Source organism: Trachymyrmex cornetzi, unplaced genomic scaffold (genome assembly GCF_001594075.2).
Source record: "Trachymyrmex cornetzi isolate Tcor2-1 unplaced genomic scaffold, Tcor1.1 scaffold205, whole genome shotgun sequence".
Lineage (NCBI taxonomy): Eukaryota > Metazoa > Arthropoda > Insecta > Hymenoptera > Formicidae > Trachymyrmex > Trachymyrmex cornetzi.
The window spans coordinates 144,713-199,218 of NW_017296691.1; the positions used below are offsets into that span (position 1 = coordinate 144,713).

At 31.0% G+C, this 54,506-nt stretch overlaps 3 protein-coding genes across 5 annotated transcripts; all 3 read left to right on the top strand.

Annotated features, from left to right (window-relative positions):
* The first annotated feature begins 12,846 nt into the window (after positions 1–12,846).
* On the top strand, positions 12,847–25,521 carry ple (tyrosine hydroxylase ple). The gene is made up of 7 exons (XM_018505422.1): positions 12,847–12,931; positions 19,372–19,483; positions 19,810–19,932; positions 20,187–20,246; positions 21,611–22,430; positions 23,358–23,721; positions 24,068–25,521. The coding sequence occupies exons 1-7, from the start codon at positions 12,863–12,865 to the stop codon at positions 24,233–24,235; spliced, it is 1,716 nt and encodes a 571-aa protein (XP_018360924.1). The 5' UTR covers positions 12,847–12,862; the 3' UTR covers positions 24,236–25,521.
* A 384-nt stretch (positions 25,522–25,905) lies between these two features.
* On the top strand, positions 25,906–29,522 carry LOC108759796 (uncharacterized). Of its 3 annotated transcripts, none has more exons than XM_018505424.1 (9): positions 25,906–26,109; positions 26,168–26,284; positions 27,051–27,279; positions 27,434–27,562; positions 27,915–28,124; positions 28,327–28,417; positions 28,594–28,684; positions 28,754–28,870; positions 29,274–29,522. In XM_018505424.1, the coding sequence occupies exons 1-9, from the start codon at positions 26,022–26,024 to the stop codon at positions 29,411–29,413; spliced, it is 1,212 nt and encodes a 403-aa protein (XP_018360926.1). In that variant the 5' UTR covers positions 25,906–26,021; the 3' UTR covers positions 29,414–29,522. The 3 variants fall into 3 exon arrangements, with proteins under 3 accessions (XP_018360926.1, XP_018360927.1, XP_018360928.1); XM_018505425.1 differs by having other exon boundaries at positions 27,434–27,561; positions 27,908–28,112; XM_018505426.1 differs by lacking the exon at positions 28,754–28,870 and having other exon boundaries at positions 25,909–26,109; positions 27,434–27,561; positions 27,908–28,124.
* On the top strand, positions 29,449–45,433 carry LOC108759797 (ras-related and estrogen-regulated growth inhibitor). The gene is made up of 7 exons (XM_018505427.1): positions 29,449–29,485; positions 30,322–30,914; positions 33,039–33,152; positions 37,908–37,964; positions 44,419–44,492; positions 44,602–44,868; positions 44,947–45,433. Exons 3-7 carry the CDS (start codon positions 33,056–33,058, stop codon positions 45,100–45,102), a joined length of 651 nt encoding a protein of 216 aa, XP_018360929.1. The 5' UTR covers positions 29,449–29,485; positions 30,322–30,914; positions 33,039–33,055; the 3' UTR covers positions 45,103–45,433.
* Positions 45,434–54,506: the final 9,073 nt, after the last annotated feature.

Genomic DNA, 54,506 nt, shown 5'->3' on the forward strand with positions numbered 1-54,506 from the left:
ATCTGCCAATACTGGGCTAGTAGTTTGTCAGTACTGCACCAGTACTGGGTCGATTATAAAATCGTGTATGGATATACATAGTAAACATTAATTATATTATCTTTTAAAATATATAAGATCGTTATAAGTAATGAGTTTTAATATAATAATACATCTCTCTAACTATTTTTAAGAGCGTCACTTGTTTGTGAAAAAGGATACGAACATTACCAAGACTTTTTCGTATCTCTTAACACAGAAATTATGATTATCAAACACTTCAACCATTACATTGTATAAAGTAAATAATTCATATTCAATTAGAAGAATTAATATGTGTCTGAGATAAAGATAAAAATTCTTTAAACCATTTTGAAGATCTCTACTTTGATAACAATAGCTAGAAAAAATGTTAATCTTTAACTGTTAACATATAACACTTTAGAATAGCGACAATTTTTTATTATTAATGTCCCTTTGCACTTAGACTCTGGTATGTAGCAAATACACGCACGGCATGACAAATAGCTTTTAAATTGTTACAAGAGATAAGAGTCCCGGTTCCTCTTATTTATCTATACAACAAATAAGGCGTAAACATCGAATTTTTTTCTACGTAACATTTGCAAAACCAATGTTTATATCACCTCTTATCAAAATAACAGAATTATTCGAGTTTTATTATAATATTAGGAAATTAAGTTATAACACAATTAATCCTATGTTACTCGCATGGTTATCTTAACGTAATTACTCGTGGGATGTTTCTGACAGCTAAACAGTACAACTCAATTTTTATTGTTGTCTTTAATGACTTTAATGAATTAATAAAAGTTGGTAATATTTATACGTTCTTTAGATAAAGATAAATACAAAAAAATTTTGTAATTGAGAAATAATTTATGCTAAATGTAAATAATGTGTATAAATAACATTTATTCTTTTATATAGTAAATTTATGTAAGGCCGGAGCTTCTTATACATTCCACGCGAATAAAGAGTTAATGTTATATTTAAAATCGCGTCCGCGATTTGTTACGGTTCTCTAAACGTTTATCTATTTGACTGCGAACGTATTTATTCTATTACGCTAAAGTTTTTTATACATTCGCCATGAGTCACATTAATAGTGCAAACAAAAATTGCTTCACCCTGCCGGGTGTTATAGTCCGGAACGAATCAATTAGAAAAATTGACCGGTAAAGCGAAACCGCGGCTCTATCATTGTCGGATTTAGATCATTGAGACGGGATCACAAAACGATCCGTCCGTAGTCCGTTGTCCGGAATAATTGTCCTTGGTTCTCCAGTTCCGGCCGAGATCGAATTGCTTTCTGTTTTGCGGTGCCGCTGATCACTACGAATGAGTAATCGTTGACTTTATCAGAGCATACGTCGTTCGACTAATCGACTGACCACGCATGTTAGGACAAAAAGAGAGAGGGAGAGGTACTAAACTAGACTTTAGTCGAGAAAATAGTTCGGTTTCTTTTATAGAATAGTTGTGGGATTATTGCGTTTTCTTTGTGGACCAGCTGCATATGTTACCGCGTGCTTTTAGCATCGTTTTATTATCGTTTTTTTACAATTTGCAGCTTATCGGATTCACGCTAGTGTCAAAGTCCAGTCTACACTGAGAAAAATTTCCAGGCTTTACCGTTCAAAATGTAACAAACGGATATTTCCGATAGATTTTGATCGTATTTATAGGACTGTCCGATGAAATTTTAGGGTTATCCGATAATATTAGAAAATTTCATCGGACAGTCCTACAAATACAATCAAAATCTGTCGGAAATATCCGTTTGTTATATTTTGAACGGATAAAGTCTGGAAATTTTTCTCAGTGTATCTTTTGTTTCATATCTTCCGATAGGCTTTGTATAATTTAAATTAAAGCAGAATGACGTATACGTAAACCTGTTTCACTATTTTGACATTGAAATAAATGTTTGCTTTATACTTTCTATCTATTATAATTATTGCACTCCCAGTAAATATATTATAAAATATCAGAAATAAACAAAAAATTTATTATTGCCAAGTTTTTTAATATCTTTAATAAATGTATACATGTATAGTTATTTTTATTATAATTTATTATTACTTATTTTATTATTATTTGTTTTTATTGATTATATATGAACCGATAATAAAAAACAAAATTTGACTATTATCTTTGCTACTAATATGAATAGCATTTATTTTAGCATTTAGTTGGATTCTGTTACATATACGTAAATTTAATAATAATTAAAAATTAATCTTATTTGCAGACAGTTATTTCTTATTCGTATTCACTAAATTTTGAACAATTCATAGATTTACCATTAATCATAAAAGTATGCATTTTATCTGTTGATTAAATATGCACGTTATAATGTAATATAACATGCTGCATATATATTACATTAAAGTTGTCATTATAAAAAAATTTAATCAGTCAGTGTTATTAAAACAAGTTAGTTATTACTGTTATGATAACCTTCAATTAATTTAGAATGCTCAATGCCTTGAAGTTATCAACTAAATGTTCATTTATCCGCGGAATTTCCGATAGAGATACTTTGATATAGTTATTTCCTTTATTATGTCATCGTTTGCGTAAAATCCATCGCAAATTTATAAACCAAACATGGAATATTCCTGATAACGACGATCAAAACAAGCTATTGAATCGACTAAATAAAAATTGCTTATATTTTTATAATCTACTTACAATTATTTTGCGATGTATACGAAAGATAAATTGCGTGAGGCGAAAATTTATACAATAGATAAATAAATAAAATTTATACCGTGAACTAAATACCCCTAATGAATATCTATTAATTTTTGATTATATGCAGCTTCTTATTTATACGTGCCACGTTACCAACTTAATTTTCAGAATAAGCCACAAATATCAATAATACGATTGGAATAGTGAGTACGTTCAATGGGTGATAATTACCAATGGCTATTTTCTATCGTAGTGATAATTCTGGCTTATCTTATAAAACCGAGATACTGCATGATAATTATGTAGTGTTATAATTATTACATGTCTGCGTTAATATCGTAAATCGGTTTTTCCTGGATCAATTTTCTGCATAACTATAAATGAATTTAAAATTACATATAATTCAGTATGTAAATTTCTAGCGTGCAAATGACTACAAGACTTACAAAAGTATGCGTATTATTAATTTCAATCATATAAAATATTATGATAATGTTATAATATTATCTAACATCAATATTTCTATTATTACACCTGCAGTAAGCAAAATTGTAAAATATATATCATGCCAATGTAACTTTAAACGTCAAATTAAATTATATTTTAAAATAGATTAGAGTGTCGATTTAGGCGGGTTATGTTTAAGTGGATTCTCTATACTGAGTTATTAATAGACAATATCACGACGATTAAAATAACGTGATTAGATGGCTTTATTACTGCAATAATTATCATAATTGAGCTCTCATATCGCTTATGAAACGTCGACGTTCCCAAGGCTTGTTTATAATCGATCTCTTTGTATTAAGAAACCTATTACCCAACTATTATATAATATCCAACTATTATATATACCCAACTATTATATATACCCAATTGTTATATATACCCAACTATTATATAATAGTATCTGAGTATTAGCATACATCGATTATCCACATTGATAAAAGCTGTAAAGTGCTATTATAAAAATAATGTGTACCTATAATTACCACGATTTAAAAAATATTTCTTTATCAATCATTATCTTTTTGAGAGACTGAATATAATTCTTATTGTTATCTTATTTATTTTAAAATCATTTTTCTGGATGTTATATAATTTTATTGATTTTTTTTTTTGATAAATCTAAATTATAATTCATAATTCATAAATACTGACATGAAAATATTTCTGTAAACAGTACTAAAAAATTAATTAGTTAAAACGAAAATAATAAAATATGTAAATTATAATAATAACATTCTTCTATGAGTTTATAAATACAGCTAAATTATATTTATTAAAATATAAATTAATTATACTATTTTTTCATATTAATTATATTTTAATGATATTTATATTTTACTGTAAATAAATATGTTTACAAATTTATAGTTTCGCGAGTCTACATAAGAAATCAACTTTATAAAATAATAAAGCAGCATGATATATAATTTTATTATCCACTATCAATTGATTTTTCATAATTGTATAATATAAGTAAATAAAAAATCATTTTTATTATTTATTTACTCCAAAATGAAAAATCGTTAATTTTGCGGCTAATTAGTAAAGCAATTTTGTATTGTGTGCTTCACTAATATAATAATAAAATATTCAATATCTTTCTCATTTATTTGCAATTACTTAAAGTCAAATTAGCAAAAATTTACAAAGTAAATATAATTAATTAAAATCTTATTAAATTTTAATTACACTACAGCTACGATGATGTAAACTCTCTTTAGAATGGACAAGGAGTCCTTCAAATGAGACATATATACATTATGTCCTTAAATATAACACTTTAATGAATTGTACAAAAAAAGCGGTAATCCAAAGTTAATGACTCACATTCCTCATTAATTGAATCATATCAGATTTAATTGTGAGTGGAAATATTTTGCTATCCAGAAATATTCCAGATGTTTCTTACTTAGTTTCCTGATATTAAAAAATCTACTACATATTGAGTAGTACAGGGTATTAATTTTAATGTGTTTTTAAAGAAACTGAATATTTTCCGTTACGTATATCACGTCAGATAGGAAAATTCTTGTGATCTATATCATTTATTCTTAAATATAACTTGAGAGAAGAAAAATCAAATAAAAAGAGAAAGAGTGAAATGCTTAGATTTCTTTCAAATAACTCAAAAAAATTCACGATGTAAGAAATTTAATTTCTAGCAACAAAATAATGAAAAAAAAAACACTCTTCTTATAATTAGAGGGGAATAACAAATTATAATTAGAATTAATCAACTTCACACACACAATATATAAAACTAATCTTTATCTTTTTAAAAGTTCAATTCAGATAAAAATACATCTTTTTTTCTCCTCCAAGATATAACTAAAAGTTATATAACGTTAAAGAATTATACTTTTTTTAAGTAATTAAATACGAAACTCTTTTTTTTATAAACTATATGCGCTAAAGCATTCGATTTCTTCTATCTTAAAGACTGATAGGAATTTAGCGAATAATTTAGACGGCATCTAATGATAAATAATGAGATTTTCACCATTCCTAACGTTATCACGCAGTTTTATCGGTGATAAGGATAGATCAGTTGACATTCTGCTTTACGCAGCGTAGAATTTATAAAAGTCATACGATAGTAAATTTATAAACCGTATATCTTTACTAACGTATGACATAGTAATGTTGTGAATAATACAAACCTTTCTTAAGCGATTTTTAAGTTTACGATAAATTATAAGCGTGCGATCGCACATATCCATTGCGTACTCGATGTAAAAATCTTGTGCGGAACAGAGTTTATAAAACCAACATTTATTCTGTGAATAACAGTAATTAATTAAACAACTGTAAAGCACATCTTCGTTCAACATTTAGTACATTTTCGTTTCAGAAACATAATATAAGATAATATAAAATGCATAATATAAGATTAGTAATCAATATGCTTTCGCTACATGGTTTCATAAAAAGTCAAGTACATATAAAATATTTTAATAATATAAATATATAAATATTTAAATGTGATATTTCTAGTAAATATGTAAATTGATGCTTTACTAATTAGACAATTTAAGTCAACAAATCCAGTTTTCAATATACCGGTCTCGTGAAAAACTAACTTACGTATGCATTCTATTAATCTGTATTAAAATTATTATGATATAATTTTTGCATAACGTATATTATTAAAAAGTCAAATAAAATGTTTGACGTATTACCAAATAATACATTATATAAATGAATTATATAGCCATATGAAAGTAATAAAATAATATTCGCCTATGCATATTTATGAATTATGAATTCTCTTTATTTAAAAGATTCAAAGCTCTCTTTATTTAAAAGATTCAAAGCTAACAATTGATAATTTATGCAACAATAAACAATTCTAAATTATTTAAATCATTTGTTCATATATTAAATAAGTTGATTATTTTTAATCTTTTCGGAACCACCCTCATCGTATTAATCCACTCGTTTAATCAACTCGAAACTTATGAAATTCTTAATTAAGGTTTGGGTCGCAACCACGTAAGTCCTGACATAAAAGTCCTGACATACAGCAAGTGCCATTCCGTCTCCGGAATAACGCGGAGCGGCCTTGATACATGAAAGTAAGATCGCGTCTCATATTTGGTATAACGGCGGTAAACAGCTCATATATGTGTATATATGTATATATATACATATATACACATACATATATATATATATAGGTAAATATATGTATGCGTGTATATATCCGATCGTGAACCTATAATTTAAACCGCATTGATGTATTTCCGTATTTGATACGTTCCACGGAAATAAGAAAACCGTATTTCATATCATAAAAATATATCTTATTATTATAATAAAATTTAATAAAAAGGTATTATTAAAATACACACTAGTATGTATTAAATTTTAGGACCGTAAACAGCCTAATGACATCTATCGCAAGGATCTCACGACATGAAACATATATGTGAATATATACATGAAATTATAATTTCAGAAACAATTGATTCTTTTGTCTTTAGAATTTATTTTGCGTACTCTCTAAATCTGAATCAGTGCATAATCACTGATATCAGTGCCAAGTATAATGCCACTGGTAATCAGTGAATTAAATGTGAGATCTCTAACCTAGCTAATCTTTATTATGTCATCTAACTAACCTTGTTTTAGTGCTTAAATTCAATGAATATGGTATTGGAAAATTGAAATTAACGTGCAAATATCAGTATTTTAGTTATATAATGCTCAAACATTCTTCCTTTTTTAGTTGAACTTCACTGATTATCAGTGCCAATTATACCACTAGATAATTAGTGACTATTCACTTATTCAGATTTAGAGAGTAAAAATAATTTATCTCATTGGCTAAAGGCTAGTAATAATTCTTCTACATCAAGACACACAGTCGAAAGTTACTTAGTTTAATAATTTTTAAGATGAGATCAACTATTAATCACATTTCTGTGATCGAGAAAGTTTAGCGAAGTCTTTCAGATAAAGTTTGAAATGCGTAATCGGAATATTTAAACCGAGGTTTAAACTTTCAAGTTTAAACTCTTGTTCTATTTTTCATAATTGTATTTCGTTCTTAAATATCGTTAATTATTATTTTATTTATAATTATTAATTACTTAATTCGATACTATCCAAGATTTGTAAAAGTCACATAGAGAAAAGTATAAGGCAGTAAGACGTAAGTGCGGAATCGGCCAATCACAGTAGAGAACATAATGCAATAACGTAAGCAATAGCAAATAAAATATATTGCTTACGTTCTCTCTACTTACGTATTTCTATATAGGTATGTACTATTGACTTAAATCTGACAATGAGCATTAACTTGAAGTGTGGTGACGTTCATACGCCTTCCCTTTATTTCTATTTCCATTAAGAAAAAGGAAAAAAATAGACGTAAAATAATCGCCGATGCCCAAAATTAAAAGCTATATAACACACAGAAAGACGCAAGGCAGTAAGCGAATCAGCCAATCACAGTGAGATATAAAACAATAACATAAGCAATAACAAATTAAAAATGTAGATCTGTTTACTGCTTAAGGGGATGCTAAACCGTTTACCCAACTCGATCAAGGTCGATAGTACAAACTTTTTTAATTCCAAATTCGATAATAGTGGTAACATCTTTGATTCAGTTTTTACATTATGTTATATAATATATATTTCGGCTCTGTTGACAGTCCCAAAGCACCTGTATACACATATTTTCTATTCGGTGGAAATATTTCTTTTCTACACTGAAAAAAATTTCTGGTTGAAAATGGACACGAATCAGAAATTTCTAGTTAAATTTATTAGAATTCTAGTTGAGATAACCGGAATTTTGGTTAATACTATATTTCTAGTAAAATCTACTAGAATTCTTTTATTTTTACCAGAATAATTATATTAATCAGAATTCTAGTTATCTCAACTAGAATTCTAATAGACATAACCAAAAAATTCTGATTCGTCCATTTTCCACCAGAGTTACTGTTTAATCCAACCAGACCATTTTTCTCAGTGTACACTTTCAATATTAGTTCTACAAACTCGGTATCGTTCGTTTCAATAATGTGACCTCAGCTGCACGCTTATTTTCAAGATATGGACTCTAAGACTTTTATATCAAGCAAATATATATCTGAGGTGACAGCTGTACGAGCCAAAAGTAAGTGAATTTTTAACGAATTTTAAACTTTTTTTCGATTTTCTCATCCAGTGCAGCTGAGGTCCTGTTTGTGCGTACTTTAATTTAAGTAATAATACTTTTACAATCCGAACATCTAATACAGAGATTTTTCACCGAATGGAAATGTGGTAAAACAGGAGGCTTTAGCCCGAATCCTCATACGGGCAACAGCGCTTTGACACCGAACGCTGATTGGTGAAAAACGGGTGATGGGGGTAAATTTTACCCCCACAACCGGCTTTTCACCAATTAGCGCTCTGTATCAAAGCGCTGTTGCCCGTATGAGGATCCGGGCTTAGCATCGCCAGACATACAATAAAACTGAAGCAAAATAATTAAGTCATAAACAGTAAGAAAATCAATGTTGAATTTCCTACTGCTTATGTTATAGCCTTACGGTCTCTTCTGCGAATGATCTATTCGATTTCTGCTTAAGTTTTTTAAGTGTCATTTTTATAAATCTTAAACAGCAGTGGCTCAATTATTTAACTGCTATTCCGTTTCCGTTATTATTTTAATAGTGTAATTATTCTAGGAACAAATGCAGATATATATTGGCTATTCAATAAACATATCGACATATTAATCGCTTTACTCTCAAGGGTCACTAAGCAATCGGTATGGGCTATCAATTAATGAGAAAGATACATGCGTAAACATTGTTGATTATACATGAAGAGGATAATTCCGCAGTATTTTTATATAATAAAGCGATAAATAATATGCAAATATTTAGTTGCATAATCATAATGAATAAATGGGAATAAACCGACTTAAGTAAAATGTTAATAAGTTTATAAGTCCGGAAAAACAATTGGTGCGCAATTTAAAAAGACTACAATGTGGTATATATGCAAATACATATATAGTGTATATTAGTAATTCAAGATTGAATTATTTAAAGCAATGAAGATTCAGCTTTGATCGTAATAGGCATTTTAAATTTCTAGTATGGATTGTGTTTCTCACATATATACGGTCTAAAATGAAGATTCTTAAAACGTTAAATTAGCGTTTGAGAAACAGCGAAATTCACATATATTTGCATTCTTTCTGTAAAATTTTATAAATTTTCATGGTTGACACTACTTTTTATTGTAGCCAACTATATATTTTTTTAAAGATAAGTAAAACACATAAGTGTTTCGCTTTTACTTAATAAATTTTTTTCTAAACGTTATAGAATCGAAACTGTAGATCTTAATATTTGTGCTGTTTCTGTAAACAGAATTCTACTATAAAAAAATTTAAATCATAGAACAAAATAAACATGTTTACCTATTTATTTACAACTAATCATACATCATTAACTGCATGACTTATTTGTTTAGATAACATAAAGTCTACATTACAGCGTACTTCCCCTAATATCGTAAAAAATGTTTATAGTGCAAAGCGAAAACATTAATGTGTCCACGAGTTGCATTATCGCGTTATTAGGAACATGATTCACCGATGCTGCGAACGGTTCTTTTGCTCGGAAGATTACTCTTGGAAACTCCCAGTCTGGGAATACACACTTTGGAACCGGATTGGCTGCTAAGGAGATCGGTAGAATTCAACTCAACCACTCGGGAGTCCCCAGCTATTCGTGCCTTCAAACGACGCGATTCGTGACGTCGACCACATGCGCTCCTACCACACCTGAATGACGTCTGAGAAAATTTCATAAACGTGCCAATAAATTGATGGGTCGTCCATCGGTTAAAAATATCACGCAACATTTCTATAATGTTTGGAAAGATCCAATATTAAAACTTGTCAACAAACGAAAAATATCGAATATCAACACGTAAGGCTACTAATAGCAAACAATTCTGTATAATATAGTTATTTCTTCCGCATTAATTTCATTAAATTCACATATAAATTTTCATAGGATTGTTTTTACATTGTTCTTGTATCATGTATTATTCCTGAATCTTCACAACGATCGGATGTTACTATTTTAATTTATTAATATCTACGCATTATGTGTGCCAGATATCTAGAGACGTATTTTTTCGAACATTGATTTAAATAACACATGTTCCTTCTCATCAATCTTCATTTTCAATCGATAAGTTTTTCTAGGAATGCTATCGTATTTGAATGCTATCGTATTTGATTGATCTCGCGCGGCTATTAATCAAGAATAATCAAATTTCCGAAGTCTCTGGATCTCTGTCCAACTTCTGTTACACAACGCTGTGCGTATATAAATTCCATATTTTTCTATTTTCGTTTACGTTTATGATGTATACATCGTGTCATTATGCATATTATAAGAAGCAGGTTTTTAATATTGGCGATATTGGCGATCGTGTCGCCGCTATTAAATATTCATTATAATAATGTTGACACGCCTACCGAATGCACCATTGTCGACAAACGCACGTCAGAGGCCGGACCGTTCGCAGTTATATCTCTAAAAAGCCATAAAAAAGCTAACACGTGCCTTTTCTCTCGTAAGATCTTTCTCCGAACGATCACTCGATTGCACGCGCGATCATTCGCCTCGTGCGTGCGTGCGTGCATTACGTGCATACGTACGCACGTGAACGCGTTGACGCACACAAGTGACGATCGAATGGCAGGATTGTGCCGAGGATTGAGCGTACATGCGTGATCGCACGAACGTCACATTTGCGAGGAGTTAGTTCCGACGACGCGACGCGGACGCAAAACCGATCGCCGCGGTTTGACCTTTAATATAGTTTACGCAAACCTAGAGGAAAAGCGACGTCAAGTGGTAAATTACCTATGTATCTTTTTTTTTAACTATAAGGTAAAAACTGCCTGTTTAATTTATCTAACCGAGCTTTGTTTGCGATGCAATATCGAACCAAAACTCTATGCAAATTTGAGAACCGGAAAAGTTTCAGAAATCTCTACTTTTAATTTGTGCATTTATTTACTTCACGTGTTTCTGTAATATAGCTCTTTGCTGGTTACTTGTTCAAAACTTATTTTGTTTTATTATCTACTTTTCTTCATTGTTATATATTATATTTCTTTTTTTATATTCTTTGGATATTAAATTGACGTTTTTACTTCCTTTAATCTTCTCTATATTACTCTCCAGATTGTAAATCTGTCAAGATTGAATAGCTTTAACAGATGCATAACTATTTACAAAATTAAACTAAATCCCTGCCGATTTATGCTGTACGCTTTTCAAATTTAATATTCTATAGTATATAATTATCCTCGTTTGCAAAGACAACATTTAAAAACTGTTGTATATAAGGTGATTATAGATATTTCTGAAATTAAATGCACACGTATAATAATTTTTTTATAATACATCTACATAATAATAATTATATAATAATTCATATCACTATATTTTTAAATGTCTCCTCTTCGGAAACGTCAATTCGCCGAGATAAATATCCTATTTAAAGCACAAGTTATAAATACGTCGAATCCAGAAAACGATATTGGTAACTTGATCATTCGTTCCATTTGCGTGTTCTGCACAAAGTTTGTTTCCATATCGATTTTGGAAGGCACATTTTTCATAATACCGTTTTTTTAGCAGCGAAGAATGAAGAATTATTGCTTAAACTTTCTCGAAATTATTTTAGCAATCATTCTTATTAATTTAAAATGTAATGAATCTTAGTATCGAGATAATGTATTTGTATATTTATATTCAATATATTCTTGTAGAACTTCTCAGACAATGCGTTATTCTCTGTAAAGCATTATACCGAAAATGTTAGCAAATTCAACAGTACACCAACAAATTGCATACATACAAAAAGGATCGATTAATCTGCATGGAGAAAGACCAATTACTTGCAACTATGTCAGAACCCCTATTTGGTAACTTCTTATCATCGCCTGCGTAATGGGACATTCCGTTATCGTGAATGAAAGGTGTGCGATAGTGCCCTACGGGGATATCCAATACGAGATGCGAAAGTATCAGCAACTAGGCAAGGAATCCCCTCATGATCGTCGCCGTCTTCGTCAATGGCAGTGCCAGCGGCGCTGTGACGGCAGCGACGGCTGTAACGGCGACGGCGGTGGTGGTAACGGCGGCTGCTGCTGGTGGACCACCCGAAACGACGATAGGGTGGGGGCACCCCTGACCCCGACATTAGCAGGCGGTGAAGGGAGGCAACGTTTATATGCGGCGGCAATCCGCCCCGTAGACGCATTCGCTCGTACGCTCCGTCCAAAGCGGACTTAAGTAGTAGAGGCTCGTTGTCGTCGCCGACGTCCTCGTCGTTTATCGTAGTCGAACCGTAGCAGATCGGACGGATCGAGGCTGAAGAGGACGTAGCCGAAGCACATCGGGATATTAAAGTCGAAAAACGCGCGCTCAACGGGGAATCCATTCGTGTAATTTCTCACAAGCGGCAGTGAAGAGCTCACGCACATCATCTACTGCATTGTCCAGTGAGCACTATCAGGCCCGAGGACTGACGATTGAAAGACGTCCAAGTCGATTGACCGTCGAGCAAAGAAAAACTACCTGAATTAGTCGCTAGAAAGAGGAGTGATAAAGAAGATATGATGGCAGTCGCAGCCGCTCAGAAGAACCGCGAAATGTTCGCCATCAAGAAGTCTTACAGTATTGAGGTAAGTCTTATTTTTAAATAATGATAAAGATAATTCAAAAGTTGTTAAAGTATTGCAAAAATCGAAAGAATTTTGAAAGTGTCAGTCATTGAAAAAATAAACTTTTAAATAAATATCATTTTTAGATGAGTACAGAATAACGTTCCGCAAAATATTAAATAGTATGTAAAAAACAGTTTTGATATAAAATACTATTTTGTTTCTATATATTTATGTTTCTCAATCAAAAAATCGTGTTTGATAAATCTGTCACTCTACTTGTAAAGTAAAAAAAAATTTTACATTTCCTACTGTCAAAGTGCTTCTACTGTTCTATTCATGTACATGTCAAAAGCAACAGGTTCGATCATAAAGACCTTAGTAAGCGCGCGAATTCAGTCGTTCATTTAAATATCACCGAATGTTACATGTACGAATGTCATCCTAGTTTCTTAACGTGAATTCATATATTTCGACAAACGTAATTGCAGAACTTGTCGTAGATGCAACAGTATATTATTTATCGAATTATATGAAATTACGTGCACTTTGCATTCATTACAAAGACACGAGTGTCTCACGGCTACTACGCCATGCGCTCTGGCTTAATTATACAATGTCTATACATAGTGAGTGTTCCATGTTTGCTTTTGTAGTTAAATTCTCGAGATTTTTCTAGGCTAACGGCACATTTCGAAATGGGTAAACAAATTGCGCCAGAAAATTGATTAAAGGTGCATGTGTGTCGGTTCCGCTCTTTCTCAATCTTAATAACCGGAGACGAACGCAAGTGAAATTCTCACGTAGGCCCGGCGAAATGGAGAAGAGTCTTTGCGCAGAGAAAGTAAATGCGCTGTGTTATTATCCTGTTTGCGCAATGTTATTGACCTTGTCACAATATCATATTAATGAATATCTAATTGTCGAGGTCACACTTTGTATGGGTTTGATTCTAGAATTTTTCACGTGTTCTATTTTAGTAACCTAAAACCGGTCTGGAACAAACTCTTGATATTTTTAAGTTATTCGCCAAATCTAGCCATTTATTAGAATAATAAAAAAAAATCTTAAACAAATTTATATAAAACATATAAATAGTGCATAAACATTTCAATTGCATTGCAGAATAATTAATAAAATCTTGATGTTATTCGGCCGTTGCGAATCTGTTCATAACAGAGAGTTTTCTTTCTCTCGAAGTCAGAAAATAATAAGATGACACAAAGAAATAATCCGTTCATTGCTCCATATACATAAATTTGCATAAGATCAAGAATCAATTCGAGTCAAGCTACTGATGCAACAAGACCTATGGCACTTACAGCGAGCGCGAAAAATTTAATCTGCTGAAGAAGCGTGAGTCCAACAAGATTACGAGGAAGTAGCCGGTCACGTGTCAGCTGTTTTCGATTATAGAAAGACGCAACGGTTAGGAGAAACCGGTAATTATCATAACGAAAGACAAATAGTATCTTCTCTTCCTGCCAAACATTATGCAAAATCATTTTCGCACCATCCCTTTTGTGATTTGTCTCGCGAATGTTTGCACTTCTATTTCTATTTGATGAATAAAATTGTATTTGCACGTATTCCACGGTGATGAGTATAATAACAAGATAGGAATAAATAACTATAAACGGTTTTATCGTTTGTTGAAACTTACAATTATCGACTGTAGTCATTCTCGAGTATGTAATATTAGCTGGAATTGAACGTGTAACAATTTTTTAATATATACTGTAGACATATCCGTCTACTTTGCAAATTATAGCTCGCGAGAACTCGTCGTTCATCACGTAACTGTATTTTTTCCCTAAGATCGCACACTAATAGATTTTAATCGATACTTTTTCGAGGTTGCTGCGTTTTTCCGTCGCGTGTATAACGCATCATGGATTACGATGGCAAGGTCGATTCTGTTTCTAACTATTCACGTCCAATAAGTCATATGACAATTCATAATCAACACTTTTACGAGGTTATTCGCTCTTTTTTTTTTCCGAACTATAACGCATCTATAACGACAATGCGAAATTTTGCAACAGCGCAAAAATAACCGGCAAGGTCTATGTCTCATTTCTCACGCAATATCGTACTTATCTCTTTAATAACTGTGTTAAACATATATCGTAATCGACTTTGAGCTTTTCGACTCCTACGTGATTTTCTCAAACAATCGAGATTTATTGATGCAAAAGTATTACTAGTGCAAACAGTTTACAAATCGCTAATGTTTGTTTGTGAGTTCGAATGCTAATCGAAGAGATTCGTAGATTCGCAGAGTTTTCTCTGAATTTACCTTCTCCATTCATGCATAATTTAACACGATGTTATATACATTGGATATCGTTACCGATAAGTGAAAAATTGATATTCTCTAATGACATAACGTTTTTTAAGATTAATACCTAGACGAGTTTGAATCTAGGTTCAGTGCTTTCTTTTCAAGACGATACCCGGATACCCTCTAAGCGTTGTATGATTTGTTATTTGTTTCCGTCTGTACAAATACGAGAACACGTCACTTCGATGTGATGACAATCTTACGCTTTCTCCGCAAATTCTATGAATCGAAATCGTTAATGTGTACATAGGTAGTGGTGAAATTCTTACTAATTAGTGAAATTCAAAACCGTATTAAAATTGCATTAAAAATTGCAAATAAAAAATTAAATTGATAGTTCTATATACGTATAGATACATATTTTCTAAATATTATATATTTTTTAAAATTAAAAAAATCTAAATAATTTAAATTCTTTTCAATTACGTTATTTCATAGAAAGCATCTGCCAGAGAATCTGGCGATTTCAATTCCGGCGAGTAGTGTCTTTCTGCTTTAAATGATAAATCTCGGAAGTAAACGCACGTAACTATATAGGCACATTTAATATTCTTGATTACATAGATAGATATAATTTGCAGTTGTTCGCTTCGAATTACGCGCGTATTAACTTCGATTTTTATTCATTTGACGATCATGACGAGTCTGACTCATTCAAACGGAACTCGTGCGTGCATACACTCCGGATCTAGATACTGAACCAGATCGAATCTAGAATCGGTTATACGCGATCGATAGTTATCGTACGAGGAACGGCGACGCGGGGTGAAAAGTAAACCGACCTTGAGTAAATTTCCTACCGCGATCGCGTCGCCAATGTGGATATTATTTCACGTTTCTGTTATTCCGGGTATTCGAATAATTTAAATAATCTAAACCAAATAAAGATTCACGGTCTCGCCATCTAAATTAAAATCTTAATTAATCAATTTGTACATGTTCAACATTTTTTATTATTTTTTCGATCATGTTAAAACCGGTATATCGTACATAGATTTGCCAAAGTATCTAAAAATTTAGGTAGCTACAGACCTGAAAATAATTTTATTGGACCATCAAAATACTTACGTAGGAATCTCAAACATGTTGAACAATGTTGCAAAAAGTTATGACATTCTAATAACCAGTTTGAGCGTTCTACATAATTATTTTGATGGTCCAACAAAATTATCTTTAGATATTATTATAGCTAAATTGGTAGCAAATATATTATCGATTTTTTTTTACGAAATCTAGACAGTTTTGTTCTGGATTCTAATATGGCCACTAATGATTATACGCACACGACTACAGGTTGTTTTTCTCAAGCCAATCACCTTGCCCTAGAAGCATCCGTTCACGCGACCGCTTGCTTAAAGTCCGCTTATAGAATAACATTAGAGCGTTCAGCGAATTCATGACAAAATTACCACGAGCTTATTTGCAAGTTCGCAATAAGATCTGATAGCACCCTCTTGGTATCAAGGCTGCTGCTACTACCGATCGATCATATTAAGCAGGATTATGTCGTCGCCGTTGCAAAATCAATCTCCGGCCTCGTGCATGATAATTATGAATGTATTATAAATATCAAGTGATTGTATAGAGCGGTTAAGAAAGAGAGAAAGAGAGAGATATGCGAAAGAGGCCCTGAACGCTGCACCCGTTATTCGCCTTTGGAGGCTCACTGCACATGCACTCGTTGCATTCGCAACTATCCTTCGGCGCATGCAACTCGCGTGCGCGTGCTGCATGTGTATTCGTCTATGCACGTATTAGCGCGAGTTTGCTATGCTAATCGTTTTGCTTAAACGCTGGTTATTTCGCCTGGACCGCAACGACTTGTCTCTCTTCCAGGGTGAGAAGGATTATATTAATGCGAGATTTCAATGTGTGTGCGTGTGTGGCGCATTATATATCTCGGCCGCGCATTCAACTGTACAATTGCGGTTTTATGAGTTTCAAATTAATACTCAAAGACAAATTATTTGCCCGCTGGAGTTCCACCGAGGTATGCGCTTTTTCGCTCGCTCTTAATCGCCCTTACGCACTGCGTTCAGATCGAGAAACTTGCTGCATTATTTTTTGTCCTTTTCTTTCGCGCAAAGACTTCTAAAAATATTAAACGTAATTTTTGGTAAAAAATTAAAAAATAAGTATTTAAAAATCTCTCATATTCTTTTGATACATTTTAGAACTGAATTAATCATTGAACATAACAGTAGTAGATTAAAGATACTACCTATATCACGCAGTAGATAATGCATGTCAGATTCCTTGATTATACTTCTTAGCTTGTTACTAATGTTTGGATTTTTATTACCGTTGAAACAGGATCATAAATAACGAATAATCATAAAATATAATTTTTATGATTGTTAAATAGATATCAATCGAGATAGCAAAATCCGCTCGAATAATTGGGCAGATAGCGAGCTAAGTTATGCGAGCGCAATTTTAATGATCAACCTTGATTATATATTATCCACGAGACATTACGCCGTATTAGCATCGTAATCATTTGACATTCGCTGTGTTAGAGACGCGTTAGAAACGCTTTTTTATATAATAGATAATAAGGTAAATCGAAACTATGAATGATCATAAAATTATATGACTCACACGGATACATCTATATCTACATCTCGATTTAATTATACTATACTACTATTATTTCCAGTAATTATTTAAGTACCTCTTGCAACACAATCAAATTAAAGAAAAGCATAATTTTTTTAATGCTTTAATTAAGATATGTCACTTGTATTATACTATATATAGTTTTTCAAGAATATTAAAAAAAGTTAGATATTAATAAAAATAGGAATGAATATCCGGAGCAAAACTAATGAGAGAAGGTGCAAGGAGAGACCCTGTTTATCTACGGATGCGACTCCTCCGCCATGTAGTAGGTAATTACTCGACTTGCTAACTCTCGAGGTCGTTTCTTTCGCATCTTCGGCCATACATTCGTGCTATTCTACAAGGTCGGAAACAACATTCCTACGGTACCTGCCGTTTGCTCGATTGGACATTCGCATCGTTTATTGCCGAGTTATCGTCGCGCTGTTTCATTCTTTTTCCCTCGAACGGACAGTCACCGTACATCAGTTGTCGACAAATATTTGCATATATTCGTCACTTTCCCGTACGATAGTCGCAATTCACACGGATAGCCGACAACTCCGGACAGCTTTACGATAGGCATTAATTAATTTGTGACTTTATCGATCCATTGGGATGAGATTTATCATGCATTTGCTGTTTCTTCGATGTGTTATCACGTTGTGTCGCAATTTCCCGACATAGTCAACTATTCCATCGGTAAAGTACTTGGCCCACTTAACGACGCGCGTTGTTAAGGGAGATTGCTAAACGCTTTCTCTAAACTATGCCAACCGATGACTTTGCTGGAAAATGCAACTGGGTCTCCAACGCGGCGACAGTCAGGAATTTGAATGATTGGTAACGCATGCTTGTCTGTTTTCGCCAAGTAAAAGCGTCTATTTTCAGTCTTTGTCTCTTAAGATTTACTCATTAATTTTTTTGCTCACAAATAAAATTCTAAATAAATTTTTGCTGAAAAATTCATATAGCTAAAAAGGTATAAATATCTCAAGTAAAAATTTTTCATCAAATTGCAAGAAATGAGCAAAAGTATATTAACTAAGAGAGCGGTAATAAGAAAAATAAAATTTATCTTCTTTTAAGAACTGAGCGATATACTCAAGCCTCTTTCTACATCTCTGATAAAATTAATTCATTTCCTATACTTCAACGACAGCAGGACGGAAGTCGCGAAAATTCATTTCCGTGCCTTTTGTTCGTTACCTGATTTAAGCGACACTTGGTCGAATTGACGAGTTAGATTTCCGTTTCGTCTCACGTCAAAGGTGGCCACGAGTAGACCACACAAAACGGAACCTGACTCAAGAGGAAAGGACATCCGCCCTTTAAAGTTCTATCTATAATTGCTTGTGCGTCAGCAATAAAATACAATAGAACAGTACATCAGCACTCAGAATTTAATCATACGGAAATGATATAGATATTTTTAGCAATATTCTTATTAATTTAATTTATCATAATTTTCTACATGATATTTTATATAAATCGAACTTTTAATTTATATTTTCAGAACGGGTATCCAGCGCGACGACGTTCCCTCGTAGACGATGCCCGTTTTGAAACGCTCGTCGTCAAACAGACGAAGCAAAGCGTACTCGAGGAAGCTCGACAACGAGCGAATGGTAAGTCTTCCGAATTGTCTGGCATGATTAATTCTTTTTATTATTGTATATATAATCTCTATTACCGCGTCAATATATGTTTGATGTATAGATATGTTTTATGTATAAATATTTTTGTATTTGCTATATGTACGCATGACTTACTGTATAAAAGATTACGATATTGATATAACGTACCTTTATTAGAGAAATGTACATATATGTTTAAAAATTTTTTTAATAAAACATTATATCTCTTTGCTAACGCCGTACAAGAGCAGAGAGAAGTAATATATGTATATGCATGCACATGTTAATGCATGACGTGTTTCTTTGTTATCGAATAGACACAAACGCGGATCAGACAATTACTTGTACTAAGGATAAAGGACAAGAAGAAAATTACATCGATATTTCATCAAGTGATGATGAACAGGTGGAATCATTAGTTTGCGCGGTGCAGGAGGAAGGTTTGTATCTAGATGTTGTCAAATAATTATAACGCTCTTTGAATAATCGGAGGCGTGATATGCATAGGACATAATTGCATTGAGTGTCATCATTAATATGATAATTTTATTTAATGTAATAATAATCCCCGTGCATAACATTTATAATGTTTACTATAATGTGAAATTGATTGACGTCAAATGCATCTGCCGCCAAGTATTCAAGAATAAATGTTGCATATATATGGCATGAGCACGAAACTTGTAACTTTCAGAAGCGAAAGCGGAGGCTTCCTCAGACAGTGATGGAAAACCGGATGATGATGACGATGATGGTACGTATATCTTCTATCCCTTCGTAATTGTGTCCAGTTCTAGCAAAATGTCACATTACGTAATAGAAGTGAAACAGGAAGTGGGAGATTGCGTGCAAAGAGGTTACGCATGTGGCGTAATAGTATACGATGGAAAGATAGGAAGGCAACGATAAATGGAGGGTGAAACGATCGCCATTGTCGACAGTCGACTAGGGCGAGTGCTCGGCCGACACTTGGAGTGAATTACGTCTCCGAGCTATTTCCGTCTTTTTCCAACCCGTCTTCGCCCTCCGAAGCCGCTTTGTGCATTTAGAATCGTATTACCGGAGCAGAGCCTTTCTCGAGATTTCACAAGCGACCCTGCGTGGCCGCAGTAAATGTGTAACACGGTTATTCCTTTTCGCGCTGCCTTCCATCTCACCGGCACGTCCGCGCTCGCGACAATGACGGCTACTTTTGCCACTTTTCCGCCGCCCCCGCGACCAAGTAGATGGTACCGTTTCCGACGTGACGGCAAAGCGCTATGCGAAAATGGACTTTGAATTGCCCGATTATTACCGCGGAAGTCACTTAGGGTACTTGCAAGAAATCATGCCTAAAAAGAATCGTTCCTGGGAAAGTTTTATAAGTCGAATTCGCGCTTTTCTTATTTTACCTATTATCAAAACGCTCGTATTTTCTCAAATGTCAAATCTACATAAAACTGTGGAATAAATGATGATGCGCATTTTCTGCGGGTAATGCATTATTTCGATCACGCGGCATATACCGAGAATGTCTTTAATAATTGATCGAGAAGGCCGACAATAGGTCTGTTCGCGTTGCATGAAATCCCCAAATATTTTTGCACTTAAAACGAGATAGATACATATTTTGCTTTAAAAAGAGAGAAAGCGAAGATGTCGAGTGCCAAAAGCAAGCGACGCGAACAGACTTATTGGTTTATGTTTCCGTCTAACCGTATCTGCATGAGTTTCTTTGTCGTCTAACCAAAGGAGTTGTATGACACATATTGATTTCTCGATCAAGACGAAAGGGAGAACAAAGAGCTAGTGTAAAAAAAATTCGCGAATCGTTATTAATGTCGAAGCGAGTCATCAAGTTAAGAGTGTGACAACAAATAATGAATTGCGAATTACGATTTATAGCCGAGATGTAAAGACGAGTTGTGATATACGTTAAAATTATTTATTTTTTTATTTGTGCACGAGTAAGTTATTCTAGTGTCCCACAGAACGATGTCACTTTGCGACGAAAATCTTGTTAAGAGATGTCTTAAGGGAAATCTTAACAAAAATTATTTGACGGATAATTCGAGTTTATTTAGAAATATCTTTAATGTCATTATCAAGCAAAACTAGACGATGTTCGCTTTTTCACAGATGCCGGATTAACCGAGGAGGAAGTAGTGCTCGCGAAAACTATAGCCGAATCTCCGGATAGCGAGTACAACGTGCAGAAAGCGGCGCTGGTATTGAGATTGCGAGAGGGTATTGGTTCTCTAGGCAGAATCCTAAAGACAATCGAAAATTTCAAGGGCATGATCACTCATGTCGAGTCACGGCCCTCCAAGAAGGAGGGTCTGCAATTTGAGGTCTTGGTCAAGATTGACATGAGCAGACAGAGCCTGTTACAGTTGATTAGAAATCTACGACAAAGCTCGGCCTTAGACGGCGTAAACCTGCTCGCCGACAATTCCGTCAGCATCAAAGATCCCTGGTTTCCCCGTCACGCTTCCGATCTCGACAATTGTAACCACCTAATGACTAAGTACGAGCCGGATCTCGACATGAATCATCCAGGCTTCGCCGACAAAGAGTATCGCGCTCGTCGCAAAGTCATTGCCGAAATTGCTTTTGCTTATAAGTACGGCGACCCGATACCTTCTATTCCTTACACCGAGACGGAAAACGAAACTTGGTCGCGCGTCTTCAACACTGTGTTGGACCTGGTACCGAAACACGCGTGCATGGAATACCAGAGAGTCTTCAAGAAATTGCAAGAGGAGAGGATCTTCGAGTCTCACCGTATACCGCAGTTGCAGGAAGTCAGCGATTTTTTGAAGAAGAGCACGGGATTCACTCTTCGACCGGCCGCCGGTCTCTTGACAGCGCGGGACTTCTTGTCCAGTCTTGCCTTCAGAATATTCCAGAGCACCCAATATGTCCGCCACATCAACAGCCCGTATCACACTCCCGAACCGTAAGTGCTTCTAATTTTCATCATTTTTTACTTTCGTTAGTTCGAATTTATTTTAGGGACCAAAAAATAGTTATTGGAATAGAGTAGTTACTTTTTTTCTATTACGCTTAGATTATTCTAAAAAATGGATAAAAATTCAATTCAAATATATTGAACATGCCATTTGCAAATCACCTCTTGCCCAGAAAGTTTTAAAACTTTAAACTTTTTACTTTTTTTTCATAATTATGATTCGGTATAAGCTGTAAAGTATGCAGATAAAAAGAACATACTGTACATAACTAGTTCATAATGAGATTCGATAAAATATTGCTTCGAAGGCATAAAGCTGCAACGCATCTTTACATAAAAATCGGGCATTGTAAAGGTCGCTCTGGCTCCGCATCACTGCTGCCCCTTCATGTCAAACTGCAAGGTAATCGATATTGCGTTATGACGGGAACCTGCACCCGGTGGTACACAGAGAACGATGATAATAAAATTACTGCGCCTCTCTAAGCTCGTAATGGAACTCTAATTGGCTTTTAACGTCACGATGGCGTTGATAACTCAGTTCCACAGTTACGAACTCGTTTCTCCGCGTAGCGATCCACGTCACAGTACGATTTTCAAGAACTCTAGATAGCTTTGCAAATTGTAAGAATGGAATAGCTCCTTGAGTTCGCGCCATTTATTTGATAAATTTTAATTAATTTTAGCATGTTCAATTTATTTAATGCAATTAAAATCCTACTGCTGATGTAAAATTAAGATTTAAATATTGCAAATTGCAATGATTTAATTACAAATCTTCACATTTAAAATTAACTAAGCAATAAATTTAAATATAAAACGAATAAAGGAAAATAGAATGGATAAATTTAAGAGTGCGAATTTTAAGACAAGCACGTGGCAATGTTCTTTAAGTTTGTTTTATTTTATTTGCAGAGATTGCATTCACGAACTCTTGGGCCATATGCCGCTTTTGGCCGATCCAAGTTTCGCTCAATTTTCGCAAGAAATTGGATTAGCGTCTCTTGGCGCTTCAGATGAAGAAATCGAGAAGCTATCAACCATTTACTGGTTCACGGTTGAATTCGGATTGTGTAAGGAAGGTCCTGAAGTCAAAGCTTATGGTGCTGGCTTGTTGTCAGCCTACGGTGAACTCTTGCACGCATTGAGCGATAAATGCGAACATCGAGCTTTCGATCCGTCAATTACCGCTCTCCAGAAATATCAAGATCAAGAATACCAACCGATATATTATGTGGCCGAGAGTTTCGAGGATGCTAAGGAAAAATTCCGTCGTTGGGTAAATACGAAAATGCTAATTATTTTCAATGTGTTTGATGAAATCGTGTGTTTGAGTAAATGCTTAATGTTCAGTATTACCTAACCCGTGAAATTAATTTCGCATTAAATTTGTTTTCCTACAGTTTGCCAAAGTTTTAAATTCTTGTTATATGTATACTTATCGATAAACTCAAAAGTATTAGAATCGAAGTAGACCAATCTTCTTTTTTACGTTCTTAATTTCTTCAATATTTTTTATTTCCATTTATTGCAAATAAAGAATAGTAGCCTGTTCACTTCCGCCTACCTGTTATTTCTCACTTTGGTAGGATAAGCTTAGTCATGAACCTTGGTTTCTCTTACAGGTGGCCACTATGAGCCGGCCATTCGAGGTCAGGTTCAATCCGCATACGCAACGCGTCGAAGTCCTTGATAGTGTTGATAGACTGGAGGGTATGATTTCCCAACTCAATACCGAGATGACCCACCTTACGAATGCCGTCAACAAAATGAAAGCGAGACAATTTGCGTAAGGATGAAAACTTCCGCGTTTTCGTTTATGATTCGATTATTCCTTTTGCGAACCATCGAACCTCGAAATCGATCACTTAGCCAATTAAATAATCTTTAAACTCTTTGGTGACAATAATTTTCGATAATCTATCAAAGAATAGCAGATAATTATTATACTATAAAAAACGTTCTTCCTAGTAATTGTAACAGAGCTTAATGAGTCTTTTAATGATATATTTCGAAAGCGTACCAGTAATTTTAAGGAAGTTATGTAGACCATCGCGAAAGAGTTATTTGTTTTAAATAAGAAAAACATTTTGAATTGCATCGAAACTTCAGCTTCCAGGTTCGGTGGAGCATATCATCTCATTGTCATAATTTTTATTGCGTAATTCGTCCTTCATTTCGTGTATAAAGTCATTCATTTGCGTTATTATATGCGTGTACGCGCACTGATTATAAACAGTGGATCTGATTATAAACTGATTATAAAATGTGACTTTACTTTGACGCACGCGAACGTCAGCTTGTATTGTGTTACGTTTCGTCCAGATAATCGTACAACTTAATTAAGTAAATTGTGACAGTCCAATCTTTTGTTCTTAAGACGCCAAATGAGCGGAAATACATATCACAAGGTTATCTTTTAATAAATAGAATAGCATTGTCTTTTTTTATCAATATAGTTGCGCGTACATGCATATGAAAGATTCTCAAAATACTATTATATTATTATTAATTATTAATTATTATTATTTCGTTCTATTCTATTATATAATATTGTATTATTATGTTAGTACGTTATGTTATATATACATGAATTTACTTAATCCAGCAGACACTGGCATCTGCCCCGATAATTCGTAGTACAATCTATTTAGCAAAAGTTATAACGCGAGATGGTTGTAGCTAAAAATTATATCGTAGTCTTGTAGAACTTGTAGAATTCGCGGGATTGATTCCTCATCGCGATAGAATTTGTTGTTCAAACTTGAGCGTACAGTATTCTCTTCTTTCGCGAATTAATTGTCACACGGTGGCTGTATGGAGTCTCGTTGGGCGGTTCTCCCGGACTAGCCGATAAGAAGTGACCGTTCAGTAAATATTCTTATTGGCTTGTCGCACTTAATTTAGAATTTACCTGCATCGAATTAAACAGTATTTCGTAAAGAATATCTTTAAGTTGTGTTCTTACTTAGATAGTTCGCATCTGGGCGCTGTATCGCTTCTTGTTCGATCGAACTCTTTGGAGATAATAGTCCCCAAACAGTTCCAGAAGTCACAAAGCGATATTGCTTTAGAAAGATAATACTATTTAGCGAGTAGTGCGAGTCCCCGCTTGCGCACGCTATGCTATCGCATCGACCCGTATGAAATATTTTTCTCGTACGTGTACATGCAAGTAGCCCACCCTTGTTAGATTGTAGTAAAGACGGTCAATACTTATGACATGTTTCCTTTGTATTATATTGTAAAGTACTCAGAGCATAATAAAAAATTAAGATATGAATCTTACACGTGTCATTATCTTTTTATGCGATACGTCTGTAATTACAAAGTGAAAATCCCGTAAATACGTGATATAACTATTGACTTACGGCCATATTAGCCGTTCATCAAGCATAATTAAGGCGTAAGTTCGACATAACTGGAAATGCTTGAAACGAAGTGAAATTGCCTCTTACGTTGTGACGGACATCGCTTCAGAATGCATGTGTCACTCAAATTCTTTCTTCTTTTTCTCTTTTATTCAGAACACCATGATTAATGATTGAAATATAATAATGAAAAATAATACTTAAATAAATGCATCTAATGTTTACCGTGAAATTTGTAGTCCTCACCGTCGCGTTTGCTACGCAATGCGTGTACGCCAAATCGCGAAATGGATATGGTAAGAGAAAGTGATGTCCTCTCTCGTCATTCAAGTGACTTCCTTCTTTACTCATCAGGTTATTTCGACGAGAAATTCTGCGTGCTTGAGTGGATCACCTACCTGAAGCGACTCTCGTTAATCGCGTTAATGTTGTGTGGCGTCGTTTTGTATTACGTGCCCAAGTCACGTTCACGTAAGTAGGAAAAGGAAAAAGCGTCAAGTGAAAGGAGAAAAAGAGAAGAAAAAAGAAAGAGAGAGAAAGAAAGAACTTTTATCACCGTTTGTAATTTTTATCATCGTTTATAATTTTTGATTGACTTTCGGACATAATTAAAATTACAAAATTGTCCTCAATACGTCGCTAATAAATAAACAATAAAAAAGGTTGAGCATATGTCACGCACTAGATCTTGTTAGTGAAATATCATCAATATATTCGCATATAGAATTAAAAGAATTAACAATAATTATGTCAGTTACAATTAATCAAAGTATACATTGATTAATTGTAACTAACATAATTATTGTTAATTCTTTTAATTCTATATGCGAATATATTGATGATATTTCACTAATAAAATCTAGTGTGTGGCATATGCTCAACCTTTTTTATTGTATAATTAAAATTTTATGTAATATTACATTACGAGAACATTTTCCTAACCGTAAACTTCCACAATTTATCGTTAAAATATTACAGATCTGTATCGTTTATGTTTTTAGTTACAGCAATCCATTCAAGATTTCAATATATTCTATTTTAATTAAACTAAAAAGAAAGATTTCTTAGCACTTTCAGATTTATATTTCTGTTAAGTTTTACTTATTTATTAAACCATAAAGAAAAAAGAATAAAGTAAAGTGTATTAAGTTCATGCAACAAGTAGACACAAATTCTTATAATGTACAAATAAGTTATGGTATAAATAAATTATATTACATTTTATATGCTTTTTTAGATGCTCGAAGAGCATGTTGCATCTTGATAGATACTGTTGCAAATGGATTAAAGTTTGCCTTAAATATAGATGAAATTAAACATGAAAAGATAAAAGCGAGATATGAAAATGAAACTAAAGAACTAAGAATACAAGAACTATACAGAAACATATACGAAGAAGATACAAGAAATAGTCAAAAATGCATTAACAAAACAAACTTGGATAACGATAATCATAAATCAATAAGGTCAGTTATATTTTTGCTTAGTCTTTCTATTTACGAAGATAAATCAGCCAGTAACTTATGAAAGCACGATCTATATAAAAAATGTGGCTTTATATTTAATATTTTCTTATGCAAATATTAATGTCCTAATAAATAATATATAAGAATTTCATAGAAAACACAAAAGTAAGAAATTTCGCACAAAGCACACTATCGGTGGAAAACATGAACGTCATCGACATAATCGTCATCATCGAAATGCGATCAATAATATGTTGCCGGAATCCAACGCAATGATAACCGCGTATGTATATGTATATCATATGAAATAGGATTATCATATCAACTTATATAATTACATTACTGTCAGACTATTGACAAAACTGAACTTAATACATCGAAAATTACATATTTTCGATAAAGAAGACACGTGCCGCGCCATATCACTCATTTGACCTTTTACGTCCTTATCTTTAAAATATCATTTAGTTAATACATGAACAATACAAATGGTCAAGTATTTAATAGCATGTATCTTTTATATATTAGGAATAGGTATATCTTTATACAAGAATTCATACAACAATATGCAATATAATTATTATTATAGAATATATACTTAATAAAAATATGTATATCAATATTTATACCAACAGGCCACAGCAGATAACAATAATCGATGAGAAATGCAAAAAAGACAATGTGATAGTCCTACAGGATACTATTCTGAAAACAAAGTGCACAATATCGGCGGATAAATTAAAAAAGAATATTGATTCTCAGCAAGAAAATTCTTTAAATAAGAAGGCAGATTCCAGCGCGATTTCAGAAATTATTGATAAAAGTGATACCAAGCATAAACTGATGTGCGAAAGCAATGATTATCAAGAATATAGTTATATTAGTAATAATGTATCAATAGCGAAAGTTTCCGATAAAATTTAATTTGAGAAATTATGTTTAGTTTTTGAAAAATTATAACAAATATTGGTAACAGCTGCAGGAAAGCAAATAGGAATTTTATAGCAAAAAACGAAATTTTTCGAGATGCTATTATAATTGTTTCAGGAAATTCAAAACTTCATCCCAAAAACAGGAGAACCTAAGCAACATCGATACTAATAAAAAAATGCAGACTAAACAAAATTTTGATTGTATGGTATGTGTACATGCGCGTGCAATCATTATATTATATTATAATATAATATAATAAATATAATATTATTATTATTTCTGAATTAATTATCATATTCTAATCAATCTTCAAATTAAATAGCATTTTATATTTTATAATTTAAATTTTATAATCTAAAAGCTCTCTATCACGTTTTTCAGAAACACGAAGAAGTTGCAATTCTTTCCCGACGTCAGTCAAGTAAAGATTGCGTGACAATAGTCATAAACAAGCAAATGGATTCTCGTTATGGTAATTTATATTAGTATACCATTTCATGTCCGTATATTATTAAATAAAAATAAATTATCAATTTATTAGGTACAGAAAAACTATTCGCAAAGCGACATGATGGACTTCGAAAAAAAAACCATCGATTGCCTCATGATGTAAAAAGTTTTACTCATGATTGTTGTGAAAATTCATCGATTACAAATAGTACGTGATGTAGGATTCAATAAATCCAATAGTATAAAATCCAATCGAAAATAAAATAATCTATTTCGAAAGATTATTGCACGAGGAATACTTAATATAAAATACTTTGATATGTATTTAATTATCTTTTACTATTCTCATCATTTAAAAAAAAAATTATTATAATTAATCGTAATATATATTTTTATAAAGATTATTATAAATACTTTTAATCTTGTATTCAGATGATAATTTTTCCCAGATGTTAACTTTCCCATAAATGATGTTTAATTACAACGTTAAAATGTAAGAGTTTATTGGAAATGTTTATTTAAAAAAAAAAGATCAATTATAATAATTATTACAGCAAGTAAATGTAATTTAATGTTGGAAAAATTCTGAAATTAATTGAATCGTTATTCAGATCGGGTTAAACCAGTCCTACTGCGAGTTGTAAACTGGTTTTTTAGTGGTTGCCCAGAGGCATCAAAACGACACCGAGAACAGATTAACGAAGTCGGAAAGGAAGAAATTTTCGAATCTACCAACACGTGGCTCCTCTAAACGAACGAAGTACCTGCAGCAGTAAAGTGCAAAGCTGTCGATAAACGTAGAGATCTACGTCTTTATCTTAATGTAATATGAAGATAATTCTAAAATTATAGTAAATTGTTACTTGACGATTTTTAGTATTTTATTATTAATTTTTACGTAGCAACATTTATTTTTATTGACATATCTTTTTCAGGAGTTTTCTTAAATTTATGTGTTTCTTCTTTTCTTCATTTCCGATTTTCTATTAACATACCTAATAAAATATAAATATCTATGAAGTTATATATTGCACTATTCATTTCCCGTGCACACATACTATATATCTAATAATTTTATTATTAAATAGAAAATCTTGCATTCAAAAAGTATAATTTTTAGTATTTTACAAATTTGGACAAATCTTTGCATTTAATTTTAGATTTTTATTCATTACAAATTCTCACGAGAAGATAACTAATATATTCTTAAAACATTGTATAAATGTAAATGTAAATGTACTAGTTAATAAACAGTCAGTGGACTTGACCCAACTACTGGACAAAATAACAAAAATTTTAAATATTAGTCTCTATATCTGAATCAGTGGATAATCACCGATTCAGATGTAGAGAGTAATATTTAAAATTTTTGATATTATCCAGGGGCACTGATTCATGGATTTAAATAGTAAGCTTTTAATAATACGTGCGACTTTAAATAAATTTGTTGTTTATAAAAAATTAATAAGAAAAATTTTATATTTACTGTCGTACATATCATTAAAAGTTTAATATTTAAAATTTTTTGTTATTTCATCCACTAATTCGGTCCATTAACTTTACATAACATTTATTAAAAATGATTCAATATAATTACTTGTAAAACTGTCACTAATCGCGAGTCAATCAATGCATTTGGCAAAATTTCCGCGTTTCTAGGAAACATTGGTTACATCGCGATTGCCCATCGCGTCGCGGCGCGTACGTCCATTCCAATTATATCCCGACGCGAAGACGGCACGTTCGTGAGTTTCGGAGGGACATCGGCCGTTTCAAATCTCGACCTTCGTCTGCGCATACATCTGTACCGGAAGCGGGTACCGCATGTACATGGCTTAAGAGCAATAAGGGAACCGGCGGGCCTCGCGAGCCGCCAGAAGAGAGTGGGGCGAGACAGTCGCGCTAAGACCAAGAACCGCGGCGGTTCACAAAGCCGCGAATTCGAATGAAACTATTGCCATTCACGTGACAGACGCGCAATCGCCGATCTTTCTCCCGTTTTCTTATCATTCAATCGTATCAATAGATTTTCTGTGCCTTATTGCTAGTGTCTCGTGTACGTTCGATCTAATGATTTTAGGTTACAAAATTAATTGTCAATAGATAATTCCGTGAAACATTCTGTATTTCAAGTTAGAACTATGCATTCTTATCGTTATTCGACGAACAGTTTAATTGCAATATGAACTGATAAAACGTGTAAAACGGAAAACAATAGTGGAGTTGTAGCAGAGTGTATTTTAGTTGACTCGGTAAGTGAAAATACTTTAAATAGTTTAAATATGCATTAAATATAAGTAAACTGCCTTATTTTTTTGGTTTATTTAATTAAATATATGTTGTACATGGTGTCGTATATCTGCTTGTCAACTGTTAACGTAAGATGTAGCATTTTCATCTTTCATCAATGAAAAAAATCATCAAATATCGAGAGAAAGAGAAGGAGAGAGAAAAATCATATAATAATCCTATATATTTTTACATGATGCCAAAATCGTTAAGAGCGTATATAGTCTTTCCAAACATAAAAAGTAATACAATCTTATAGTTTTATAGTCAAGTGTCTAGTAACTTTTTTAGTGTTATTAGGTAATGCTATAAAATATTGACATGAATGGAAAAAGAGGTAAAAAAATATTTCACACTTGTGCAAAAGAAAAGAGAAAGTACCTCTCGGCGAAAAAGTATTTACTTGTGTTAAATATTGTCTACTTACATTAGGTATATTTATTTGCATATTTTTGGGTCATTAGCGACACCTATTTATATTTGCGCTATATGATCGCGGCTATTTTATTATGCGGTGAAATGTTCCAAGACTCATTGTGCATTCATTTAGAAAAATGTATCGTTAAGTACATCAGCGCATACTTTAACATTTTAGAGATTAAGAGAGAGAAGAGCATTTGCATTAGTTTTCACATTACACAACAATTCAAAGATTTACTAACTATTTACCAAAAATAAATTGAAGATACGTTATGATTAAGTAGTCACTATAGAATGTAATAAACTCTTTATTACATTAAATTAGAAAGAAGCGATGTCGAATGTACGCCATCGCACACGAGATTATATAGAAATTTCGTAACAAACCGCATATTATCGTTCTCATCGCGCCCGGTATTGGTAACCCCGGTACATTGTTAGACATTGGAAGAAATTCCCGAGATTCCATGGAACATGTGTGTGCAAACCGTTCTATTAATGTACCCATCACATCTTGCCTCCGTCTTATCCGCTTTTCGCTTTATCTCTCTTTCTCTCATTTCTTGACAAGCGCTCTTGCCGTTCTCTTCTTTCAACGTGTAGCGCGATTTATTCAAACACGCGTCCAAAGAGAAACAAGCAGCGGATGCCACGAAATGCCGTAAAAATTTTCGTTTTTATTACGTTCTAGAAGAAATGGAACATCCGGTATATAAATCGTAATTCGATTATCCAAAAAATAACGAAATACTAATTTGGCGACAAAACATAATAAATGCAAATTATACTAATAAATATAAGTAGGGGAGACCGGAGTCAGTAGACTATAGGAGTAAGTAGAATAATCGAGGCTACATTAAAAACAAAACACGTGAGACACGCGTAAACGTGTCTGAGCATGCAGCAGCGATTGCTGCTCAGTCTGCTGTAACATTTCGTTGCGAACATCTATGATAGAAGTTACGCTACAATTTTAAAAAATCGTACACCTAAGTAAATATCTTTATTCTTAAAGTTTTTGTTTTACAATCGTATATGATTGTCTGAGATATTTTATTTCTATTTATATAATAAGTGTAGTTCTTACTTAATAAAGTCCAACAGATTTTTCTTGTTTACGTGTCCTTGTTATCGTATATTGTTAATGTTTTTAAAAAATGGAAGGATGAGGATAGTAGACTAACCACAGCATGGGACTGTATTTTTCAATAAGTCTCTTAATTTCGTATGTAAAAATTCAAAACTGAAAAATGAGTCTACTAGCCCCGGTCTATCCTAATATATTTGGATATTTCTTTCTATCAAATGTAATTTTTTTAATGCAATTACGTAAATTTTTTAATTTGCAAATAGTAATAGCAATATTAGGAGAGAAGGAGAGAATAATAAATATTCATAATTACTAATCATTAATTTATTCATATTTATCGTTAATAATAAAAAATAATACTATAAAGATTTTATACTTTATATAAATTGTCTATTTATAGAAGCATAACATTTTGTAATAGTAGAATGCAGTTAAAAGTTATTTTTATGTTTTGAGATCATATATCCTCTCCTTTATTCTCCCTAGAGTATAATTTAACATCTTTAGAAACTTTTTTTCAGATATTTATTAGACGTTTCTGTATGATTCAATACTGTTCTAATTTATTTTCTTGCAGTGACAAATGCTTGTAGTATGACGTCAAATGCGATTAGAGGCATCAGAAGAAAGAAAAGTTCGCTTTGCGAAGTTAAAGTAGCAGTGATAGGAGCTCCAGGAGTCGGCAAAAGCGGTAAGCAGATGTATTATATGTTTCAATAAAAGAAAACTCGTAATAAACTTACAATAAAAATAAATTTTCTATTAATACAAATATTAATATTAGCATAATAGAATTGTGAAATAAAAATGCTACAAATATAATTTTGCTATGATTATAAAATTAATTTTAGAAAGATATGTATTTCCGTAAAATATTACTATATCAAGAAATAAAAATGCAGCAAAAAGCCGAATCCTGTTTCTTATGAATAATAAAATTAATAATAAGAACCACAAATTTCACAACAAAGTATTGAATTTTTCTTTCTCTCTCCATATAAAAAATTATGCAGTTTGCAGTTTCTTATATGATTTTACTACTTCACGATTTCACTATAAGAAAATTTTCAAACATTTCCTAGCTCTGATCATATTAAGCTCTGACATATTAATAGAAGGTAGAGACAAGTTGATTACGTCAATCAAAATATATTTTAATGACTTTTAAAAATATTTTTACACGGCTACGTTTTTTTCTAATTTCCATTAATGTAAATATAATAGCAAAAAATGAGACATATACAGCGATCGCTTGAATCTATTATAAATCAAAAGATTTTAGCGTGCAATTAAAAATAAAATTTATTTTACACACTATTCGTATTATGTGCGAAATCGTGCTGTTCTATGAATGAAAGATTGCAAAGAGAAGAATGAGAGAATAAAAGTAGATGTATTTCGAGAAAGAAATAATCTCGTGATAAACTTCGACACTCTAAATTCAAGTGCAAGTACGCACGTATATAATACCCGTTCCATGTGATGAAGATGCATATATGAAATAGGTACACTACCGCTCATTAATTTCAGTACATTCCCAGATTTGTTGAGTTCTCAGTAAAGGATGAACGTGATACATGGGTTTTACGCAGAAATGAGCCCACCTGTTGTTCTAAATACTTTCAACGCTTGCATGCATTTTATATTTATTTATATAAAAATCCTGGAAAATTGTAGTTTTAAAGAAACAGAATTAACAGCCGGATAACATCTGATTCTTGGAAATAAACAAAATACGCACGCAAGATCACGCTATGAAGGGTGCTTTCCATTTGATGACGCAAGTCGACACAGTTATCGTTCTATCTTTGTCACTCTCTGAATGTCAAGAAGGATAGAACGACGCTTGTGTCGACTTGTGTCATCAAATGGAAAGCACCTCATAATATCAGATACGTGCCCAATACTGTTCTAAAACTGATTCGTCAACACATACAATATATCGCTTATTAATACACTATTCAATCGTCGATTTTTCGGAAAATAATGAACAAAAGAAGCTCGTTTATGATGAATATGGATTTATATAGGTAAATAAACATGTTTGTATTCCTACACATTATTTATAAATGTGATGAATATGGATTTATACAGACAAATAAACATGTTTTGTACTCATACGCATTGTTTACAAACGTGCAAAACACATACGTATCACGTTCATCCTTTTCAAGAAATCAACGATCTGGAGTTGTATTGAAATTGAGCCGTTTATTTTGAAAGTGGCCTAAGTCCATTTTTCAATGATTTGTTGTTGATCTTTGTAGTAGCGTGTACAACTTGAAGTTAGCTGTCATAAACATTTTTTTTTTAAATGGACTTAGGTCACTTTCAAAATAAACGGTTCAATTAATGAGCGGTACACTGTTAGAAATGTAACCACGAGCTTCCTTTGCATGTAAATGAAGCTAGTGGTTATGAATGAAATTAAAAGTAATGAATGATTTAACTGAAAATTAAGTTACAGTAGTTACTTAAATGTAATGAACGTGTACATTAAATTCATGAAATTTAATGTACTTTTAATAAAATTTTATGAAAAGTACATTAAATTTTATAAATTTTTATGAAAAATACATTAAATTTTATGTATATGTACATAAATATACTTTTTAGTTACAAATACATTAAATTTAATGTAATGTCATGAAATTAAATTCAAATTAAATTCAATTATGTAACTTAAAAGTTAATGAAATTTAAAAACATTTCTAACAGTGTAGTGTATGCACTGAGGACCCTGAGAGTAGCTAACAGCGTGTATTTTTGGTAATGGCAAGTGTAAAAGCATAGGTAAATAATTAGTCCGTCCTCGCCAGAACTGTGCGTCTTTTCTGTTGGAAGCCTAAGTCCATTTTTCAATGATTTGTTGTTGACCTTTGTAGTAGCGTGTACAACTTGAAGTTAGCTGTCATAACCAACATTTTTTTTTTAAATGGACTTAGGTCACTTTCAAAATAAACGGCTCAATTAATGAGCGGTAGTGTATGCACTGAGAACCCTGAGAGTAGCTAACAGCGTGTATTTTTGGTAATGGCAAGTGTAAAAGCATAGGTAAATAATTAGTCCGTCCTCGCCAGAACTGTGCGTCTTTTCTGTTGGCCGTAAAATACGTGGTTACTATTTTTAAAATTTTACTTCAAAATTTGCCTTGGATTATCATCGAATCTCAATTCACCATGCTTTCCATAACATTTCTTTGCAGTTGAAACTTCATATTAGAAAAATATTATTTCTTTTACATCTTGAGCAAATATCTAGAAGGTATCATAATAGCATGTAAAGAATATTTTTTTAGCTTTTTGTACAAAGTATAAATATAGATTACAATAATCACGTATGTTATATTAAATAGATATTATGTAAGTATAATGATAATCCAAAAGGCATTCTAAAAATTTACAAATATATTTTAAATACTTAAAAAAAGATTTTTTTTCTCCCCCCTTTTTGTTACCGTATTTATAATAATTACTTATCTGCTTTTAATTAAAAATTACTGTTTTGATTATCTAAGTTTAATTTTCTAGGACAAGATTTGTAACAAAAATTCAATGTATTTGAGAATTTGAAGATAAATTCTAAACTCTTTTCTAACAAATAATCGAGGATTAAATAAAAAAGAAATAAAGTAATATTCTAATAATGTGTGTTGGTCCACAAATTTCCAACGCAAATAGACCAATTGCTAACAAATTTGTTGGCTTTTGAAACATACACGCGTTCCTGTCGATCAAAAACTGACCTATATTCTGAACAATATATGTGTATATCAAATATATAGAAATACATACATCTTATACAATTATAATGTTTACGTTCATAGAATTTTATTAGTTACACAAATCTATTTATAAAAATCGTGTTATATTAATTTAGTTTGACAACTGTCTTTTTTGTTTCTTTATCTCTTTTCTTCCTGCAGTAAATCGTTCATTTCATACCGATTTATTAATTTTACGAAATGTTAGCATTTCACGATCAAAAAATTAGATTCGGATAGATTGTTGTCTGGAATTGATGTAAACTGGCGATTCATATTCGAAAAGAAAGTGTATTCACCGCACGTGTTTAAAAATGAAATAAGCTACAGTGGCGTTAATGCATCGCACAAGGTTTTGTGGCGCCGTGGCAGATTCGAGTTTGTGATAAAAATAGTGTGGTATACCTCGAAGCGTGTCACTAGGTTGTAGCTCTCGTTTCTCCCGATCAAATCGCAATATGTTCAGTTATAGTATCATATCGAGAAGATCATATGTCAGTGCGATCAACCTCTTTTCATTACTTTCACGCAAACATTGAGATTACTGAATATTGATTCAATAACGCGTCGAAGATTAGTGCCGTAAAAACAGTAAAACAGTTTGATTTAAATGTATTTCTATTAAAGTCAGATCCCCCAACACAAATTTTCTTACAATTAAAAACTATTTATAGTAGGTATCCAATAATAAAAATATTTCATACAAATATTTCAATACAACCATAAGATATTAACCTTTTTTTCTTTAAGGATGTTCGATAGATATTTCAAAATAATTAAAAAATCATAGAATATTCTAAATCGTATTTAAAAGTAATACAACAAACAAAATAAAAAATCTAAATATTTTTGTCTAAATATCAATATACATATATTAACATACATATATTCTCTAAAAATGAATCAGTGTATTATTACTGACATCAGTGCTACACTTATAACTGATGTAGTCATCAGTGAATATTTACTGAATATTTTTCAGTAAATAATACACTGATTCACTTTTAGAGGTTATCATTTTCTGCAAATTCAATCTGTAGAAACTATAACTTCTAAAAATGAATCAGTGTATTATTACTGAAAAACAGTAAATGTAGCACTAAAGTCAGTAATAATACACTGATTCTCTTTTAGAGAGTACATCGAATATATTTAATTAAATGCGTACGACAGCTGCTGTATACTTGTAAAAGAGGTGGCCATTTATACAACTACACTCTATATATATATATAAATATTAAATATAAATAAATAATATATAATTATATAATATTATATAATGTATAACACAAAATACAATTTCATAATTCAACATAATAATTCATTTGTGAACTTCCACTGCGTATAGAAACAATCGTACAGGACTAATTATATGTAGATTCAATTATTAAATTTTAGTTTTAACTTTATTAAAAATATTAGTTAAATATTAGATACGATTTATAGTGCATAATTCTGACATCGAGAGAATAGTATTTTCGTGTTGATTTTCTCTTGCATAAATAGATACGACTGTAACAAACGAACGAAATGTAGATCACCGCGATGCATATGAATCCGAGACGCGACGTTGCGCGAATAGCCTGTCATTATAGTTTGCCAACTCAATTATATCACGTACAACATAATTATATCATGCTTGAACTATATACACGTGCAGTAGATATTTCTATTATGTTTCAGCATTGACAGTGAGATTTCTGACAAGGAGATACATTGGGGAATACGATCATCAATCAGGTGAGAAAAGTTTCAGCCTCGTAGTTATTTGAAATTTGTTTCAAATCTATTAGGTGAGAAGTACTCTGCTATCTCGAGACGCACAAATGATTCGAAAGTCACATGTAAGTTAAAAATTAATTGAGAATGTACTCAGGTGAGAAGTGAAATGATTATTCGTGTGAAACCTGACACTATTCGAATATTGTTATGATACATATGTGTAACACATTTTCTCTCTTTGATATTCTATTGTACCTCCTACTATTCTTTCGTTTTGTCTTCTACTTTCTCTTCCCAGCGGCCTCATACCTATACACTTCACTACGATAATTGGAAACGTATATTTAACGCACACCTAATGACTATAACCAATACGCAGTTACCAATACCATCATTGATATCGTTCCAATGCGAATCAAATGTCGATATAACTGATTTATTGGACATTAAACTAAAACTAATACACAAATATTTTTGTTCTTAATTTTGTTCATGACTTAACACAATCTACTGTTTTGGTCACGTTACATCATCACAATATACGCGCAAATTGTCGTATTACCAAGCTATAGATATTAACGTAGATGAAATGAGTCTATTACGATATATAGTAAAAATGTAGTAATATAAAAAACTTCAAACTAAATTATCGAATGCAAATATTTTAAACTAAATATTTAAAAATAATTGATAATTGTTAATTATTATTTGCTATATGCTTCATTATTTATTACTTTTTATAAAGTTGCCGTATTTGGAAAATACATATTTTCTACCGCTTTTATCCTTTTTCCTGATGTGCTAGCTATTCATTTTAAGATAATGGATCTTTCAAATAAGAGGTATTGAAATGAGATTTTTAATTTTCATTTTTTTCTGACATTTTATATATATGTAAGTATATTAAAAATAACTTTTAGATCTGTTTCACAGAATTACTATATCAAAGTAAAATAAAAATAAAAAATAATTAACTTACAAATACGATGCGCTGCAGCGGAGTTGTAACACGAACATTATATCTGAAATATAGAAATATATTCAGAATTAGATAAATAGAATTATACCCGAATAATTAATATTTCTAAAATAATTACAGATTTTTATTTATTTATTCAAAATAAAAAATTTAACAAAATAACTATAATTTCTGAAAAGGTCTACTTTCATAAAAATGAAATTTTCTAAAATTTAAAGAACAATAGATTTATTTAATTTTCAAGTTAACAAATCGTTATAAATTTTAAATATATTTATATGTATACATTCTTTGTGCATATACATACATATATTTAAAGCCGGATTCCGAACAATATAAGCAAGGCATAAATAAACGAACAACTTATTTCAATAAATGCAAATAATATCGCCGTTTTGGAAATACTATTTAAATTCATTGCAGGTAGTTATGTTTATTCGCGTTTGTTTGTGCTCGTTCTCGTATAATCAAGATCGGATTTAAGATGCACATACACATTTATATAACACACAATGAATAACATATTATGTATCATGCATTAACGCACGAAATATGCCATGCGATTATCATGGAAACAAATACGATTAATTACGTAAGTAATAAGTCTAATAAATTATTACTCACCTATAGTTGCTCCGCCGACGTCCGATGCCTCTCGGGCCTGCTCCTCCTCTCATGTCTTTCAGTCGCTTCTTCATGGCACTCACACACAACAATCGTCCGCGAAACACGACTAATTACGATTACCAATTAGACTAAAGACAATCGCGAGATACTTATTACACGACACTCCCGATGTTGAACCTGCTCGCAAAAGACCGTTAGGGGGACGCCCGATAATCATCAAACTACGGCACTCGACTCGCACGAAACTCTATACGACACTCCCGTTAATCAAACGTATTACAAACAAATCGTGTACGCTCACCATATTACGTTTCGGTAGAGGAATAAAGTGAAGGAACTACGAGCGGACGATACTACGATGCGTTTGTTACCTGCGACGTCGCGTCGCGCGGAGTAAACAAGTGAACGAGTCAAAATGGCGGAACTAATTCTTAAAACACGCGGCCAACTTCACGCGGCCGGCACGGCACCCGCTGCCGGCAATCCAATGCCGCTCCATGCACTTTCGTGCACCTGCTGTACTTTAAATAATAATTCTTCCGCGGTTTAGGGCGATTAATCCTCATATGTTATAACACAAGTAAATCAACGCACGTAGGAATTAAAAATAAATTGTCTATGAAATACAGTAGAAGAAATGATTACCGACTTAGCACGCCTTAAATTACATTTGAACGTCTCGAAAAATATAATTCAGCAAAAAAGGTTGATATAAGAATATCGAATTTCTGTTAAACGGTTGATAATAATATTAAAATTGATATTAACTACATTTATAGTTACTGATTAAAAGCATCGCGATGCTGTTAGGTTTGGTGTCAACCCGTTTCATTGCCGCGATTGTTAATAACTGAAAACCTTGATATATAATTGCATCGACAACTCCGAATTCCCGATATCGTAAAGTATTATGCGAGTCAATTTAATAATTAATTATAACCCATCAAATAGTTTAATATCTATACATGTAATTAGAATTAATTCATATTTCATGACATGCAATACATTTCGAAATAAATGCGAAATACATATAATATGTATTAATAATCAACCAGTATAACACAGTGTTTGATTACGTAATTATTCCATATAACAGATCATGTTTTATATCCGTTTATCTAATTTCTAATCATTTACACAGAGAATGGATTGAATTATTCGTTCTTACATTATACTTGTCGCAATTGTATTTCGAGAATAGGTAATATAGCAAGACGTTACAGGAGCAATTCGCGACACTACCTGTTCCTTCGAGCGCTATCATGCGAATGATAATACAACGACTCGGCGCGGTGACGTCCGACCAGCGACCTTGTGTATGTACGTAAGGGCCGTCTACACAAGTTGCAAACGTAGAACGCAGTTCGCAGACGCATTTGCGGCAACCAATCAGAAGCGTCAATGGTACTAATAAGCTTTTCATTGGCTGTCGCAAGTGCGTCTGCGAACTGCGTTCTGCGTTTACGACTTATGTAGATGGCCCTTTAGACTTAACGACATTCATCGGGCGTTGTGTGTCAGTTAAACGGTCTACAATGAGATTTTAAGATGTAAAACTTATAATGCTTTTTAGCAAGAGATACAGTATGACATAGTGATCATTTTATCTTTGTTTAACATTCTCTCTAAAACTTTTAAAGTAAATCTCACTATATAAGGGGTCGTCTACAATACACGGAGTAAGAAGTAAGAGTAAGAAATGGACCAATCACAGTCGAATGTGAGAAGAATAATCGACTGTGATTGGTCAATTTCTTACTCTTACTTCTTACTCCGTGTATTGTAGACGACGCCTAAAGAGTGAAATCTCACTCTTAAAAATTGAAAATGGAACTACTTTTTTTCAAGACTAGCTCAATTTCGAGCTCAATTTTTACTCTTTACAGTGAGATTCTACTTCAAAAAATTTAGAAAGTCGGCAAACAATTTCTTATGGCTTGAACATAAAGCTAATTAAGTTTTATGCCTTAAAATATTAGATGTTACTTTAGTTCGTTGTCGTTGTAAAATATTCAAAGTATTATAAACTAAATCGAATATGCCAAATTGTCGCTCCCTATATTTTAGTTTCATTATCGCAACATTATAATTCCGAAAATTATTAAGATTATGTTGACAATTTTTTTTTATACTGTTGAATATCAATAAATTTAATTTAAAGCGAATAAGATTTATTAAGTCATTTGTGGAAATATACAATCAGAATTTAATATCAAATATACAATACTGAACTTGTAAATAATACGTTAAATATATTTATTTTTATTATTAAATCGATGTATCAGTTTTCTATTAATGAGTCATTCGGACCAGCGTAGTGATTTTACTTCACACATTTTATATACAGTGAGAACAAAAAGTATTCGTACAAGGAAATTTTTTATAAAAAGTCTTATTTGTAAAAAATAAACATTAATTAGCAATTTTATACAATAAATACATTCTGTTCTAACATAAACAAATAAGCTTCGCATGTAATCCTGATTTTAGAAGCTAAATTTCTCGACTGTACGAATACTTTTTGAACATCCAAACAATTTTTAATTTTCGCTAATTTTTCAGATGATATATTTTCTATAATTAATACATATCTTTTTGGTATATATAATTTTAAGAAACATACAGTCTATTTTATTCTTTGTGAATAAATTGTTAATTATCCAACAAGAAATGATCGCCAATTAAACGTCGAATTGATCAAATTGATGTTGAAATCATCGTATCGATATCGATTCGATATCAGTTCGATGACTCAGTTTTCGCTGGATAATATTTACTTTTTAAAAATAAAATTTTTTTAAAAAACATTTTATCTATACGAATATTTTTTATACTCACTGTATATATATATAATTCAGATGGTATATACCTGACTCGATGAAAAATACAATATACAAAAACATAATGCAAAAGATATTTAATTGCAAAGATTGCTACGAGAATAGTTATAACGAATAAATATATTACGATAAAAAAAATAATCTATGATTACGACTTTTATCTACAACTTTGACTGTTGTGTCAAACAAAACGCGTCAAATATTTGATCTACAAAATGTGAGCAGAAATTAATTACGCGGACCAATATAATATAGTTAATCAGATCATTCGTAAGAAATTGATCATATTTCAAGAGAGAATCCGAAACAATGTGATCATATTCAAACGGACGAAGTAACTGGTTTGCTCGCCAAGTTGAATGTGATTGATTGGATCCATAAGTAATTAAGAACCCCAATCATGTTCAATTGCTCGATGAACAGGCTAGCTATTTTGCCAGTTTGAACGCAATATACGGAACAGCTCGCAGCACTACCTGCCTATTCGATCGTTGTCGTTAGAATGACAATACAACGACTCGGTGTAGCGTCGCAGCAGCGCCTGACCTTGTGTACATATTCAACAACAAAATGACGCACACCGAAATTTTTTGTCGTTATAAAATATTTAAAGTATTATAAAATAAATCTACGTTTCTATTGCAAATCGATTCAATGAACAAGCTATCAACGCGTTTTGTTTTGCGCTTCGTTCTGCGAACTCGTTAGCACCATAAAGATAACATAACATTACAATTAAATCAAATCGATTCTTGATATCTAAATATGTCTTCAGTTGTTGCATCTTAAAAATGGTTATAGCTGAATTTTTTTCTTACACCTAATACTAAAAGACAGTAATTAATTACTTATTCAAAATATTAAAGGCACTGTTGTTTATAAAAAGGTGGAATTTAATATATTATAACGCCAATATCTGTTGCTGATTTTTTATTAATTCGCTTACAAAATTGACGTACATACGCGTGGCAAAGTATATAATGGAATAACGCGTCAGTTTGAAAAATTGCCAGCAACTGTAATCCTCTTCTAAGGCTGCGTATATTCTCCCTCTGCATACCTCAGTCCGCGTCCGTTCTAAATTTATCGAAGACGAATTTGACACTAGACAGGACGGATACTAATGCGAGGTTGATACTCAAACAAAACTTTTCATTTTGTAGAAATACATTGCAGACACGGTCGTAGACAGGAAGAAAGCACGTGTCATGTTAGCGTCTCAAAGTAAATTCGATCCGAGAGAAATTATTAAATATTCGCGTGGCAGAAAGTTACAGATAATCGTTAAATTTTTTTAACTCATTCAAATTTACGAGCAATTAGGACAATTCTTTTTTTAAAGCAAAATAAGAATTAAAATACATGGAAATCATAGGTTTATGTTATAATCAATGCAAATAATTAATTTAAAATTTTTTTCTTTCAATCATTATGAATTAACTCTGCGAATAGTTCTGTCCAGAAAATATTTCTCACACAAAATGTATATTATAAAGAAAGGAAAAGAATACATTATTAGTTATTTGAAAGATAAATTAAATAAGAAGTAAGATAGTAATGCAAATATGTTTTATGTTTATACAATGTTTTATATTGATATCCTTTTATTGTCGCGCTTATTTTTCATTTTATATTTGAATGAAACAGTCACATGAAATTTCAAATAAAATCGCAATTACACAACAAGCAACATTAATTATAAATTCAGGAAAAACAGTTTAAATCAAATTGACTCGACATGAACTCAAGAAATAAGCTAACATTATTTTGTCATCAAAATGACGTCTTTTAATGTTAAAATGATACGGATAATATCAGCTTGTTTGCTGGGAACACTTACAGATCAAATTAAAAAAAAAATTTTAAGAAAAACACAATCTGAAAATTTTTGAAAAGAATCACGTTCTTATAAGATGTTGTAAGTAATGAAATCGTGATTTTACTTTTATGCCAAATTTCATATCTATCTTATAAATAATAATTATGATATATCTGCATTAAGAGTGAGTCTTATTTTAATTTCTAGAAACCAGATACAAACATGAGGTACTAGTCGACGGGGAACCAATTCTTTTTGAAATTTTAGATACATGTCCAAAGGTAATTTTTGTGTGTGTGTGTGTGTGTGTGTGTGTGTATCTAATAAAATTTTGTTTTATTATAATCTATACATAAATAGTTTCCCTAACATAATTTTTTAACATTTTAGAGTGAAGATGAGCTGCCATCGATGGAAACTTTACAGTGGGCGGACGGCTTGTTGTTAGTCTATTCAATAACCGACAGAAACTCTTTTAATTTTGTTAGAAAGGCAAAAGAGGCTCTTGCAGTAGCTGATCCCGAAGCTGCGATGCCTCTTGCCCTTGTTGGAAATAAAGCTGATATGGTTCATTTACGACAAGTCAGTGCTGAGGAAGGAGAGATACTAGCAAAGGATTTTGAATGCTGGTTTAGTGAAATAACTGCAGCTGAGCAAGTAATTGCAATTTCTAATAATTTATCACTTTATTCACAGGTTTTATAGCATTTTTAAATAGTTAAGTAACTTCCATAGGTTGCTCAGGTCGCAGAATCTTTCCACGAATTATGCAGAGAAGTTCTCGCAGCTAGAAGAAGAAACAAACAATCTTTGCTGGATAGAATGCTCGGTGGTAAAGCGACACGCGCTTATTCACGAGGAAAAAGCGACTCTGCTTTACCGAAAGATTAATATTATTACTTGAGTACATGCCTGTTACAAATATAAGAAAAAAGAATCCTTCAAAATATTGTTAACTGGAGAATGTGAAAAAAGGTAGTAGAACAATCGTATATAATCGCTTTCTAAGCAGGATAAGTCATGATAACATCAAAATAACGTTAAAATGATTTGTTATTAATTAAATTACGATTTTTGGTAACCGTTTTGCACTTTGTTATTTTGATGTTGTAATGAATTCTATTCTGTTTGGATTTAATGCACAAGGAATGAAAGAAAAGCAAAGCAACAAATGCCAAAGAAAATATCAGTTTTCAATTTATAGAGAATGTAATTTAAGATTAACTGTTACATAAATAATATAGATATATAAATTTTTATAATATATCTTTATAAAACTGTATAAAAATAACTTAAATCATAACTTATTCTTCAGAATGTATTAGAAAGTTCAGTTCAAGGAAAAATGTAATATAGAAGAATGAATTATATATATTTCTAATAGTTTTACAATATTTTTATATATATATAGCACACAAATAGTAATATCAGAGAGAAATCTGAGAGAGGACGTGAGAGCCTCTTTCCTGTAATCGCATAATACCGCCGCGCATTACTGCCCTCTGAAAAAGTGGATGTAAACCACACAACAATATCCATTTTTGCGGTGCTCCTGATGGAAATAAATCGCTGAAATCGCTGAAATAACTAAAATCTATTAAATTAATATTCAGATTTCTTTCTGCCTGTATTCACAGACAGATTTTATGTTTAAGATCGTCTTAAGTACAGTCTTAAGATGTCATGAACCAATCAGAAAGCCGTATTAGCATTTTAGAACATTACTTAAGATGGTCTTAAAATAAGAACCGACCTTATGGATACCGGCCTTAATACCTATTGTACACTGGATACGATGAGAGATCAACGACGAGCGATATCCAATAAAAATTCTGCTTTGTATCGTCACATGAAAAAAGCAGAGCTTTCATACAATTCAAAGCCGATATGTAATAGGTAAGTTCGAGGAGACGTTATAGCGCTATTTGTGTCATTCTATCCTTTGTCTAATAAACAACGAAGATAGAATGACAGAAGTAGCGTTAATAGCGGTTTCTCAAACGCACCAAATGTAAGAAATTTATTTAATACCTTTAAAATATCTAATAAATTTTAATTACATTGTTGAAATTTAAAAGCAACACATATAGATATTCAGATATAGAATGGGAATTCCTGAAACATGACGGACCAATCAATGCGCTACTTTATCATATTGCAATTTGCAATTTGAATAAAGTTGGAACTCTTCTAATATTGTAAGAAAACTACATTTAATTTAAAATTGTAAAGAAAATTTAAATTAATAAAAATGAGGTTGATTTTGTAGAGGCCCTCCACCACCCCCGCCAATTTTAAACGGCGGTCCTCTTTTTCTCAGCAAACACCAAGTTACATGTAACAATTTATGGATTAACACCAAGTTACATGTAACAATTTATTATTAATGTAACAATTTTTGGATTTGAATGTCTTTATGTATAACATACGAATTTAATATTTTCATACTGTGTATTTATTCGATACCAAAATAAGAAGAAAATAAAGAAAGAATTATAATATACAAAGTAATCAGACACAATAGAATATAATAAAATATAAAATATAATACAACATAAAAAATAGACTCAAATCTTTTTAATATAAAATATAAAATACAAAAATTGCTTATAAATTTTTACAACATTCTTGCTTATATGTATACGATATCTCGTATACAACAAAATGCATGCATATCATAACACACAATTTCCGCATATTTCAAGAAAATCCGAATTTTGGTTCTGCAATAACAATCTCTACGTTTTTATTTAATAAGTCTTTTAATGATACAATGTTATTAATGGGTTAAACGAAAATTTCAATTTCGCATCTCCTCTTGTGGAAATAAAAGTTATTGAATTTTAAGAAACTCAAAATTGAATATTTAAACAAGTTAATTTAGCGAATTTTGTCTTATAATGTGCGCTTACATAAAAATGGAATTACGAAATTATGCTTTTTTTAATGCAGATTTTCAGCCCGTTTTTACCAAACATAATTACTAGTGCGTAAGTATATTCCAAAGTCTCTATAATTACTAGCAATTATTGAGACTTTGAATACATTTTAAACTTTTCCAATCATATATCATTAATTTAAGGTTTAATTTAGCAAAAATAAGCTAGAGGCCCTCCACCACCCCCGCAGACTTTATCGGCGGTCCTCTTTCCTTTGTAAGTATACTTACCCGTAAAAAAATGGGCTACTAATAAATTTAGTAGCCCGTTTTTTTACAGGTAAATATATTTTTAATTTATTTTTTATTTGTATATTTAATTATTTTACTATATTTCGGTAATGATTTACATTAATTTTTTTTATATTATCTTTTATTGAAATTCTTTATACAATTCAATATTACAATAATAACAATTGTTTACAATACAATATACACTCATAAATGCTGTTCAAAATATAATAAAAATGATATAGGAGCATAACTAACAAATTTTTGTAATACGGGATTATACGAAAACGTCGAAGATACATATACGATAACATAAATTTTTTATTTTGTTGAGTTTTAAGGAACTCGAAATTGAATATTCAAACAAGTTAATTTAGCGAATTTTATCTTACAATAAAAAATTAGAAATTAGGAAGTTATGTATTTTTATACAAATTTTTAGCCCGTTTTTACCATAATTATTAGTATGTAAGTATATTCTAAAGTTTCTATTATTAGGAGCCGTTAATATCGTTAAATCGTGTAAAACATTTAACAGTATCTATTATTCTCCTCTAAGTATTTCGACCTGCCAGAGAAGGGACAAATTAGAGGAAATATTACCAGTGAAATTTATTCGGAGTAATTGAATTTTGAATCGCGCGCGCGCGCTAATTTAGAAATTGTTCTAGCAGCTGAATTTCCTTTAACTTATCCCGTTTACTTTGTAGTGAAGATAGTCTCCCTTTATCCTTTTCAAAAGATAAAGGGAAAATATCTAACAATTATAGAGACTTTGAGGTCTAAGTATAGAGACTTTTAATACACTTTAAATTTTTCCAATCATATAACGTTAATTTAAAGTTTAATTTAGCAAAAACGAGCTAGAGGCCCTCCACCACCCCCGCCGATTTTATCGGCGGTCCTCTTTTCTTTGTAAAAATACTCACCTGTAAAAAAACGAATTACTAATAAATTTAGTAGCCCGTTTTTTAAGTGAATATATTTAAAAAATTTTTTTTATTTTTATGTCTAATTATTTTATTATATTTCGCTAATCATATTTCAATATGAATAACAAAATATAATACAATAATTAGCAATCATATTACATAACTTTTTTAATATTATCTTTTATTGTAATACTTTATACAATTCAATACTACAATAATAATTATTATTTATAATACAATATACAATTATAAACGCTGTTAAAAATATAATTTGATATAATAGGAGCATAATTAACAGATTTTAATAATGCAGGATTATACGAAAGCGTCGAAGATACGATAACACAAATTTTTCTAAACCAATGTTTATAATGAAATATTGATAAACGCGGAAAAAATACTAAGAATAATTAGATCGTATTTACTATTAATTACTAACTTGCGAATATAAAAATTAATATTGCGTTAAAAAGTCATTAATATACATATGACAGCACTTTCATCGCGTTCAAGATAACTTATTCCAATAGTGTAAACGTATCAAGGTCCCTCCACGTTGCAATAATTAGCATCCGATAGAAAAAAGAACAATCTTCATAGTGGAGAACGAACTTTCTACGTCAAATTTACAATGTCCATTCGTAAAGAAAAATTTAGCAATTCGTCAAACATCAGCTGTCTTGTTACAGAAAGGTGTGAATCCCGAAACTTTCAGACTACTTACGATAGTAATAATTTTGATAGCATGTCAATTACAATTACTATTTTTATCACATTTTTCATATAATATTAAAATTCGCGAGAAAATATGTTCTGCCACACATCACTAAAAATCATCTCTTATTAAAAATAAACGGATAGAATGATTTCCTTACGGAATAGCGGTTACGAAGGAATGTATTTAATAATAATAAAATACATGCGTTGTAATTTTTTATATGTATGGGTACAAAAGTTTCTCGGGTACCAACTGTTCGAGATAAGTCGAACCCGATAATAACGGGATTTTAAAGAACTTTTATTCTGAAAAATTTATTATGTGAAATTTAACTATTTCTTATTTTTCTGTATTTTCCAAAAATTTTAATTATGAATATCCCGCTAATATGAGGGTACCCATTCAACTCATCTCGAATTTTTTGTAGCCACACATTTTTAATTAAATTCATCAACAAAAATTAAAATTTGTTAAATATAATCTTATCTGCATGTATTTTATTATAGAAAAGTATGTAAAAAAGTATGTAAAGTATGTGTATGTAAAAATTAATAATTAATAATGTTCTAGAACGGCGGGATGTCCAGTACCTAAAAATAATTTTAAAGTAATAGTTAGAAAATTAAATATATACATTCGTAACCATATTTTTGTTAGGGGAATTATCAAAAATTGAACAAACTATTTGTATAAAATTTAAATTTATTTACTTAATAATTTGGACTTAAACAAATAATCATTATATATCCATATTAATCATATAATATTAAATTTCTATTGTTATTAAGACAGTACTATTACTAACATTATCATTACTAGTGGGAGAACATTTAATAAAACAAAGAAAGCAATGAAAATTGTATACTAAAATATACCACTGAATTAATTTCGCGACTTGACTTCAAAATATATAGCAATTGTCACTGACTTACTGATAAATTTATTACTTCCAGTAATTATAGACAAGAAAACCCGGGATTAATTCCGATCCTATACAAGAATCTCGAACGGGACACAAAACTAGACTTTGCGAATGGGAAGCGACGAGGAATAATTCTCCATGATGAAAATAATTACGACTTTCCATCGACACAAACTACACATTTACTGGTATACATCTGACGCGAGGGATGAAGTCTTTGCATATAATGAATCAATCACTAAGATATACTTGTGATTCTATAATGTTAAAAATATATATATAAATGTCAAAAAGCAAAGAAGTTAATATTTAACTATTGCCTCAGTCAAAGCTCCAATCTTTACTGACTTATCTAATAAATTTATCTACTAAATACAAAGAAAAATTAACGATTATTCTAAACATCAAATTTTCAATTAGAAGTCACACAAAATTAATAATAACTTTTTGATATTCAAAATAAAATCCAAATTTAAAAAAAGTTTTAAAATTAAATATTTATCAAACTCTCGTTAAATCAATAAACAATTTTTGTTATCATATGTTTCGTCGATTTTGTGTAATTTACATCAATAAAGCAACAAAAAATTTGATGTACTACGGCAAGATAAATGCTACATGTATTGAATAGATATATACGGTTATAAACATTCCAATAAATGTATAATTAATTAGTAATTATTGCGCAAATTACAAAAGTAAACATGGCATTTACCTGGACATAGTTTACATAAATTTTATAATACGTACCTAATATTATATTACGTACTATTATACATACATTTATTTATAACAAAATTAATTATAATATTAACGCGTTACATACTTTGTATACGTACAGAAGTTTATAAGAAATTAAGTTTAATTTCAGGGGAACTGAAAATTCAATGAAATTCAAAATTATACATAATTTAGTTTATTTTTATATTTGATAATTGGAACGAGATGCTGTGCGATAATTAAATAAAATTTGAATAAAAATTAAATAAAATTAAATTAAAAAATTTTAATTTTTAATCCCTCCTTTCCAATTATCAAGTATGTACATATAATGTCTATGTATCTCTACCTACATGATTCATTATACTTATTTTTTATTTTTAAAATAAAATTTAATTACCCGACCGCGAAATTTATTTAAACGTCATTTTATTTGTAATTATTTAATTTTTTAATTTAAAATAATTGTGTTTATTCCTACCTATCCATATTTCTACCTACCCGTATTTTCATTTATTCGTGCTTATTCGCCTATCTCTACACTAAAAGAAAAGATTGGTTGCTACAACACATTAGATGGTTAAATATGGCATAGTATTTTTAATTGGCTGTAGCAACTAATTTTTGGTTGCGTTAGCCAATCGAAATCCTATACTGACATTGCGGATAGGCTAACACAACCAACATTTGGCTACAGCATCCAAAAATTGGCTGTTACAACCAATTAAAAATGCTATGCCGTATTTTACCATCTAATTTGCTGCAGCAGCCAATCTTTTCTTTCAGTGTACCCGTGTATTCCTACCTATATTATTTCATAATAACACCGCGAATATAGTATATTAAATAAATGAGTAAATAATAGATAATAATAAGTAAAACAAATTTTCCATCTTTAAAATACAAAAAAATTAACAAATAACAAAGCTAATGAGAGTCAGTGTGGATAATCAAGTGCAAGTTTTGTAGATTAAAAAGTCTACAAAACTTGCGCCTAATTATTCGCATTGGCTCTTATTAGCCCTGTTGTTCGTTGGTTATTTTTGTACTTTAAATAAGAAGTAATTCAAAAAGTATAAGAACTCGCAATTGCGAGCAAGTTACCCTCCCGAATATTCAATTTATATATACACACATACCTTTTAAAAACTTAGATCGGTGTTACACACCAACCCACTCGGTAAAAAATTTGTCATGCATGAATATGTATAATTATGTATAAATATATTTAAACATGTATAAATATTCATAAATATTTATAATTTTATAAGAATATGTCCATACATGTTCATACATCCTTCTTTTTTTGTAAAATTACTTTTTAGTGTAATAGAAATAATAATAGTAATGTAAAAACATTAAAAATAATTAAAAAAGTAATTTTCGCATTATTTGTTTTAGGAAATATCAAGTTTGAAGAAATGTAAAAAAATTACTTATGTATAATTATATATAAAATTATACATAATTACATATGAGCAATTTTTTTTTAATTTTTTCAAACCTGTTTTTTTCTAAAACAATGCGAAAATTATCCCTTTAATTATTTTTTTATGTTTTCACACATTGCTATTATTATTTCTATTACACTAAAGAATAATTTTACAAAAGAAAGAAGGATGTATGAACATGTATGGACATATTTCATATCTAATTATACATGTTTATGAATATTTGTGTGTTTATGTATGTTTATACATATTTATACATATTCATGCATGAACAATTTTTTACCGGATACCATCATATAGAATCTCTTCTTTCTTCTGGCCAGATTGAACTCACCTTTCGTTGCTCCTGGCCAACATTCTGGCTTTAAATGCCAGAAATCGACAGCAAGGAGAATACTCCTTTTACTGCCGACTGCTGCCGACTAACATCGTCGGCAATAAGCGTAAGATTTTACGCTTTTGTATGATGCGCGAAACACGAACGCGTCGCGAAGAGGCCATAATATTGATAAAATTGACTATATTAGATATTAATATGATATTAATATGAACAATTATCAACAACTATAATAATAATTCTATTAATATTATGAATAAATGTCGCGTTTATTTTCTATTCGCGTTTATTCGAAAAATATAAATATTTGACTAAAAATAAATTTAAATTAAAAAAATTTTTAAGTCATCAACGTTTTGATTTCAAAAGTTTCGAATATTATAAAACTAGATAAAATTTCTTAATATAAACGTTACAATATAAAGAATAAAACTGTAATGTAAAAATAAACTAAAAATGACTAAATCGATTATCATCTGATAAAATTCAAGGCCCATGTACGTATTTTTAACGATTCGAACGATTCGTTGCTGAATCTCATCTCAAAGCATGCGGAGATGAAAAATTCAGATGAATGATATAAGATCCGAAAGGAATAATTTTCCTTCATGTCAATAAATATATTCCTATTGTATTTTGTATACTATTAGAATAATTTTTTGTTATAATTTATTATTTCAAAATTAAGTATTTTAAGTTATATATATATAATCAAACTATGAACGTTAAGTTAATAAAACTATGAACGCGATTTTAAAATAATTATAAGGTAAAATTCTTCTATTTCTTGGTAAAATATATATTTTGGATCTTACATCATGTTACTATAACTGGTATAAAATCCAGTTACTACATATGGATAAGTTATAAAATATCAGGCTAAAGTCAGTGCATTGAAATAAACAATAATAATTAATAACCATAAAATGTCTTTATATAGAAAAGCGAGATCAATAATTATATGCGTTACATAAAAATTTTCGTTGTTATCTCATCCGTAACAAATAATAGTATACAAATAAAGTATACAAATAAGTGTAAAATAATAGAACAAATTTTTTAAAAAACAGTACACATTGTGCATATATGTGTATTGTTTTTCTGCACCAACTTGTATAAAACTTAATCTTGAATAAATATTTAGGAATAGGATAGATAGGAAAATTATTAATAAAACAATATTTGTTTGTTACACTGTAACAAACGCTTTTCTATGTTATGATATTCAACCGGAAAAAAAATATTTTATATATAATTATATAAAATTATATATAATATTGTATAATTTTATATAATTATATATAGAATATTTTTTCTCGGGCATAGATAATAATTTCATCCATGCTAATTACTATTTTATATAAATTTTGTATTTTTTAATTTTATGTATTTCATATATTTAAAAAACGAATATTTTATTCTTTTTTATATTTATTTCTTAGTGTCAAGATGTATTCCCGGGAAAAATATTTTATATATATAATTATATAAAATTATATAAAAATATATATAATTTTATATAATTGTGTATAAATGGACATATTTTATATATAATTGTATATAATTTTACATATAATTATAAATAATTATATATAAAATATGTCCATTTATATACAATTATATATAAAATATGCCCATTTATATACAATTATACAAAGTTATATATAATTTCATGTAATTTTATATGATTATGTATAAAATAGTTTTTCCCGAGTTACTTTAATATTGTATATAACACAAAACAGCCTATTTTTTATTATATATCTGAATTATGAAACCGAGTTTGAGTTACTTCGTATCAAAGCGTTCACATTTACGTATAACTTTACAATTAGTAAACAAAATTTGAGCTAAATTGAATAATCTTCCTGAGTTAAATAGTTTTATTCTACACTGAAAGAAAAGATTGGCTGCTGCAGCAAATTAGATGGTAAAATATAGCATAGCATTTTTAATTGGTTGCAACAGCCAATTTAAGGATGCTGCAACCAATTGTTGGTTGTATTAGCCTATCCGCAATGTCAGTATAAGATTTCGATTGGCTAA

Excerpts from the sequence above, each read along its gene's own strand:
- LOC108759796 (XM_018505424.1), top strand. The coding sequence starts at position 26,022 with ATGCATCTAATGTTTACCGTGAAATTTGTAGTCCTCACCGTCGCGTTT. Across the intron at positions 28,125-28,326 it reads GATACCAAGCATAAACTGAT|GAAATTCAAAACTTCATCCC; the intron begins GTGCGAAAGCAA and ends TAATTGTTTCAG. Across the intron at positions 28,685-28,753 it reads GCAAATGGATTCTCGTTATG|GTACAGAAAAACTATTCGCA; the intron begins GTAATTTATATT and ends TCAATTTATTAG.
- LOC108759797 (XM_018505427.1), top strand. The coding sequence starts at position 33,056 with ATGACGTCAAATGCGATTAGAGGCATCAGAAGAAAGAAAAGTTCGCTT. Across the intron at positions 44,493-44,601 it reads TTTTAGATACATGTCCAAAG|AGTGAAGATGAGCTGCCATC; the intron begins GTAATTTTTGTG and ends TTAACATTTTAG. Across the intron at positions 44,869-44,946 it reads AAATAACTGCAGCTGAGCAA|GTTGCTCAGGTCGCAGAATC; the intron begins GTAATTGCAATT and ends TAACTTCCATAG.
- ple (XM_018505422.1), top strand. The coding sequence starts at position 12,863 with ATGATGGCAGTCGCAGCCGCTCAGAAGAACCGCGAAATGTTCGCCATC. Across the intron at positions 19,484-19,809 it reads AGCTCGACAACGAGCGAATG|ACACAAACGCGGATCAGACA; the intron begins GTAAGTCTTCCG and ends GTTATCGAATAG. Across the intron at positions 22,431-23,357 it reads CCGTATCACACTCCCGAACC|AGATTGCATTCACGAACTCT; the intron begins GTAAGTGCTTCT and ends TTTTATTTGCAG.